Source organism: Pleurodeles waltl, chromosome 7 (assembly GCF_031143425.1).
Source record: "Pleurodeles waltl isolate 20211129_DDA chromosome 7, aPleWal1.hap1.20221129, whole genome shotgun sequence".
Classification (NCBI taxonomy): domain Eukaryota; kingdom Metazoa; phylum Chordata; class Amphibia; order Caudata; family Salamandridae; genus Pleurodeles; species Pleurodeles waltl.
In genome coordinates, this window is record NC_090446.1 from 1,033,239,173 (window position 1) to 1,033,311,261 (window position 72,089).

Sequence of the window (72,089 nt, forward strand, 5' to 3'; positions counted from 1 at the left end):
ACCGTGGTTGAAAGACCGCCACGTGGATTCGTGGGTCGTGAAACTGTGGGCATTTTCCTGTTGGCGTGGCGGTGTCAAATTTGTTAGCGCCAGTTTATCACTGACCTTTGGTGTGGCAGACTTGTGTGGGTGTCTGGATTTTGGTGGATTCCGAGCTGTGGGTCGTGATAGCTGTAGCGGAATTCCGCCGCCGCAGCGGTGTGTTGGGGGTCTTCTGTACGGCGGTAAGCGGGATTTACTGTGTAATGTTGTAATGAGGGCCACAATCTTCAAAAATCGCTAACGAATTCCCTCCAGATTGAAGGCATCACTCTACAACATCAAGAAACCAAAGCACGTCGGACAACCAGAAGGACAGTCTAGTCTGGACTGAAAAAGGACCAGGAGAATGCCCCGTTTGAGGGACTTCAGGAACCACCTGTACCTCCCACCAGAGTTCCCCTGCTGACCTGCAAGCAACCCTCAAAGAGACCTACCTCGTGCTTCCAGAGGCACCTTTGCCCACTGCTCCTGGCTCACTGATTCGCTCTACACCCGACCGCCATGTGCCCTGCACCGAAGATCCAGCTATGTCCCAATGGTCTTTCATCCCTTCCAACCTCGACAATCCAGGGGGACACTCCGGACTTACATTTAAGTCCACCTGTGCAGCAGTTTTCTAAGTGGTCCCCCTCAGTGGCCTGGCACCAGCTCCAGTGACTTTCTGCATCTGCTCTCGCCAAAACCAGGAGCCACTCAAACTTCTCCAGCTCGTCCATAGTGCCCACCGACAACCTCAACATACCTGCAAAAGGAGATACTGCTAAACGCACTGCCTGATTTTATTAGCTTTTTCAAAGTATTTTCTTCATTGATTCCTATGGTGCATAATTACCCTGAAAAAGACTATTTTTATTTAACCCCTTCACTGCCGGGCCTTTTCCCCATCCTGTGCCGAGCCTTTTTTTGGCTATTTGGGGCAGTTCGCACTTAGACCCTCATAACTTTTTGTTCACATAAGCTACCCACGCCAAATTTGCGTCCTTTTTTTCCAACATCCTAGGGATTCTAGAGGTACCCAGACTTTGTGGGTTCCCGAGAAGGAGGCCAGGAAATTAGCCAAAATACAGTGAACATTTCGTTTTTTTCAAACAAATTGGAAAAAGGGGCTGCAGAAGAAGGCTTATGGTTTTTTCCCTGAAAATGGCATCAACAAAGGGTTTGGGGTGCTAAAATCACCAGCTTCCCAACTTTCAGGAACAGGCAGACTTGAATCAGAAAACCCAATTTTTCAACCCAATTTTGGCATTTTACTGCGACATACCCCATTTTTACGTTTTTTTGTGCTTTCAGCCTCCTTCCAGTCAGTGACAGAAATGGGCATGAAACCAATGCTGGATCCCAGAAACTGGAACATTTCTGGAACGTAGACAAAATTCTGAATTCAGCAAGGGGTAATTTGTGTAGATCCTACAAGGGTTTCTTACAGAAAATAACAACTGAAAAAAAAATAATTTGAAATTGAGGTGAAAAAAACTGCAATTTTCCTCTACGTTTTACTCTGTAACTTTTTCCTGCAATGTCAGAATTTTGAAAGCAATATACTGTTACGTCTGCTGGACTCTTCTGTTTGCGGGGATATATAGAACTTGTGGGTCCATCAAGAACTCTAGGTACCCAGAGCCAATAAATGAGCTGCACCATGCAGTGGGTTTTCATTCTATACCGGGTATACAGCAATTCATTTGCTGAAACATAAAGAGTAAAAAATAGCTATCAAGAAAACCTTTGTATTTCCAAAATGGGCACAATATTAGGTGTTGAGGAGCAGTGGTTATTTGCACATCTCTGAATTCCGGGGTGTCCATACGAGCATGTGAATTACAGGGCATTTCTCAAATAGACGTCTTTTTTACAGATTCTCTTATATTTGGAGGGACAAAATGTAGAGAAAGACAAGGGTCAATAACACTTGTTTTGCTATTCTATGTTCCCCCCAGTCTCCCGATACAAATGGTACCTCACTTGTGTGGGTAGGCCTAGCGCCCGCGACAGGAAATGCCCCAAAACAAAGCGTGGACACATCCCATTTTTTCACTGAAAACAGAGGTGTTTTTTGCAAAGTGCCTACCTGTAGATTTTGGTCTTTAGCTCAGCCGGCACCTAGGGAAACCTACCAAACCTGTGCATTTTTGAAAACTAGAGACATAGGGGAATCCAAGATGGGGTGACTTGCGGGGCTCTGACCAGGTTCTGTTACCCAGACTCCTTAGCAAACCTCAAAATTTGGCTAAAAAAACACATTTTCCTCACATTTCGGTGACAGAAAGTTCTGGAATGTGAGAGGAGCCACAAATTTCCTTCCACCCAGCGTTCCCCCAAGTCTCACGATAGAAATGACACCTCACTTGTGTGGGTAGGCCTAGCACCCGCGACAGGAAATGCCCCAAAGCACAACGAGGACACATCCCATTTTTTGACAGAAAACAGAGGTGTTTTTTGCAACGTGCCTACCTGTAGATTTTAGCCTCTAGCTCAGCCGACACCTAGGGAAACCTACCAAACCTATGCATTTTTGAAAACTAGAGAACTAGGGGAATCCAAGATGGGGTGACTTGTGGGGCTCTGACCAGGTTCTGTTACCCAGATACCTTAGCAAACCTCAAAATTTGGCTAAAAAAACACATTTTTCTCATATTTCGGTGACAGAAAGTTCTGGAATCTGAGAGGAGCCACAAATTTCCTTCTACCCAGCGTTCCCCCAAGTCTCCCGATAAAAGTGATACCTCACTTGTGTGGGTAGGCCTAGCGCCCGCGACAGGAAATGCCCCAAAACACAACGTGGACACATCCCATTTTTTCACAGAAAACAGAGGTGTATTTTGCAAAGTGCCTATCTGTAGATTTAGGCCTCTAGCTCAGCCAGCACCTAGGGAAACCTACCAAACCTGTGCATTTTTAAAAACTAGAGACCTAGGGGAATCCAAGATGGGGTGACCTGTGGGGCTCTGACCAGGTTCTGTTACCCAGAATCCTTTGCAAACCTCTCAATTTGGCTAAAAAAACTACTTTTCCTCACATTTCGGTTGCAGAAAGTTCTGGAATCTGAGAGGAGCCACAAATTTCCTTCCACCCAGAGTTCCCCCAAGTCTCCCGATAAAATTGATATCTCACTTGTGTGGGTAGGCCTAGCGCCCTCAACAGGAAGTGCCCCAATACACAACGTGGACACATCCCATTTTTTCACAGAAAACAGAGGTGTTTTTGCAAAGTGCCTACCTGTAGATTTTGGCCTCTAGCTCAGCCGGCACCTAGGGAAACCTACCAATCCTGTGCATTTTTTTAAACTAGAGACCTAGGGGAATTCAAGATGGGGTGACTTGTGGGGCTCTGACCAGGTTCTGTTACCCAGAATCCTTTGCAAACCTCAAAATTTGGCTAAATAAACACATTTTCCTCAAATTTTGGTGACAGAATGTTATGGAATCTGAGAGGAGCCACAAATTTCCTTCCACCCAGCGTTCCCCCAAGTCTCCCGATAAAAAATTATACCTCACTTGTGTGGGTAGGCCTAGCACCTGCGACAGGAAATACCCAAAACACAACATGGACACATCCAATTTTTTCACAGAAAACCGAGGTGTTTTTTGCAAAGTGCCTACCTGTAGATTTTGGCCTCTAGCCCAGCCGGAACCTAGGGAAACCTACCAAACCTGTGCATTTGTGAAAACTAGAGACATAGGGGAATCCAAGATGGGGTTGACTTGTGGGGCTCCAACCAGGTTCTGTTACCCAGAATCCTTTGCAATCCTCAAAATTTGGCAAAAAAAAACCATTTTCCTCACATTTCGTTGACAGAAAGTTATGGAATCTGAGAGGAGCCACAAATTTACTTCCACCCAGCGTTCCCCCAAGTCTCCCGATAAAAAATGATACCTCACTTGTGTGGTGGGTAGGCCTAGTGCCCGCGACAGGAAGTGCCCCAAAGCACAACGTGGACATATCCCATTTTTTGACAGAAAACAGAGGTGTTTTTTGCAAAGTGCCTACCTGTAGATTTTGGCCTCTAGCTCAGCCGGCACCTACGGAAACCTACCACACCTCTGCATTTTTGAAAACTAGGAACCTAGGGGAATCCAAGATGGGGTGACTTGTGGGGCTCTGACCACGTTCTGTTACCCAGAATACTTTGCAAACCTCAAAATTTGGCTAAGAAAACTTATTTTCCTCACATTTCGGTGACAGAAAGTTATGGAATCTTAGAGGAGCCACAAATTTCCTTCCACCCAGTGTTCCCCCAAGTCTCCCGAAAAAAATGATAATTCACTTGTGTGGGTAGGCCTAGCGCCCGCGACAGGGAATGCCCCAAAGCACAACGTGGACACAACCCATTTTTTTTTACACAAAACAGGTGTTTTTTGCAAAGTGCCTACCTGTAGATTTTGGCCTTTAGCTCAGCCGGCACCTAGGGAAACCTACCACACCTGTGCATTTTTGAAAACTAGAGACCTAGGGGAATCCAAGATGATGTGACTTGTGGGGCTCTGACTAGGTTCTGTTACCCAGACTCCTTAGCAAACCTCAAAATTTGGCTAAAAAAACACATTTTCCTCACATTTCTGTGACAAAAAGTTCTAGAATCTGAGAGCAGCCACAAATTTCCTTCCACCCAGCGTTCCCCCAAGTCTCCCGATAAAAGCGATACCTCACTTGTGTGGGTAGGCCTAGTGCCCGCGACAGGAAATACCCCAAAACACAACGTGGACACATCCCATTTTTTCAAAGAAAACAGAGGTGTTTTTTGCAAAGTGCCTACCTGTAGATTTTGGCCTCTAGCTCAGCCGGCACCTAGGGAAACCTACCGAACCTGTGCATTTTTGAAAACTAGAGACCTAGGGGAATCCAAGATGGGGTGACTTGTGGGGCTCTGACCAGGTTCTGTTACCCAGAATCCTTTGCAAACCTCAAAAGTTGCCTAAAAAAAACACATTTTCCTCACGTCGGTGACAGAAAGTTATGGAATCTGAGAGGAGCCACAAATTTCCTTCCACCCAGCATTCCCCCAAGTCTCCCGATAAAAAATGATACCTCACTTGTGTGGGTAGGCCTAGCACCTGCGACGGGAAATACCCCAAAACACAACATGGACACATCCCATTTTTTCACAGAAACAGAGGTGTTTTTTGCAAAGTGCCTACCTGTAGATTTTGGCCTCTAGCTCAGCCGGAACCTAGGGAAACCTACCAAACCTGTGCATTTTTTAAAACTAGAGACCTAGGGGAATCCAAGATGGGGTGACCTGTAGGGCTCTGACCAGGTTCTGTGACCCATAATCCTTTGCAAACCTCTCAATTTGGCTAAAAAAACTCATTTTCCTCACATTTCAGTGACAGAAAGTTCTGGAATCTGAGAGGAGCCACAAATTTCCTTCCACCCAGCGTTCCCCCAAGTCTCCCGATAAAAATGATACCTCACTTGTGTGGGTAGGCCTAGTGCCTGCGACAGGAAATGCCCCAAAGCACAACGTGGACACATCCCATTTTTTCACAGAAAACAGGTGTTTTTTGCAAAGTGCCTACCTGTAGATTTTGGCCTCTAGCTCAGCCGGCACCTAGGGAAACCTACCAAACCTGTGCATTTTTGAAAACTAGAGAACTAGGGGAATCCAAGATGGGGTGACTTGCGGGGCTCTGACCAGGTTCTGTTACCCAGACTTCTTAGCAAACCTCACAATTTGGCTAAAAAAAAACAAATTTTCCTCACATTTCGGAGACAGAAAGTTCTGGAATCTGAGAGGAGCCACAAATTTCCTTCCACCCAGCGTTCCCCCAAGTCTCCCGATAAAAGTGATACCTCACTTGTGTGGGTAGGCCTAGCGCCCACGACAGGAAATGCCCCAAAACACAACGTGGGCACATTCCATTTTTTCACAGAAAACAGAGGTGTATTTTGCGAAGTGCCTATCTGTAGATTTTGGCCTCTAGCTCAGCCGGCACCCAGGGAAACCTAACAAACCTGTGCATTTTTAAAAACTAGAGACCTAGGGGAATCCAAGATGGGGTGATTTGCGGGCCTCTGATCAGGTTCTGTTACCCAGAATCCTTTGCAAACCTCAAAATTTGGCTAAAAAAACACATTTTACTCACATTTCGGTGACACAAAGTTCTGGAATCTGAGAGGAGCCACAAATTTCCTTCCACCCAGCGTTCCCCCAAGTCTCCCGATAAAAATGATACCTCACTTGTGTGGGTAGGCCTAGTGCCTGCGACAGGAAATGCCCCAAAGCACAACGTGGACACATCCCATTTTTTCACAGAAAACAGGTGTTTTTTGCAAAGTGCCTACCTGTAGATTTTGGCCTCTAGCTCAGCCGGCACCTAGGGAAACCTACCAAACCTGTGCATTTTTGAAAACTAGAGAACTAGGGGAATCCAAGATGGGGTGACTTGCGGGGCTCTGACCAGGTTTTGTTACCCAGACTCCTTAGCAAACCTCACAATTTGGCTAAAAAAAAACAAATTTTCCTCACATTTCGGAGACAGAAAGTTCTGGAATCTGAGAGGAGCCACAAATTTCCTTCCACCCAGCGTTCCCCCAAGTCTCCCGATAAAAGCGATACCTCACTTGTGTGGGTAGGCCTAGTGCCCGCGACAGGAAATACCCCAAAACACAACGTGGACACATCCCATTTTTTCAAAGAAAACAGAGGTGTTTTTTGCAAAGTGCCTACCTGTAGATTTTGGCCTCTAGCTCAGCCGGCACCTAGGGAAACCTACCGAACCTGTGCATTTTTGAAAACTAGAGACCTAGGGGAATCCAAGATGGGGTGACTTGTGGGGCTCTGACCAGGTTCTGTTACCCAGAATCCTTTGCAAACCTCAAAAGTTGCCTAAAAAAAACACATTTTCCTCACGTCGGTGACAGAAAGTTATGGAATCTGAGAGGAGCCACAAATTTCCTTCCACCCAGCATTCCCCCAAGTCTCCCGATAAAAAATGATACCTCACTTGTGTGGGTAGGCCTAGCACCTGCGACGGGAAATACCCCAAAACACAACATGGACACATCCCATTTTTTCACAGAAACAGAGGTGTTTTTTGCAAAGTGCCTACCTGTAGATTTTGGCCTCTAGCTCAGCCGGAACCTAGGGAAACCTACCAAACCTGTGCATTTTTTAAAACTAGAGACCTAGGGGAATCCAAGATGGGGTGACCTGTGGGGCTCTGACCAGGTTCTGTGACCCATAATCCTTTGCAAACCTCTCAATTTGGCTAAAAAAACTCATTTTCCTCACATTTCAGTGACAGAAAGTTCTGGAATCTGAGAGGAGCCACAAATTTCCTTCCACCCAGCGTTCCCCCAAGTCTCCCGATAAAAATGATACCTCACTTGTGTGGGTAGGCCTAGTGCCTGCGACAGGAAATGCCCCAAAGCACAACGTGGACACATCCCATTTTTTCACAGAAAACAGGTGTTTTTTGCAAAGTGCCTACCTGTAGATTTTGGCCTCTAGCTCAGCCGGCACCTAGGGAAACCTACCAAACCTGTGCATTTTTGAAAACTAGAGAACTAGGGGAATCCAAGATGGGGTGACTTGCGGGGCTCTGACCAGGTTCTGTTACCCAGACTTCTTAGCAAACCTCACAATTTGGCTAAAAAAAAACAAATTTTCCTCACATTTCGGAGACAGAAAGTTCTGGAATCTGAGAGGAGCCACAAATTTCCTTCCACCCAGCGTTCCCCCAAGTCTCCCGATAAAAGTGATACCTCACTTGTGTGGGTAGGCCTAGCGCCCACGACAGGAAATGCCCCAAAACACAACGTGGGCACATTCCATTTTTTCACAGAAAACAGAGGTGTATTTTGCGAAGTGCCTATCTGTAGATTTTGGCCTCTAGCTCAGCCGGCACCCAGGGAAACCTAACAAACCTGTGCATTTTTAAAAACTAGAGACCTAGGGGAATCCAAGATGGGGTGATTTGCGGGGCTCTGATCAGGTTCTGTTACCCAGAATCCTTTGCAAACCTCAAAATTTGGCTAAAAAAACACATTTTACTCACATTTCGGTGACACAAAGTTCTGGAATCTGAGAGGAGCCACAAATTTCCTTCCACCCAGCGTTCCCCCAAGTCTCCCGATAAAAATGATACCTCACTTGTGTGGGTAGGCCTAGTGCCTGCGACAGGAAATGCCCCAAAGCACAACGTGGACACATCCCATTTTTTCACAGAAAACAGGTGTTTTTTGCAAAGTGCCTACCTGTAGATTTTGGCCTCTAGCTCAGCCGGCACCTAGGGAAACCTACCAAACCTGTGCATTTTTGAAAACTAGAGAACTAGGGGAATCCAAGATGGGGTGACTTGCGGGGCTCTGACCAGGTTTTGTTACCCAGACTCCTTAGCAAACCTCACAATTTGGCTAAAAAAAAACAAATTTTCCTCACATTTCGGAGACAGAAAGTTCTGGAATCTGAGAGGAGCCACAAATTTCCTTCCACCCAGCGTTCCCCCAAGTCTCCCGATAAAAGTGATACCTCACTTGTGTGGGTAGGCCTAGCGCCCGCGACAGGAAATGCCCCAAAACACAACGTGGCCACATTCCATTTTTTCACAGAAAACAGAGGTGTATTTTGCGAAGTGCCTATCTGTAGATTTTGGCCTCTAGCTCAGCCGGCACCCAGGGAAACCTAACAAACCTGTGCATTTTTAAAAACTAGAGACCTAGGGGAATCCAAGATGGGGTGATTTGCGGGGCTCTGATCAGGTTCTGTTACCCAGAATCCTTTGCAAACCTCAAAATTTGGCTAAAAAAACACATTTTACTCACATTTCGGTGACACAAAGTTCTGGAATCTGAGAGGAGCCACAAATTTCCTTCCACCCAGTGTTCCCCCAAGTCTCCCGATAAAAATGATACCTCACTTGTGTGGGTAGGCCTAGCACCCGCGACAGGAAATGCCCCAAAGCACAACGAGGACACATCCCATTTTTTGACAAAAAACAGAGGTGTTTTTTGCAAAGTGCCTACCTGTAGATTTTGGCCTCTAGCTCAGCCGGCACCTAGGGAAACCTACCAAACCTATGAATTTTTGAAAACTAGAGAACTAGGGGAATCCAAGATGGGGTGACTTGTGGGGCTCTGACCAAGTTCTGTTACCCAGATACCTTAGCAAACCTCAAAATTTGGCTAAAAAAAACACATTTTTCTCATATTTCGGTGACAGAAAGTTCTGGAATCTGAGAGGAGCCACAAATTTCCTTCCACCCAGCGTTCCCCCAAGTCTCCCGATAAAAAATGATACCTCACTTGTGTGGGTAGGCCTAGCACCTGCGACGGAAAATACCCCAAAACACAACATGGACACATCCCATTTTTTCACAGAAACAGAGGTGTTTTTAGCAAAGTGCCTACCTGTAGATTTTGGCCTCTAGCTCAGCCGGAACCTAGGGAAACCTACCAAACCTGTGCATTTTTTAAAACTAGAGACCTAGGGGAATCCAAGATGGGGTGACCTGTGGGGCTCTGACCAGGTTCTATTGCCCAGAATCCTTTGCAAATCTCTCAATTTGGCTAAAAAAACTCATTTTCCTCACATTTCAGTGACAGAAAGTTCTGGAATCTGAGAGGAGCCACAAATTTCCTTCCACCCAGCGTTCCCCCAAGTCTCCCGATAAAATTGATACCTCACTTGTGTGGGTAGGCCTAGCGCCCGCGTCCGGAAATACCCCAAAACACAATGTGGACACATCCCATTTTTTCACAGAAAACAGAGGTGTTTTTTGCAAAGTGCCTACCTGTAGATTTTGGCCTCTAGCTCAGCCGGCTCCTAGGGAAACCTACCAAACCTGTGAAGTTTTGAAAACTAGAGACCTAGGGGAATCCAAGATGCGGTGACTTGTGGGGCTCTGACCAGGTTCTGTTACCCAGAATCCTTTGCAAACCTCAAAATGTGGCTAAAAAAACACATTTTCCTCACATTTCGGTGACAGAAAGTTCAGGAATCTGAGAGGAGCCACAAATTTCCTTCCACCCAGCATTCCCCCAAGTCTCCCGATAAAAATGATACCTCACTTGTGTGGGTAGGCCTAGTGCCTGCGACAGGAAATGCCCCAAAGCACAACGTGGACACATCCCATTTTTTCACAGAAAACAGAGGTGTTTTTTGCAAAGTGCCTACCTGTAGATTTTGGCCTCTAGCTCAGCCGGCTCCTAGGGAAACCTACCAAACCTGTGAAGTTTTGAAAACTAGAGAACTAGGGGAATCCAAGATGGGGTGACTTGTGGGGCTCTGACCAGGTTCTGTTACCCAGAATCCTTTGCAAACCTCAAAATGTGGCTAAAAAAACACATTTTCCTCACATTTCGCTGACAGAAAGTTCAGGAATCTGAGAGGAGCCACAAATTTCCTTCCACCCAGCGTTCCCCCAAGTCTCCCGATAAAAGTGATTCCTCATTTGTGTGGGTAGGCCTAGCGCCCGCGACAGGAAATGCCCCAAAACACAACGTGGGCACATCCCATTTTTTCACAGAAAACAGAGGTGTATTTTGCAAAGTTCCTATCTGTAGATTTTGGCCTCTAGCTCAGCCGGCACCCAGGGAAACCTAACAAACCTGTGCATTTTTAAAAACTAGAGACCTAGGGGAATCCAAGATGGGGTGATTTGCGGGGCTCTGATCAGGTTCTGTTACCCAGAATCCTTTGCAAACCTCAAAATTTGGCTAAAAAAACACATTTTACTCACATTTCGGTGACACAAAGTTCTGGAATCTGAGAGGAGCCACAAATTTCCTTCCACCCAGTGTTCCCCCAAGTCTCCCGATAAAAATGATACCTCACTTGTGTGGGTAGGCCTAGCACCCGCGACAGGAAATGCCCCAAAGCACAACGAGGACACATCCCATTTTTTGACAGAAAACAGAGGTGTTTTTTGCAAAGTGCCTACCTGTAGATTTTGGCCTCTAGCTCAGCCGGCACCTAGGGAAACCTACCAAACCTATGCATTTTTGAAAACTAGAGAACTAGGGGAATCCAAGATGGGGTGACTTGTGGGGCTCTGACCAGGTTCTGTTTCCCAGATACCTTAGCAAACCTCAAAATTTGGCTAAAAAAAACAAATTTTTCTCATATTTCGGTGACAGAAAGTTCTGGAATCTGAGAGGAGCCACAAATTTCCTTCCACCCAGCGTTCCCCCAAGTCTCCCGATAAAAGTGATACCTCACTTGTGTGGGTAGGCCTAGTGCCCGCGACAGGAAATGCCCCAAAACACAACGTGGACACATCCCATTTTTTCACAGAAAACAGAGGTGTATTTTGCAAAGTGCCTATCTGTAGATTTAGGCCTCTAGCTCAGCCAGCACCTAGGGAAACCTACCAAACCTGTGCATTTTTGAAAACTAGACACCTAGGGGAATCCAAGATGGGGTGACCTGTGGGGCTCTGACCAGGTTCCATTACCCAGAATCCTTTGCAAACCTCTCAATTTGGCAAAAAAAACTAAGTTTCCTCACATTTCGGTGACAGAACGTTCTGGAATCTGAGAGGAGCCACAAATTTCCTTCCACCCAGCGTTCCCCCAAGTCTCCCGATAAAATTGATACCTCACTTGTGTGGGTAGGCCTAGCGCCCGCAACAAGAAATGCCCCAAAACACAACGTGGACACATCCCATTTTTTCACAGAAAACAGAGGTGTTTTTGCAAAGTGCCTACCTGTAAATTTTGACCTCTAGCTCAGCCGGCACCTAGGGAAACCTACCAAACCTGTGCATTTTTTAAAACTAGAGACCTAGGGGAATTCAAGATGGGGTGACTTGTGGGGCTCTGACCAGGTTCTGTTACCCAGAATCCTTTGCAAACCTCAAAATTTGGCTAATTAAACACATTTTCCTCAAATTTCGGTGACAGAAAGTTATGGAATCTGAGAGGAGCCACAAATTTCCTTCCACCCAGCGTTCCCCCAAGTCTCCCGATAAAAAATGATACCTCACTTGTGTGGGTAGGCCTAGCACCTGCGACGGGAAATACCCCAAAACACAACATGGACACATCCCATTTTTTCACAGAAACAGAGGTGTTTTTTGCAAAGTTCCTACCTGTAGATTTTGGCCTCTAGCTCAGCCGAAACCTAGGGAAACCTACCAAACCTGTGCATTTTTTAAAACTATAGACCTAGGGGAATCCAAGATGGGGTGACCTGTGGGGCTCTGACCAGGTTCTGTTACCCAGAATCCTTTGCAAATCTCTCAATTTGGCTAACAAAAATTCATTTTCCTCACATTTCAGTGACAGAAAGTTCTGGAATCTGAGAGGAGCCACAAATTTCATTCCACCCAGCGTTCCCCCAAATCTCCCGATAAAATTGATACCTCACTTGTGTGGGTAGGCCTAGCGCCCGCTTCTGGAAATGCCCCAAAACACAATGTGGACACATCCCATTTTTTCACAGAAAACAGAGGTGTTTTTTGCAAAGTGCCTACCTGTAGATTTTGGCCACTAGCTCAGCCGGCAACTAGAGAAACCTACCAAACCTGTGCATTTTTGAAAACTAGAGACCTAGGGGAATCCAAGATGGGGTGACTTGTGGGGCTCTGACCAGGTTCTGTTACCCAGAATCCTTTGCAAACCTCAAAATGTGGCTAAAAAAACACATTCTCCTCACATTTCGGTGACAGAAAGTTCTGGAATCTGAGAAGAGCCACAAATGTCCTTACACTCAGCGTTCCCCCAAGTCTCCCGATAAAAATGATACCTCACTTGTGTGGGTAGGCCTAGCGCCCGCGACAGGAAATGCCCCAAAGCACAACGTGGACACATCCCATTTTTTGACAGAAAACAGAGGTGTTTTTTTCAAAGTGCCTACCTGTAGAGTTTGGCCTCTAGCTCAGCCGGCACCTAGGGAAACCTACCAAACCTGTGAATTTTTGAAAACTAGAGAACTAGGGGAATCCAAGATGTGGTGACTTGCGGGGCTCTGACCAGGTTCTGTTACCCAGACTCCTTAGCAAACCTCAAAATTTGGCTAAAAAAACAAATTTTCCTCACATTTCGGTGACAGAAAGTTCTGGAATCTGAGAGGAGCCACAAATTTCCTTCCACCCAGCGTCCCCCCAAGTCTCCCGATATAAGTGATACCTCATTTGTGTGGGTAGGCCTAGCGCCCGCGACAGGAAATGCCCCAAAACACAACGTGGGCACATCCCATTTTTTCACAGAAAACAGAGGTGTATTTTGCAAAGTGCCTATCTGTAGATTTTGGCCTCTACCTCAGCCGGCACCCAGGGAAACCTACCAAACCTATGCATTTTTGAAAACTACAGAACTAGGGGAATCCAAGATGGGGTGATTTGTGGGGCTCTGACCAGGTTCTGTTATCCAGAATCCTTTGCAAACCTCACAATTTGGCTAAATAAACACATTTTCCTCAAATTTCGGTGACAGAAAGTTATGGAATCTGAGAGGAGCCACAAATTTCCTTCCACCCAGTGTTCCCCCAAGTCTCCCGATAAAAATGATACCTCACTTGTGTGGGTAGGCCTAGCACCCGCGACAGGAAATGCCCCAAAGCACAACGAGGACACATCCCATTTTTTGACAGAAAACAGAGGTGTTTTTTGCAAAGTGCCTACCTGTAGATTTTGGCCTCTAGCTCAGCCGACACCTAGGGAAACCTACCAAACCTATGCATTTTTGAAAACTAGAGAACTAGGGGAATCCAAGATGGGGTGACTTGTGGGGCTCTGGCCAGGTTCTGTTACCCAGATACCTTAGCAAACCTCAAAATTTGGCTAAAAAAAACTCATTTTTCTCATATTTCGGTGACAGAAAGTTCTGGAATCTGAGAGGAGCCACAAATTTCCTTCCACCCAGCCTTCCCCCAAGTCTCCCGATAAAAGTGATACCTCACTTGTGTGGGTAGGCCTAGCGCCCGTGACAGGAAATGCCCCAAAACACAACGTGGACACATCCCATTTTTTCACAGAAAACAGAGGTGTATTTTGCAAAGTGCCTATCTGTAGTTTAGGCCTCTAGCTCAGCCAGCACCTAGGGAAACCTACCAAACCTGTGCATTTTTGAAAACTAGACACCTAGGGGAATCCGAGATGGGGTGACCTGTGGGGCTCTGACCAGGTTCTGTTACCCAGAATCCTTTGCAAACCTCTCAATTTGGCTAAAAAAACAAATTTTCCTCACATTTCGGTGACAGAAAGTTCTGGAATCTGAGAGGAGCCAAAAATTTCCTTCCAACCAGCGTTCCCCCAAGTCTCCCGAGAAAATTGATACCTCACTTGTGTGGGTAGGCCTAGCGCCCGCAACAAGAAATGCCCCAAAACACAACGTGGACACATCCCATTTTTTCACAGAAAACAGACGTGTTTTTGCAAAGTGCCTACCTGTAGATTTTGGCCTCTAGCTCAGCCGGAACCTAGGGAAACCCACCAAACCTGGGCATTTTTTTAAACTAGAGACCTAGGGGAATCCAAGATGGGATGACCTGTGGGGCTCTGACCAGTTCTGTTACCCAGAATCCTTTGCAAACCTCTCAATTTGGCTAAATAAACTCATTTTCCTCACATTTCGGTGACATAAAGTTCTGGAATCTGAGAGGAGCCACATATTTCCTTCCACCCAGCGTTCTCCCAAGTCTCCCGATAAAAATTATACTTCACTTGTGTGGGTAGGCCTAGCGCCCGCTACAGGAAATGCCCCAAAGCACAACTTGGACATATCCCATTTTTTGACCAAAAACAGAGGTGTTTTTTGCAAAGTGTCAACCTGTAGATTTTGGCCTCTAGCTCAGCCGGCAGCTAGGGAAACCTACCAAACCTGTGCATTTGTGAAAACTAGAGACATAGGGGAATCCAAGATGGGGTGAGTTGTGGGGCTCCGACCAGGTTCTGTTACCCAGAATCCTTTGCAAACCTCAAAATTTGGCAAAAAAAACACATTTTCCTCACATTTCGGTGACAGAATGTTATGGAATCTGAGAGAAGCCACAAATTTCCTTCCACCCAGCGTTCCCCCAAGTCTCCCGATAAAAAATGATACCTCACTTGTGTTGGAAGGCCTAGTGCCCGCGACAGGAAGTGCCCCAAAGCACAACGTGGACATATCCCATTTTTTGACAGAAAACAGAGGTGTTTTTTGCAAAGTGCCTACCTGTAGATTTTGGCCTCTAGCTCAGCCGGCACCTACGGAAACCTACCACACCTCTGCATTTTTGAAAACTAGGGACCTAGGGGAATCCAAGATGGGGTGACTTGTGGGGCTCTGACCACGTTCTGTTACCCAGACTCCTTAGCAAACCTCATAATTTGGCTAAAAAAAAAAAACGTTTTCCTCACATTTCGGTGACAAAAAGTTCTGGAATCTGAGAAGAGCCACAAATTTCCTTCCACCCAGCGTTCCCCCAAGTCTCTTGATAAAAGTGATACCTCACTTGTGTGGGTAGGCCTAGCGCCCGCGACAGGAAAAGCCCCAAAACACAACGTGGACACATCCCATTTTTTCACAGATAACAGAGGTGTTTTTAGCAAAGTGCCTACCTGAAGATTTTGGCCTCTAGCTCAGCCGGCAACTAGGGAAACCTACCAAACCTGTGTATTTTTGAAAACTAGAGACATAGGGGAATCCAAGATGGGGTGACTTGTGTGGCTCTGACCAGGTTCTGTTACCCAGAATCCTTTGCAAACCTCAAAATTTGGCTAAAAAAACACATTTTCCTCACATTTCGGTGACATAAAGTTATGGAATCTGAGAGGAGCCACAAATTTCCTTCCAACCAGCGTTCCCCCAAGTCTCCATATAAAAAATTATACCTCACTTGTGTGGGTAGGCCTAGTGCCCGCGACAAGAAATGCCCCAAAGCACAACGTGGACACATCCCATTTTTTCACAAAAAACAGAGGTGTTTTTTGCAATGTGCCTACCTGTAGATTTTGGCCTCTAGCTCAGCCAGCACCTAGGGAAACCTACCAAACCTGTGCATTTTTTTAAAACTAGAGACCTAGGGGACTCCAAGATGGGGTGACTTGTGGTACTCTGACCAGGTTCTGTTACCAAGAATACTTTGCAAACCTCAAAATTTGACTAAGAAAACTTATTTTCCTCACATTTCGGTGACAGAAAGTTATGGAATCTTAGAGGAGCCACAAATTTCCTTCCACCCAGTGTTCCCCCAAGTCTCCCGATAAAAATGATAATTCACTTGTGTGGGTAGGCCTAGCGCCCGCAACAGGGAATGCCCCAAAGCACAACGTGGACACAACCCATATTTTTTTACACAAAACAGGTGTTTTTTGCAAAGTGCCTACCTGTAGATTTTGGCCTTTAGCTCTGCCGGCACCTAGGGAAACCTACCACACCTGTGCATTTTTGAAAACTAGAGACCTAGGGGAATCCAAGATGGGGTGACTTGTGGGGCTCTGACCAGGTTCTGTTACCCAGACTCCTTAGCAAACCTCAAAATATGGCTAAAAAAACACATTTTCCTCACATTTCTGTGACAAAAAGTTCTGGAATCTGAGAGCAGCCACAAATTTCCTTCCACCCAGCGTTCCCCCAAGTCTCCCAATAAAAGCGATACCTCACTTGTGTGGGTAGGCCTAGCGCCCGCAACAGGAAATACCACAAAACACAACGTGGACACATCCCATTTTTTCAAAGAAAACAGAGGTGTTTTTTGCAAAGTGCCTACCTGTAGATTTTGGCCTCTAGCTCAGCCGGCACCTAGGGAAACCTACCAAACCTGTGCATTTTTGAAAACTAGAGACCTAGGGGAATCCAAGATGGGGTGACTTGTGTGGCTCTGACCAGGTTCTGTTACCCAGAATCCTTTGCAAACCTCAAAATTTGCATAAAAAAACACATTTTCCTCACATTTCGGTGACAGAATGTTCTGGAATCTGAGATGAGCCACACATTTCCTTCCACCCAGCGTTCCCCCAAGTCTCCTGATTAAAAATGATACCTCACTTGTGTGGGTAGGCCTAGCACCTGCGACGGGAAATACCGCAAAACACAACATGGACACATCCCATTTTTTCACAGAAACAGAGGTGTTTTTTGCAAAGTGCCTACCTGTAGATTTTGGCCTCTAGCTCAGCCAGCACCTAGGGAAACCTACCAAACCTGTGCATTTTTGAAAACTAGAGACCTAGGGGACTCCAAGATGGGGTGACTTGTGGTACTCTGACCAGGTTCTGTTACCCAGAATACTTTGCAAACCTCAAAATTTGTCTAAGAAAACTTATTTTCCTCACATTTCGGTGACAGAAAGTTATGGAATCTTAGAGGAGCCACAAATTTCCTTCCACCCAGTGTTCCCCCAAGTCTCCCGATAAAAATAATAATTCACTTGTGTGGGTAGGCCTAGCGCCCGCGACAGGGAATGCCCCAAAGCACAACGTGGACACAACCCATATTTTTTTACACAAAACAGGTGTTTTTTGCAAAGTGCCTACCTGTAGATTTTGGCCTTTAGCTCAGCCGGCACCTAGGGAAACCTACCACACCTGAGCATTTTTGAAAACTAGAGACCTAGGGGAATCCAAGATGGGGTGACTTGTGGGGCTCTGACCAGGTTCTGTTACCCAGACTCCTTAGCAAACCTCAAAATTTGGCTAAAAAAACACATTTTCCTCACATTTCTGTGACAAAAAGTTCTGGAATCTGAGAGCAGCCACAAATTTCCTTCCACCCAGCGTTCCCCCAAGTCTCCCGATAAAAGCGATACCTCACTTGTGTGGGTAGGCCTAGCGCCCGCAACAGGAAATGCCCCAAAACACAACGTGGACACATCCCATTTTTTCAAAGAAAACAGAGGTGTTTTTTGCAAAGTGCCTACCTGTAGATTTTGGCCTCTAGCTCAGCCGGCACCTACGGAAACCTACCACACCTCTGCATTTTTGAAAACTAGGGACCTAGGGGAATCCAAGATGGGGTGACTTGTGGGGCTCTGACCACGTTCTGTTACCCAGACTCCTTAGCAAACCTCATAATTTGGCTAAAAAAAAAAAACGTTTTCCTCACATTTCGGTGACAAAAAGTTCTGGAATCTGAGAAGAGCCACAAATTTCCTTCCACCCAGCGTTCCCCCAAGTCTCTTGATGAAAGTGATACCTCACTTGTGTGGGTAGGCCTAGCGCCCGCGACAGGAAAAGCCCCAAAACACAACGTGGACACATCCCATTTTTTCACAGATAACAGAGGTGTTTTTAGCAAAGTGCCTACCTGTAGATTTTGGCCTCTAGCTCAGCCGGCAACTAGGGAAACCTACCAAACCTGTGTATTTTTGAAAACTAGAGACATAGGGGAATCCAAGATGGGGTGACTTGTGTGGCTCTGACCAGGTTCTGTTACCCAGAATCCTTTGCAAACCTCAAAATTTGGCTAAAAAAACACATTTTCCTCACATTTCGGTGACATAAAGTTATGGAATCTGAGAGGAGCCACAAATTTCCTTCCAACCAGCGTTCCCCCAAGTCTCCATATAAAAAATTATACCTCACTTGTGTGGGTAGGCCTAGTGCCCGCGACAAGAAATGCCCCAAAGCACAACGTGGACACATCCCATTTTTTCACAAAAAACAGAGGTGTTTTTTGCAAAGTGCCTACCTGTAGATTTTGGCCTCTAGCTCAGCCAGCACCTAGGGAAACCTACCAAACCTGTGCATTTTTTTAAAACTAGAGACCTAGGGGACTCCAAGATGGGGTGACTTGTGGTACTCTGACCAGGTTCTGTTACCAAGAATACTTTGCAAACCTCAAAATTTGACTAAGAAAACTTATTTTCCTCACATTTCGGTGACAGAAAGTTATGGAATCTTAGAGGAGCCACAAATTTCCTTCCACCCAGTGTTCCCCCAAGTCTCCCGATAAAAATGATAATTCACTTGTGTGGGTAGGCCTAGCGCCCGCAACAGGGAATGCCCCAAAGCACAACGTGGACACAACCCATATTTTTTTACACAAAACAGGTGTTTTTTGCAAAGTGCCTACCTGTAGATTTTGGCCTTTAGCTCTGCCGGCACCTAGGGAAACCTACCACACCTGTGCATTTTTGAAAACTAGAGACCTAGGGGAATCCAAGATGGGGTGACTTGTGGGGCTCTGACCAGGTTCTGTTACCCAGACTCCTTAGCAAACCTCAAAATATGGCTAAAAAAACACATTTTCCTCACATTTCTGTGACAAAAAGTTCTGGAATCTGAGAGCAGCCACAAATTTCCTTCCACCCAGCGTTCCCCCAAGTCTCCCAATAAAAGCGATACCTCACTTGTGTGGGTAGGCCTAGCGCCCGCAACAGGAAATGCCACAAAACACAACGTGGACACATCCCATTTTTTCAAAGAAAACAGAGGTGGTTTTTGCAAAGTGCCTACCTGTAGATTTTGGCCTCTAGCTCAGCCGGCACCTAGGGAAACCTACCAAACCTGTGCATTTTTGGAAACTAGAGACCTAGGGGAATCCAAGATGGGGTGACTTGTGTGGCTCTGACCAGGTTCTGTTACCCAGAATCCTTTGCAAACCTCAAAATTTGCATAAAAAAACACATTTTCCTCACATTTCGGTGACAGAATGTTCTGGAATCTGAGATGAGCCACACATTTCCTTCCACCCAGCGTTCCCCCAAGTCTCCTGATTAAAAATGATACCTCACTTGTGTGGGTAGGCCTAGCACCTGCGACGGGAAATACCGCAAAACACAACATGGACACATCCCATTTTTTCACAGAAACAGAGGTGTTTTTTGCAAAGTGCCTACCTGTAGATTTTGGCCTCTAGCTCAGCCAGCACCTAGGGAAACCTACCAAACCTGTGCATTTTTGAAAACTAGAGACCTAGGGGACTCCAAGATGGGGTGACTTGTGGTACTCTGACCAGGTTCTGTTACCCAGAATACTTTGCAAACCTCAAAATTTGTCTAAGAAAACTTATTTTCCTCACATTTCGGTGACAGAAAGTTATGGAATCTTAGAGGAGCCACAAATTTCCTTCCACCCAGTGTTCCCCCAAGTCTCCCGATAAAAATAATAATTCACTTGTGTGGGTAGGCCTAGCGCCCGCGACAGGGAATGCCCCAAAGCACAACGTGGACACAACCCATATTTTTTTACACAAAACAGGTGTTTTTTGCAAAGTGCCTACCTGTAGATTTTGGCCTTTAGCTCAGCCGGCACCTAGGGAAACCTACCACACCTGTGCATTTTTGAAAACTAGAGACCTAGGGGAATCCAAGATGGGGTGACTTGTGGGGCTCTGACCAGGTTCTGTTACCCAGACTCCTTAGCAAACCTCAAAATTTGGCTAAAAAAACACATTTTCCTCACATTTCTGTGACAAAAAGTTCTGGAATCTGAGAGCAGCCACAAATTTCCTTCCACCCAGCGTTCCCCCAAGTCTCCCGATAAAAGCGATACCTCACTTGTGTGGGTAGGCCTAGCGCCCGCAACAGGAAATGCCCCAAAACACAACGTGGACACATCCCATTTTTTCAAAGAAAACAGAGGTGTTTTTTGCAAAGTGCCTACCTGTAGATTTTGGCCTCTAGCTCAGCCGGCACCTAGGGAAACCTACCAAACCTGTGCATTTTTGAAAACTAGAGACCTAGGGGAATCCAAGATGGGGTGACTTGTGTGGCTCTGACCAGGTTCTGTTACCCAGAATCCTTTGCAAACCTCAAAATTTGCATAAAAAAAACACATTTTCCTCACATTTCGGTGACAGAAAGTTCTGGAATCTGAGAGGAGCCACAAATTTCCTTCCACCCAGCGGTCCCCCAAGTCTCCTGATAAAATTTTTTACCTCACTTGTGTGGGTAGGCCTAGCACCTGCGACGGGAAATACCGCAAAACACAACATGGACACATCCCATTTTTTCACAGAAACAGAGGTGTTTTTTGCAAAGTGCCTACCTGTAGATTTTGGCCTCTAGCTCAGCCGGAACCTAGGGAAACCTACCAAACCTGTGCATTTTTGAAAACTAGAGACCTAGGGGAATCCATGATGGGGTGACTTGCGGGGCTCTGACCAGGTTCTGTTACCCAGACTCCTTAGCAAACCTCAAAATTTGGCTAAAAAAAACAAATTTTCCTCACATTTCGGTGACAGAAAGTTCTGGAATCTGAGAGGAGCCACAAATTTCCTTCCACCCAGCGTTCCCCCAAGTCTCCCGATAAAAGTGATACCTCACTTGTGTGGGTAGGCCTAGCGCCCGTGACAGGAAATGCCCCAAAGCACAACGTGGGCACATCCCATTTTTTCACAGAAAACAGAGGTGTATTTTGCAAAGTGCCTATCTGTAGATTTTGGCCTCTAGCTCACCCGGCACCCAGGGAAACCTAACAAACCTGTGCATTTTTAAAAACTAGAGACCTAGGGTAATCCAAGATGGGGTGACTTGCGGGGCTCTGATCAGGTTCGGTTACCCAGAATCCTTTGCAAACCTCAACATTTGGCTAAAAAAACACATTTTACTCACATTTCGGTGACACAAAGTTCTGGAATCCGAGAGGAGCCACAAATTTCCTTCCACCCAGTGTTCCCCCAAGTCTCCCGATAAAAATGATACCTCACTTGTGTGGGTAGGCCTAGCACCCGCGACAGGAAATGCCACAAAGCACAACGAGGACACATCCCATTTTTTGACAGAAAACAGATGTGTTTTTTGCAAAGTGCCTACCTGTAGATTTTGGCCTCTAGCTCAGCCGGCACCTAGGGAAACCTACCAAACCTATGCATTTTTTAAAACTAGAGAACTAGGGGAATCCAAGATGGGGTGACTTGTGGGGCTCTAACCAGGTTCTGTTACCCAGATACCTTAGCAAACCTCAAAATTTGGCTAAAAAAAACACATTTTCCTCATATTTCGGTGACAGAAAGTTCTGGAATCTGAGAGGAGCCACAAATTTCCTTCCACCCAGCGTTCCCCCAAGTCTCCCGATAAAAGTGATACCTCACTTGTGTGGGTAGGCCTAGCGCCCGCGACAGGAAATGACCCAAAACACAACGTGGACACATCCCATTTTTTCACAGAAAACAGAGGTGTATTTTGCAAAGTGCCTATCTGTAGAGTTAGGCCTCTAGCTCAGCCAGCACCTAGGGGCACCTACCAAACCTGTGCATTTTTGAAAACTAGAGACCTAGGGGAATCCAAGATGGGGTGACCTGTGGGGCTCTGACCAGGTTCTGTTACCCAGAATCCTTTGCAAACCTCTCAATTTGGCTAAAAAAACTAATTTTCCTCACATTTCGGTGACAGAAAGTTCTGGAATCTGAGAGGAGCCACAAATTTCCTTCCACCCAGCGTTCCCCCAAGTCTCCTGATAAAAAATGATACCTCACTTGTATGGGTAGGCCTAGCACCTGCGACGGGAAATACCACAAAACACAACATGGACACATCCCATTTTTTCACAGAAACAGAGGTGTTTTTTGCAAAGTGCCTACCTGTAGATTTTGCCCTCTAGCTCAGCCGGAACCTAGGGAAACCTACCAAACCTGTGCATTTTTTAAAACTAGAGACCTAGGGGAATCCAAGATGGGGTGATCTGTGGGGCTCTGACCAGGTTCTGTTACCCAGAATTCTTTGCAAACCTCTCAATTTGGCTAAAAAAACGAATTTTCCTCACATTTCAGTGACAGAAAGTTCTGGAATCTGAGAGGAGCCACAAATTTCCTTCCACCCAGCGTTCCCCCAAGTCTCCCGATAAAATTGATACCTCACTTGTGTGGGTAGCCTAGCGCCCGCGACAGGAAATGCCCCAAAACACATCGTGGACACATCCCATTTTTTCACAGAAAACAGAGGTGTTTTTGCAAAGTGCCTACCTGTAGATTTTGGCCCTTTAGCTCAGCCGGCACCTAGGGAAACCTACCAAACCTGTGCATTTTTTAAAACTAGAGACCTAGGGGAATCCATGATGGGGTGACTTTTGGGGCTCTGACCAGGTTACGTTACCCAGAATCCTTTGCAAACCTCAAAATGTGGCTAAAAAAACACATTCTCCTCATATTTCGGTGACAGAAAGTTCTGGAATCTGAGAGGAGCCACAAATGTCCTTACACCCAGCGTTCCCCCAAGTCTCCCGATAAAAATGATACCTCACTTGTGTGGGTAGGCCTAGCGCCCGCGACAAGAAATGCCCCAAAGCACAACGTGGACACATCCCATTTTTTGACAGAAAACAGAGGTGTTTTTTGCAAAGTGCCTACCTGTGGATTTTGGCCTCTAGCTCAGCCAGCACCTAGGGAAACCTACCAAACCTGTGCATTTTTGAAAACTAGAGACCTAGGGGAATCCAAGATGGGGTTACTTGCGGGCTCTGACCAGGTTCCGTTACCCAGACTCCTTAGCAAACCTCAAAATTTGGCTAAAAAAAATGAATTTTCCTCACATTTCGGTGACAGAAAGTTCTGGAATCTGAGAGGAGCCACAAATTTCCTTCCACCCAGCGTTCCCCCAAGTCTCCCGATAAAAGTGATACCTCACTTGTGTGGGTAGGCCTAGCGCCCGCAACAGAAAATGCCCCAAAACACAACGTGGGCACATCCCATTTTTTCACAGAAAACAGAGGTGTATTTTGCAAAGTGCCTATCTGTAGATTTTGGCCTCTAGCTCACCCGGCACCCAGGGAAACCTAACAAACCTGTGCATTTTTAAAAACTAGAGACCTAGGGTAATCCAAGATGGGGTGACTTGCGGGGCTCTGATCAGGTTCTGTTACTCAGAATCCTTTGCAAACATCAAAATTTGGCTAAAAAAACACATTTTCCTCACATTTCGGTGACAGAAAGTTCTGGAATCTGAGGGGAGCCACAAATGTCCTTCCACCCAGCGTTCCCCCAAGTCTCCCGATAAAATTGATACCTCACTTGTGTGGGAAGGCCTAGCGCCCGCGACAGGAAATGCCACAAAACACAACGTGGACACATCCCATTTTTTCACAGAAAACAGAGGTGTTTTTGCAAAGTGCCTACCTGTAGATTTTGGCCTCTAGCTCAGCCGGCACCTAGGGAAACCTACCAAACCTGTGCATTTGTGAAAACTAGAGACCTAGGGGAATCCAAGATGGGGTGACTTGTGGGGCTCTGACCAGGTTCTGTTTCCCAGAATCCTTTGCAAAACTCAAAATTTGGCTAAATAAACACATTTTCCTCACATTTCGGTGACAGAAAGTTATGGAATCTGAGAGGAGCCACAAATTTCCTTCCACCCATCGTTCCCCCAAGTCTCCCGATAAAAAATGATACCTCACTTGTGTGGGTAGGCCTAGCACCTGCGACAGGAAATACCCCAAAACACAACATGGACACATCCCATTTTTTCACAGAAAACAGAGGTGTTTTTTGCAAAGTGCCTACCTGTAGATTTGGGCCCTTTAGCTCAGCCGGCACCTAGGGAAACCTACCAAACCTGTGCATTTTTTAAAACTAGAGACCTAGGGGAATCCAAGATGGGGTGACTTGTGGAGCTCTGACCAGGTTACGTTACCCAGAATCCTTTGCAAACCTCAAAATGTGGCTAAAAAAACACATTCTCCTCACATTTCGGTGACAGAAAGTTCTGGAATCTGAGAGGAGCCACAAATGTCCTTACACCCAGCGTTCCCCCAAGTCTCCCGATAAAAATGATACCTCACTTGTGTGGGTAGGCCTAGCGCCCGCGACAGGAAATGCCCCAAAGCACAACGTGGACACATCCCATTTTTTGACAGAAAACAGAGGTGTTTTTTGCAAAGTGCCTACCTGTAGATTTTGGCCTCTAGCTCAGCCGGCACCTAGGGAAACCTACCAAACCTGTGCATTTTTTAAAACTAGAGAACTAGGGGAATCCAAGATGGGGTGACTTGCGGAGCTCTGACCAGGTTCTGTTACCCAGACTCCTTAGCAAACCTCAAAATTTGGCTTAAAAAAACTAATTTTCCTCACATTTCGGTGACAGAAAGTTCTGGAATCTGAGAGGAGCCACAAATTTCCTTCCACCCAGCGTTCCCCCAAGTCTCCTGATAAAAAATGATACCTCACTTGTGTGGGTAGGCCTAGCACCTGTGACGGGAAATACCACAAAACACAACATGGACACATCCCATTTTTTCACAGAAACAGAGGTGTTTTTTGTAAAGTGCCTATCTGTAGATTTTGGCCTCTAGCTCAGCCGGCACCCAGGGAAACCTAACAAACCTGTGCATTTTTAAAAACTAGAGACATAGGGGAATCCAAGATGGGGTGACTTGCGGGGCTCTGATCAGGTTCTCTTACCCAGAATCCTTTGCAAACCTCAAAATTTGGCTAAACAAATACATTTTACTCACATTTCAGTGACACAAAGTTCTGGAATCTGAGAGGAGCCACAAATTTCCTTCCACCCAGTGTTCCCCCAAGTCTCCCGATAAAAATGATACCTCACTTGTGTGGGTAGGCCTAGCACCCGCGACAGGAAATGCCACAAAGCACAACAAGGACACATCCCATTTTTTGACAGAAAACAGAGGTGTTTTTTGCAAAGTGCCTACCTGTAGATTTTGGCCTCTAGCTCAGCCGCACCTAGAGAAACCTACCAAACCTATACATTTCTGAAAACTAGAGAACTAGGGGAATCCAGGATGGGGTGACTTGTGGGGCTCTGACCAGGTGCTGTTACCCAGATACCTTAGCAAACCTCAAAATTTGGCTAAAAAAAACACATTTTCCTCATATTTCGGTGACAGAAAGTTCTGGAATCTGAGAGGAGCCACAAATTTCCTTCCACACAGCGTTCCCCCAAGTCTCCCGATAAAAGTGATACCTCACTTGTTTGGGTAGGCCTAGCGCCCGCGACAGGAAATGACCCAAAACACAACGTGGACACATCCCATTTTTTCACAGAAAACAGAGGTGTATTTTGTAAAGTGCCTATCTGTAGATTTAGGCCTGTAGCTCAGCCTAGGGAAACCTACCAAACCTGTGCATTTTTTAAAACTAGAGACCTAGGGGAATCCAAGATGGGGTGACCTGTGGGGCTCTGACCAGGTTCTGTTACCCAGAATCCTTTGCAAACCTCTCAATTTGGCTAAAAAAAACTCATTTTCCTCACATTTCGGTGACAGAAAGTTCTGGAATCTGAGAGGAGCCACAAATTTCCTTCCACCCAGCGTTCCCCCAAGTCTCCCGATAAAATTGATACCTCACTTGTGTGGGTAGGCCTAGCGCCCGCGACAGGAAATGCCCCAAAGCACAACGTGGACACATCCCATTTTTTGACAGAAAACAGAGGTTTTTTTTGCAAAGTGCCTACCTGTAGATTTTGGCCTCTAGCTCAGCCGGCACCTAGGGAAACCTACCAAACCTGTGCATTTTTTAAATCTAGAGAACTAGGGGAATCCAAGATGGGGTGACTTGCGGGGCTCTGACCAGGTTCTGTTAGCCAGACTCCTTAGCAAACCTCAAAATTTGGCTTAAAAAAACTAATTTTCCTCACCTTTCGGTGACAGAAAGTTCTGGAATCTGAGAGGAGCCACAAATTTCCTTCCACCCAGCGTTCCCCCAAGTCTCCCGATAAAAGTGATACCTCACTTGTGTGGGTAGGCCTAGCGGCCGCGACAGAAGATGCCCCAGAACACAACGTGGGCACATCCCATTTTTTCACAGAAAACAGAGGTGTATTTTGCAAAGTGCCTATCTGTAGATTTTGGCCTCTAGCTCACCCGGCACCCAGGGAAACCTAACAAACCTGTGCATTTTTAAAAACTAGAGACCTAGGGGAATCCAAGATAGGGTGACTTACGGGGCTCTGATCAGGTTCTGTTACCCAGAATCCTTTGCAAACATCAAAATTTGGCTAAAAAAACACATTTTCCTCAAATTTCGGTGACAGAAAGTTCTGGAATCTGAGAGGAGCCACAAATTTCCTTCCACCCAGCGTTCCCCCAAGTCTCCTGATAAAAAATGATACCTCACTTGTGTGGGTAGGCCTAGCGGCCGCGACAGAAAATGCCCCAGAACACAACGTGGGCACATCCCATTTTTTCACAGAAAACAGAGGTGTATTTTGCAAAGTGCCTATCTGTAGATTTTGGCCTCTAGCTCACCCGGCACCCAGGGAAACCTAACAAACCTGTGCATTTTTAAAAACTAGAGACCTAGGGGAATCCAAGATAGGGTGACTTACGGGGCTCTGATCAGGTTCTGTTACCCAGAATCCTTTGCAAACCTCAAAATTTGGCTAAAAAAATACATTTTACTCACATTTCAGTGACAAAAAGTTCTGGAATCTGAGAAGAGCCACAAATTTCCTTCCACCCAGCGTTCCCCCAAGTCTCTTGATAAAAGTATTACCTCACTTGTGTGGGTAGGCCTAGCGCCCACGACAGGAAATGCACCAAACCACAACGTGGACACATCCCATTTTTTCACAGAAAACAGAGGTGTTTTTAGCAAAGTGCCTACCTGTAGATTTAGGCCTCTAGCTCAGCCGGCACCTAGGGAAACCTACCAAACCTGTGCATTTGTGAAAACTAGAGACATAGGGGAATCCAAGATGGGGTGACTTGTGGGGCTCCGACCAGGTTCTGTTACCCAGAATTCTTTGCAAACCTCAAAATTTGGCTAAAAAAAACACATTTTCCTCACATTTCGGTGACAGAAAGTTATAGAATCTGAGAGGAGCCACAAATTTCCTTCCACTCAGTGTTGCCCCAAGTCTCCCGATAAAAAATGATACCTCGCTTGTGTGGGTAGGCCTAGTGCCCGCGACAGGAAGTGCCCCAAAGCACAACGTGGACATATCCCATTTTTTGACAGAAAACAGAGGTGTTTTTTGCAAAGTGCCTACCTGTAGATTTTGGCCTCTACCTCAGCCGGCACCTACGGAAATCTACCACACCTCTGCATTTTTGAAAACTAGGGACCTAAGGGAATCCAAGATGGGGTGACTTGTGGGGCTCTGACCACGTTCTGTTACCCAGACTCCTTAGCAAACCTCAAAATTTGGCTAAAAAAAAAAACATTTTCCCCACATTTCGGTGACAAAAAGTTCTGGAATCTGAGAAGAGCCACAAATTTCCTTCCACCCAGCGTTCCCCCAAGTCTCCCGATAAAAAATGATACCTCACTTGTGTGGGTAGGCCTAGTGCCCGCGACAGGAAATGCCCCAAAGCACAACGTGGACACATCCCATTTTTTCACAGAAAACAGAGGTGTTTTTTGCAAAGTGCCTACCTGTAGATTTTGGCCTCTAGCTCAGCCAGCACCTATGGAAACCTACCAAACCTGTGCATTTTTGAAAACTAGAGACCTAGGGGACTCCAAGATGGGGTGACTTGTGGGACTCTGACCAGGTTCTGTTACCCAGAATACTTTGCAAACCTCAAAATTTGGCTAAGAAAACTTATTTTCCTCACATTTCGGTGACAGAAAGCTATGGAATCTTAGAGGAGCCACAAATTGCCTTCCACCCAGTGTTCCCCCAAGTCTCCCGATAAAAATGATAATTCACTTGTGTGGGTAGGCCTAGCGCCCGCGACAGGGAATGCCCCAAAGCACAACGTGGACACAACCCATATTTTTTTACACAAAACAGGTGTTTTTTGCAAAGTGCCTACCTGTAGATTTTGGCCTTTAGCTCAGCCGGCACCTAGGGAAACCTACCAAACCTGTGCATTTTTTAAAACTAGAGACCTAGGGGAATCCAAGATGGGGTGACTTGTGGGGCTCTGACCAGGTTCTGTTACCTAGACTCCTTAGCAAACCTCAAAATTTGGCTAAAAAAAACACATTTTCCTCACATTTCTGTGACAAAAAGTTCTGGAATCTGAGAGCAGCCACAAATTTCCTTCCACCCAGCGTTCCCCCAAGTCTCCCGATAAAAGCGATACCTCACTTGTGTGGGTAGGCCTAGCGCCCGCAACAGGAAATGCCCCAAAACACAACGTGGACACATCCCATTTTTTCAAAGAAAACAGAGGTGTTTTTTGCAAAGTGCCTACCTGTAGATTTTGGCCTCTAGCTCAGCCGGCACCTAGGGAAACCTACCAAACCTGTGCATTTTTTAAAACTAGAGACCTAGGGGAATCCAAGATGGGGTGACTTGTGGGGCTCTGACCAGGTTCTGTTACCCAGAATCCTTTGCAAACCTCAAAATTTGGCTAAAAAAACACATTTTCCTCACATTTCGGTGACAGAAAGTTCTGTAATCTGAGAGGAGCCACAAATTTCCTTCTACCCAGCGTTCCCCCAAGTCTCCCGATAAAATTGATACCTCACTTGTGTGGGTAGGCCTAGCACCCGCGACAGGAAATGCCCCAAAACACAACGTGGACACATCCCATTTTTTCACAGAAAACAGAGGTGTTTTTGCAAAGTGCCTACCTGTAGATTTTGGCCTCTAGCTCAGCCGGCACCTAGGGAAACCTACTAAACCTGTGCATTTGTGAAAACTAGAAACCTAGGGGAATCCAAGATGGGGTGACTTGTGGGGCTCTGATCAGGTTCTGTTACCCAGAATCCTTTGCAAACCTCTAAATTTGGCTAAATAAACACATTTTCCTCACATTTCGGTGACAGAAAGTTATGGAATCTGAGAGGAGCCACAAATTTCCTTCCACCCATCGTTCCCCCAAGTCTCCCGATAAAAAATGATACCTCACTTGTGTGGGTAGGCCTAGCACCTGCGGCAGGAAATACCCTAAAACACAACATGGACACATCCCATTTTTTCACAGAAAACAGAGGTGTTTTTTGCAAAGTGCCTACCTGTAGATTTTGGCCTCTAGCTCAGCCGGCACCTAGGGAAACCTACCAAACCTATGCATTTTTGAAAACTAGAGAACTAGGGGAATCCAAGATGGGGTGACTTGTGGGGCTCTGACCAGGTTCTGTTACCCAGATACCTTAGCAAACCTCAAAATTTGGCTAAAAAAAACACATTTTCCTCATATTTCGGTGACAGAAAGTTCTGGAATCTGAGAGGAGCCACAAATTTCCTTCCACCCAGCGTTCCCCCAAGTCTCCCGATAAAAGTGATACCTCACTTGTGTGGGTAGACCTAGCGCCCGCGACAGGAAATGACCCAAAACACAATGTGGACACATCCCATTTTTTCACAGAAAACAGAGGTGTATTTAGCAAAGTGCCTATCTGTAGATTTAGGCCTCTAGCTCAGCCAGCACCTAGGGAAACCTACCAAACATGTGCATTTTTGAAAACTAGAGACCTAGGGGAATCCAAGATGGGGTGACCTGTGGGGCTCTGACCAGGTTCTGTTACCCAGAATCCTTTGCAAACCTCTCAATTTGGCTAAAAAAACTCATTTTCCTCACATTTCGGTGACAGAAAGTTCTGGAATCTGAGAGGAGCCACAAATTTCCTTCCACCCAGCGTTCCCCCAAGTCTCCTGATAAAAAATGATACCTCACTTGTGTGGGTAGGCCTAGCACCTGCGACGGGAAATACCCCAAAACACAACATGGACACATCCCATTTTTTCACAGAAACAGAGGTGTTTTTTGCAAAGTGCCTACCTGTAGATTTTGGCCTCTAGCTCAGCTGGAACCTAGGGAACCCTACCAAACCTGTGCATTTTTAAAAACTAGAGACCTAGGGGAATCCAAGATGGGGTGACCTGTGGGGCTCTGACCAGGTTCTGTTACCCAGAATCCTTTGCAAACCTCTCAATTTGGCTAAAAAAACTCATTTTCCTCACATTTCAGTGACAGAAAGTTCTGGAATCTGAGAGGAGCCACAAATTTCCTTCCACCCAGCGTTCCCCCAAGTCTCCCGATAAAAGTGATACCTCACTTGTGTGGGTAGGCCTAGCGCCCGCAACAGGAAATGACCCAAAACACAACATGGACACATCCCATTTTTTCACAGAAACAGAGGTGTTTTTTGCAAAGTGCCTACCTGTAGATTTTGGCCTCTAGCTCAGCTGGAACCTAGGGAACCCTACCAAACCTGTGCATTTTTAAAAACTAGAGACCTAGGGGAATCCAAGATGGGGTGACCTGTGGGGCTCTGACCAGGTTCTGTTACCCAGAATCCTTTGCAAACCTCAAAATTTGGCTAAAAAAACACATTTTCCTCACATTTCGGTGACAGAGAGTTCTGGAATCTGAGAGGAGCCACAAATTTCCTTCTACCCAGCGTTCCCCCAAGTCTCCCGATAAAATTGATACCTCACTTGTGTGGGTAGGCCTAGCACCCGCGACAGGTAATGCCCCAAAACACAACGTGGACACATCCCATTTTTTCACAGAAAACAGAGGTGTTTTTGCAAAGTGCCTACCTGTAGATTTTGGCCTCTAGCTCAGCCGGCACCTAGGGAAACCTACTAAACCTGTGCATTTGTGAAAACTAGAAACCTAGGGGAATCCAAGATGGGGTGACTTGTGGGGCTCTGATCAGGTTCTGTTACCCAGAATCCTTTGCAAACCTCTAAATTTGGCTAAATAAACACATTTTCCTCACATTTCGGTGACAGAAAGTTATGGAATCTGAGAGGAGCCACAAATTTCCTTCCACCCATCGTTCCCCCAAGTCTCCCGATAAAAAATGATACCTCACTTGTGTGGGTAGGCCTAGCACCTGCGGCAGGAAATACCCTAAAACACAACATGGACACATCCCATTTTTTCACAGAAAACAGAGGTGTTTTTTGCAAAGTGCCTACCTGTAGATTTTGGCCTCTAGCTCAGCCGGCACCTAGGGAAACCTACCAAACCTATGCATTTTTGAAAACTAGAGAACTAGGGGAATCCAAGATGGGGTGACTTGTGGGGCTCTGACCAGGTTCTGTTACCCAGATACCTTAGCAAACCTCAAAATTTGGCTAAAAAAAACACATTTTCCTCATATTTCGGTGACAGAAAGTTCTGGAATCTGAGAGGAGCCACAAATTTCCTTCCACCCAGCGTTCCCCCAAGTCTCCCGATAAAAGTGATACCTCACTTGTGTGGGTAGACCTAGCGCCCGCGACAGGAAATGACCCAAAACACAATGTGGACACATCCCATTTTTTCACAGAAAACAGAGGTGTATTTTGCAAAGTGCCTATCTGTAGATTTAGGCCTCTAGCTCAGCCAGCACCTAGGGAAACCTACCAAACCTGTGCATTTTTTAAATCTAGAGACCTAGTGGAATCCAAGATGGGGTGACCTGTGGGGCTCTGACCAGGTTCTGTTACCCAGAATCCTTTGCAAACCTCTCAATTTGGCTAAAAAAACTCATTTTCCTCACATTTCGGTGACAGAAAGTTCTGGAATCTGAGAGGAGCCACAAATTTCCTTCCACCCAGCGTTCCCCCAAGTCTCCTGATAAAAAATGATACCTCACTTGTGTGGGTAGGCCTAGCACCTGCGACGGGAAATACCCCAAAACACAACATGGACACATCCCATTTTTTCACAGAAACAGAGGTGTTTTTTGCAAAGTGCCTACCTGTAGATTTTGGCCTCTAGCTCAGCTGGAACCTAGGGAACCCTACCAAACCTGTGCATTTTTAAAAACTAGAGACCTAGGGGAATCCAAGATGGGGTGACCTGTGGGGCTCTGACCAGGTTCTGTTACCCAGAATCCTTTGCAAACCTCTCAATTTGGCTAAAAAAACTCATTTTCCTCACATTTCAGTGACAGAAAGTTCTGGAATCTGAGAGGAGCCACAAATTTCCTTCCACCCAGCGTTCCCCCAAGTCTCCCGATAAAAGTGATACCTCACTTGTGTGGGTAGGCCTAGCGCCCGCGACAGGAAATGACCCAAAACACAACATGGACACATCCCATTTTTTCACAGAAAACAAAGGTGTATTTTTCAAAGTGCCTATCTGTAGATTTAGGCCTCTAGCTCAGCCAGCACCTAGGGAAACCTACCAAACCTGTGCATTTTTGAAAACTAGAGACCTAGGGGAATCCAAGATGGGGTGACCTGTGGGGCTCTGACCAGGTTCTGTTACCCAGAATCCTTTGCAAACCTCTCAATTTGGCTAAAAAAACTCATTTTCCACACATTTCAGTGACAGAAAGTTCTGGAATCTGAGAGGAGCCACAAATTTCCTTCCACCCAGCGTTCCCCCAAGTCTCCCGATAAAATTGATACCTCACTTGTGTGGGAAGGCCTAGCGCCCGCGACAGGAAATGCCCCAAAACACAACGTGGACTCATCCCATTTTTTCACAGAAAACAGAGGTGTTTTTGCAAAGTGCCTACCTGTAGATTTTGGCCTCTAGCTCAGCCGGCACCTAGGGAAACCTACCAAACCTGTGCATTTGTGAAAACTAGAGACCTAGGGGAATCCAAGATGGGGTGACTTGTGGGGCTCTGACCAGGTTCTGTTACCCAGAATCCTTTGCAAACCTCAAAATTTGGCTAAATAAACACATTTTCCTCACATTTCGGTGACAGAAAGTTATGGAATCTGAGAGGAGCCACAAATTTCCTTCCACCCATCGTTTCCCCAAGTCTCCCGATAAAAAATGATACCTCACTTGTGTGGGTAGGCCTAGCACCTGCGACAGGAAATACCCCAAAACACAACATGGACACATCCCATTTTTTCACAAAAAACCGAGGTGTTTTTTGCAAAGTGCCTACCTGTAGATTTTGGCCCTTTAGCTCAGCCGGCACCTAGGGAAACCTACCAAACCTGTGCATTTTTGAAAACTAGAGACCTAGGGGAATCCAAGATGGGGTGACTTGTGGAGCTCTGACCAGGTTACGTTACCCAGAATCCTTTGCAAACCTCAAAATGTGGCTAAAAAAACACATTCTCCTCACATTTCGGTGACAGAAAGTTCTGGAATCTGAGAGGAGACACAAATGTCCTTACACCCAGCGTTCCCCCAAGTCTCCCGATAAAAATGATACCTCACTTGTGTGGGTAGGCCTAGCGCCCGCGACAGGAAAGGCCCCAAAGCACAACGTGGACACATCCGATTTTTTGACAGAAAACAGAGGTGTTTTTTGCAAAGTGCCTTCCTGTAGATTTTGGCCTCTAGCTCAGCCGGCACCTAGGGAAACCTACCAAACCTGTGCATTTTTTAAAACTAGAGAACTAGGGGAATCCAAGATGTGGTGACTTGCGGGGCTCTGACCAGGTTCTGTTATCCAGACTCCTTAGCAAACCTCAAAATTTGGCTTAAAAAAACTAATTTTCCTCACATTTCGGTGACAGAAAGTTCTGGAATCTGAGAGGAGCCACAAATTTCCTTCCACCCAGCGTTCCCCCAAGCCTCCCGATAAAAGTGATACCTCACTTGTGTGGGTAGGCCTAGCGCCCGCGACAGAAAATACCCCAAAACACAACGTGGGCACATCCCATTTTTTCACAGAAAACAGAGGTGTATTTTGCAAAGTGCCTATCTGTTGATTTTGGCCTCTAGCTCACCCGGCACCCAGGGAAACCTAACAAACCTGTGCATTTTTAAAAACTAGAGACCTAGGGGAATCCAAGATAGGGTGACTTGCGGGGCTCTGATCAGGTTCTGTTACCCAGAATCCTTTGCAAACATCAAAATTTGGCTAAAAAAACACATTTTCCTCACATTTCGGTGACAGAAAGTTCTGGAATCTGAGAGGAGCCACAAATTTCCTTCCACCCAGCGTTCCCCCAAGTCTCCTGATAAAAAATGATACCTCACTTGTGTGGGTAGGCCTAGCACCTGTGATGGAAAATACCGCAAAACACAACATGGACACATCCCATTTTTTCACAGAAACAGAGGTGTTTTTTGCAAAGTGCCTACCTGTAGATTTTGGCCTCTAGCTCAGCCGGCACCTATAGAAACCTACCAAACCTGTGCATTTCTGAAAACTAGAGAACTAGGGGAATCCAAGATGGGGTGACTTGCGGGGCTCTGACCACGTTCTGTTACCCAGACTCCTTAGCAAACCTCAAAATTTCGCTAGAAAAAACTAATTTTCCTCACATTTCGGTGACAGAAAGTTCTGGAATCTGAGAGGAGCCACAAATTTCCTTCCACCCAGCGTTCCCCCAAGTCTCCCGATAAAAGTGATACCTCACTTGTGTGGGTAGGCCTAGCGCCGCGACAGGAAGTGCCCCAAAACACAACGTGGGCACATCCCATTTTTTCATAGAAAACAGAGGTGTATTTTGCAAAGTGCCTATCTGTAGATTTTGGCCTCTAGCTCAGCCGGCACCCAGGGAAACCTAACAAACCTGTGCATTTTTAAAAACTAGAGACATAGGGGAATCCAAGATGGGGTGACTTGCGGGGCTCTGATCAGGTTCTCTTACCCAGAATCCTTTGCAAACCTCAAAATTTGGCTAAAAAAATACATTTTACTCACATTTCAGTGACACAAAGTTCTGGAATCTGAGAGGAGCCACAAATTTCCTTCCACCCAGTGTTCCCCCAAGTCTCCCGATAAAAATGATACCTCACTTGTGTGGGTAGGCCTAGCACCCGCGACAGGAAATGCCACAAAGCACAACGAGGACACATCCCATTTTTTGACAGAAAACAGAGGTGTTTTTTGCAAAGTGCCTACCTGTAGATTTTGGCCTCTAGCTCAGCCGGCACCTAGAGAAACCTACCAAACCTATACATTTTTGAAAACTAGAGAACTAGGGGAATCCAAGATGGGGTGACTTGTGGGGCTCTTAGCAGGTGCTGTAACCCAGAATCCTTTGCAAACCTCTAAATTTGGCTAAATAAACAGATTTTCCTCATATTTCGGTGACAGAAAGTTCTGGAATCTGAGAGGAGCCACAAATTTCCTTCCACAGAGCGTTCCCCCAAGTCTCCCGATAAAAGTGATACCTCACTTTGTTTGGGTAGGCCTAGCACCCGCGACAGGAAATGACCCAAAACATAACGTGGACACATCCCATTTTTTCACAGAAAACAGAGGTGTATTTTGCAAAGTGCCTATCTGTAGATTTAGGCCTCTAGCTCAGCCAGCACCTAGGGAAACGTACCAAACCTGTGCATTTTTGAAAACTAGAGACCTAGGGGAATCCAAGATGAGGTGACCTGTGGGGCTCTGACCAGGTTCTGTTACCCAGAATCCTTTGCAAACCTCTCAATTTGGCTAAAAAAACTCATTTTCCTCACATTTCGGTGACAGAAAGTTCTGGAATCTGAGAGGAGCCACAAATTTCCTTCCACCCAGCGTTCACCCAAGTCTCCCGATAAAATTGATACCTCACTTGTGTGGGTAGGCCTAGCACCTGCGACAGGAAATACCCCAAAACACAACATGGACACATCCCATTTTTTCACAGAAAACCGAGGTGTTTTTTGCAAAGTGCCTGCCTGTAGATTTTGGCCTCCAGCTCAGCCGGAACCTAGGGAAACCCACCAAACCTGGGCATTTTTTTAAACTAGAGACCTGGGGGAATCCAAGATGGGGTGACCTGTGGGGCTCTGACCAGGTTCTGTTACCCAGAATCCTTTGCGAAAATCTCAATTTGGCTAAAAAAACTCAATTTTCCTCACATTTCGGTGACAGAAAGTTCTGGAATCTGAGAGGAGCCACAAATTTCCTTCCACCCAGCGTTCCCCCAAGTCTCCCGATAAAAATTATACTTCACTTGTGTGGGTAGGCCTACCGCCCGCGATAGGAAATGCCCCAAAGCACAACTTGGACATATCCCATTTTTTGACAGAAAACAGAGGTGTTTTTTGCAAAGTGTCTACCTGTAGATTTTGGCCTCTAGCTCAGCCGCCACCTACGGAAACCTACCACACCTCTGTATTTTTTAAAACTAGGGACCTAGGGGAATCCAAGATGGGGTGACTTGTGGGGCTCTGACCACGTTCTGTTACCCAGACTCCTTAGCAAACCTCAAAATTTGGCTAAAAAAAAAAACATTTTCCTCACATTTCGGTGACAAAAAGTTCTGGAATCTGAGAAGAGCCACAAATTTCCTTCCACCCAGCGTTCCCCCAAGTCTCTTGATAAAAGTATTACCTCACTTGTGTGGGTAGGCCGAGCGCCCACGACAGGAAATGCACCAAACCACAACGTGGACACATCCCATTTTTTCACAGAAAACAGAGGTGTTTTTAGCAAAGTGCCTACCTGTAGATTTAGGCCTCTAGCTCAGCCGGCACCTAGGGAAACCTACCAAACCTGTGCATTTTTTAAAACTAGAGACCTAGGGGAATCCAAGATGGGGTGACTTGTGGGGCTCTGACCACGTTCTGTTACCCAGACTCCTTAGCAAACCTCAAAATTTGGCTAAAAAAAAAAACATTTTCCTCACATTTCGGTGACAAAAAGTTCTGGAATCTGAGAAGAGCCACAAATTTCCTTCCACCCAGCGTTCCCCCAAGTCTCCCGATAAAAAATGATACCTCACTTGTGTGGGTAGGCCTAGTGCCCGCGACAGGAAATGCCCCAAAGCACAACGTGGACACATCCCATTTTTTCACAGAAAACAGAGGTGTTTTTTGCAAAGTGCCTACCTGTAGATTTTGGCCTCCAGCTCAGCCAGCACCTAGGGAAACCTACCAAACCTGTGCATTTTTGAAAACTAGAGACCTAGGGGACTCCAAGATGGGGTGACTTGTGGGACTCTGACCAGGTTCTGTTACCCAGAATACTTTGCAAACCTCAAAATTTGGCTAAGAAAACTTATTTTCCTCACATTTCGGTGACAGAAAGCTATGGAATCTTAGAGGAGCCACAAATTTCCTTCCACCCAGTGTTCCCCCAAGATTCCCGATAAAAATGATAATTCACTTGTGTGGGTAGGCCTAGCGCCCGCGACAGGGAATGCCCCAAAGCACAACGTGGACACAACCCATATTTTTTTACACAAAACAGGTGTTTTTTGCAAAGTGCCTACCTGTAGATTTTGGCCTTTAGCTCAGCCGGCACCTAGGGAAACCTACCAAACCTGTGCATTTTTTAAAACTAGAGACCTAGGGGAATCCAAGATGGGGTGACTTGTGGGGCTCTGACCAGGTTCTGTTACCTAGACTCCTTAGCAAACCTCAAAATTTGGCTAAAAAAAACACATTTTCCTCACATTTCTGTGACAAAAAGTTCTGGAATCTGAGAGCAGCCACAAATTTCCTTCCACCCAGCGTTCCCCCAAGTTTCCCGATAAAAGCGATACCTCACTTGTGTGGGTAGGCCTAGCGCCCGCAACAGGAAATGCCCCAAAACACAACGTGGACACATCCCATTTTTTCAAAGAAAACAGAGGTGTTTTTTTCAAAGTGCCTACCTGTAGATTTTGGCCTCTAGCTCAGCCGGCACATAGGGAAACCTACGAAATCTGTGCATTTTTGAAAACTAGAGACCTAGGGGAATCCAGGATGGGGTGACTTGTGGGGCTCTGACCAGGTTCTGTTACCCAGAATCATTTGCAAACCTCAAAATTTGGCTAAAAAAACACATTTTCCTCACATTTCGGTGACAGAAAGTTCTGGAATCTGAGAGGAGCCACAAATTTCCTTCCACCCAGCGTTCCCCCAAGTCTCCCGATAAAATTGATACCTCACTTGTGTGGGTAGGCCTAGCACCCGCGACAGGAAATGCCCCAAAACACAACGTGGACACATCCCATTTTTTCACAGAAAACAGAGGTGTTTTTGCAAAGTGCCTACCTGTAGATTTTGGCCTCTAGCTCAGCCGGCACCTAGGGAAACCTACTAAACCTGTGCATTTGTGAAAACTAGAAACCTAGGGGAATCCAAGATGGGGTGACTTGTGGGGCTCTGATCAGGTTCTGTTACACAGAATCCTTTGCAAACCTCTAAATTTGGCTAAATAAACACATTTTCCTCACATTTCGGTGACAGAAAGTTATGGAATCTGAGAGGAGCCACAAATTTCCTTCCACCCATTGTTCCCCCAAGTCTCCCGATAAAAAATGATACCTCACTTGTGTGGGTAGGCCTAGCACCTGCGGGAGGAAATACCCCAAAACACAACATGGACACATCCCATTTTTTCACAGAAAACAGAGGTGTTTTTTGCAAAGTGCCTACCTGTAGATTTTGGCCTCTAGCTCAGCCGGCACCTAGGGAAACCTACCAAACCTATGCATTTTTGAAAACAAGAGAACTAGGGGAATCCAAGATGGGGTGACTTGTGGGGCTCTGACCAGGTTCTGTTACCCAGATACTTTAGCAAACCTCAAAATTTGGCTAAAAAAAACACATTTTCCTCATATTTCGGTGACAGAAAGGTCTGGAATCTGAGAGGAGCCACAAATTTCCTTCCACCCAGCGTTCCCCCAAGTCTCCCGATAAAAGTGATACCTCACTTGTGTGGGTAGGCCTAGCGCACGCGACAGGAAATGACCCAAAACACAACGTGGACACATCCCATTTTTTCACAGAAAACAGAGGTGTATTTTGCAAAGTGCCTATCTGTAGATTTAGGCCTCTAGCTCAGCCAGCACCTATGGAAACCTACCAAACCTGTGCATTTTTGAAAACTAGAGACCTAGGGGAATCCAAGATGGGGTGACTTGTGGGGCTCTGACCACGTTCCGTTACCCAGACTCCTTAGCAAACCTCAAAATTTCGCTAAAAAAAACTCATTTTCCTCACATTTCGGTGACAGAAAGTTCTGGAATCTGAGAGGAGCCACAAATTTCCTTCCACCCAGCGTTCCCCCAAGTCTCCCGATAAAAGTGATACCTCACTTGTGTGGGTAGGACTAGCGCAGCGACAGGAAATGCCCCAAAACACAACGTGGGCACTTCCCATTTTTTCATAGAAAACAGAGGTGTATTTTGCAAAGTGCCTATCTGTAGATTTTGGCCTTTAGCTCAGCCGGCACCCAGGGAAACCTAACAAACCTGTGCATTTTTAAAAACTAGAGACATAGGGGAATCCAAGATGGGGTGACTTGCGGGGCTCTGATCAGGTTCTCTTACCCAGAATCCTTTGCAAACCTCAACATTTGGCTAAAAAAATACATTTTACTCACATTTCAGTGACACAAAGTTCTGGAATCTGAGAGGAGCCACAAATTTCCTTCCACCCAGTGTTTCCCCAAGTCTCCCGATAAAAATGATACCTCACTTGTGTGGGTAGGCCTAGCACCCGCGACAGGAAATGCCACAAAGCACAACGAGGACACATCCCATTTTTTGACAGAAAACAGAGGTGTTTTTTGCAAAGTGCCTACCTGTAGATTTTGGCCTCTAGCTCAGCCGGCACCTAGAGAAACCTACCAAACCTATACATTTTTTAAAACTAGAGAACTAGGGGAATCCAAGATGGGGTGACTTGTGGGGCTCTGACCAGGTGCTGTTACCCAGATACCTTAGCAAACCTCAAAATTTGGCTAAAAAAAACACATTTTCCTCATATTTCGGTGACAGAAAGTTCTGGAATCTGAGAGGAGCCACAAATTTCCTTCCACACAGCGTTCCCCCAAGTCTCCCGATAAAAGTGATACCTCACTTGTTTGGGTAGGCCTAGCGCCCGCGACAGGAAATGACCCAAAACACAACATGGACACATCCCATTTTTTCACAGAAAACAGAGGTGTTTTTGCAAAGTGCCTACCTGTAGATTTTGGCCTCTAGCTCAGCCGGCACCTAGGGAAACCTACCAAACCTGTGCATTTGTGAAAACTAGAGACCTAGGGGAATCCAAGATGGGGTGACTTGTGGGGCTCTGACCAGGTTCTGTTACCCAGAATCCTTTGCAAACCTCAAAATGTGGCTTAATAAACACATTTTCCTCACATTTCGGTGACAGAAAGTTATGGAATCTGAGAGGAGCCACAAATTTCCTTCCACCCATCGTTCCCCCAAGTCTCCCGATAAAAAATGATACCTCACTTGTGTGGGTAGGCCTAGCACCTGCGACAGGAAATACCCCAAAACACAACATGGACACATCCCATTTTTTCTCAGAAAACCGAGGTGTTTTTTGCAAAGTGCCTACCTGTAGATTTTGGCCTCCAGCTCAGCCGGAACCTAGGGAAACCCACCAAACCTGGGCATTTTTTTAAACTAGAGACCTAGGGGAATCCAAGAAGGGGTGACCTGTGGGGCTCTGACCAGGTTCTGTTACCCAGAATCCTTTGCGAAAATCTCAATTTGGCTAAAAAAACTCAATTTTCCTCACATTTCGGTGACAGAAAGTTCTGGAATCTGAGAGGAGCCACAAATTTCCTTCCACCCAGCGTTCCCCCAAGTCTCCCGATAAAAATTATACTTCACTTGTGTGGGTAGGCCTACCGCCTGCGACAGGAAATGCCCCAAAGCACAACTTGGACATATCCCATTTTTTGACAGAAAACAGAGGTGTTTTTTGCAAAGTGTCTACCTGTAGATTTTGGCCTCTAGCTCAGCCGCCACCTACGGAAACCTACCACACCTCTGTATTTTTTAAAACTAGGGACCTAGGGGAATCCAAGATGGGGTGACTTGTGGGGCTCTGACCACGTTCTGTTACCCAGACTCCTTAGCAAACCTCAAAATTTGGCTAAAAAAAAAAAACATTTTCCTCACATTTCAGTGACAAAAAGTTCTGGAATCTGAGAAGAGCCACAAATTTCCTTCCACCCAGCGTTCCCCCAAGTCTCTTGATAAAAGTATTACCTCACTTGTGTGGGTAGGCCTAGCGCCCACGACAGGAAATGCACCAAACCACAACGTGGACACATCCCATTTTTTCACAGAAAACAGAGGTGTTTTTAGCAAAGTGCCTACCTGTAGATTTAGGCCTCTAGCTCAGCCGGCACCTAGGGAAACCTACCAAACCTGTGCATTTGTGAAAACTAGAGACATAGGGGAATCCAAGATGGGGTGACTTGTGGGGCTCCGACCAGGTTCTGTTACCCAGAATCCTTTGCAAACCTCAAAATTTGGCTAAAAAAACACATTTTCCTCACATTTCGGTGACAGAAAGTTATGGAATCTGAGAGGAGCCAAAAATTTCCTTCCACTCAGCGTTCCCCCAAGTCTCCCGATAAAAAATGATACCTCACTTGTGTGGGTAGGCCTAGTGCCCGCGACAGGAAGTGCCCCAAAGCACAACGTGGACATATCCCATTTTTTGACAGAAAACAGAGGTGTTTTTTGCATAGTGCCTACCTGTAGATTTTGGCCTCTACCTCAGCCGGCACCTACGGAAATCTACCATACCTCTGCATTTTTGAAGACTAGAGACATAGGGGAATCCAAGATGGGGTGACTTGCGGGGCTCTGATCAGGTTCTCTTACCCAGAATCCTTTGCAAACCTCAAAATTTGGCTAAAAAATACATTTTACTCACATTTCAGTGACACAAAGTTCTGGAATCTGAGAGGAGCCACAAATTTCCTTCCACCCAGTGTTCCCCCAAGTCTCCCGATAAAAATGATACCTCACTTGTGTGGGTAGGCCTAGCACCCGCGACAGGAAATGCCACAAAGCACAACGAGGACACATCCCATTTTTTGACAGAAAACAGAGGTGTTTTTTGCAAAGTGCCTACCTGTAGATTTTGGCCTCTAGCTCAGCCGGCACCTAGAGAAACCTACCAAACCTATACATTTTTGAAAACTAGAGAACTAGGGGAATCCAAGATGGGGTGACTTGTGGGGCTCTTAGCAGGTGCTGTTACCCAGAATCCTTTGCAAACCTCTAAATGTGGCTAAATAAACACATTTTCCTCATATTTCGGTGACAGAAAGTTCTGGAATCTGAGAGGAGCCACAAATTTCCTTCCACAGAGCGTTCCCCCAAGTCTCCCGATAAAAGTGATACCTCACTTTGTTTGGGTAGGCCTAGCACCCGCGACAGGAAATGACCCAAAACATAACGTGGACACATCCCATTTTTTCACAGAAAACAGAGGTGTATTTTGCAAAGTGCCTATCTGTAGATTTAGGCCTCTAGCTCAGCCAGCACCTAGGGAAACGTACCAAACCTGTGCATTTTTGAAAACTAGAGACCTAGGGGAATCCAAGATGAGGTGACCTGTGGGGCTCTGACCAGGTTCTGTTACCCAGAATCCTTTGCAAACCTCTCAACTTGGCTAAAAAAACTCATTTTCCTCACATTTCGGTGACAGAAAGTTCTGGAATCTGAGAGGAGCCACAAATTTCCTTCCACCCAGCGTTCCCCCAAGTCTCCCGATAAAATTGATACCTCACTTGTGTGGGTAGGCCTAGCACCTGCGACAGGAAATACCCCAAAACACAACATGGACACATCCCATTTTTTCACAGAAAACCGAGGTGTTTTTTGCAAAGTGCCTACCTGTAGATTTTGGCCTCCAGCTCAGCCGGAACCTAGGGAAACCCACCAAACCTGGGCATTTTTTTAAACTAGAGACCTGGGGGAATCCAAGATGGGGTGACCTGTGGGGCTCTGACCAGGTTCTGTTACCCAGAATCCTTTGCGAAAATCTCAATTTGGCTAAAAAAACTCAATTTTCCTCACATTTCGGTGACAGAAAGTTCTGGAATCTGAGAGGAGCCACAAATTTCCTTCCACCCAGCGTTCCCCCAAGTCTCCCGATAAAAATTATACTTCACTTGTGTGGGTAGGCCTACCGCCCGCGATAGGAAATGCCCCAAAGCACAACTTGGACATATCCCATTTTTTGACAGAAAACAGAGGTGTTTTTTGCAAAGTGTCTACCTGTAGATTTTGGCCTCTAGCTCAGCCGCCACCTACGGAAACCTACCACACCTCTGTATTTTTTAAAACTAGGGACCTAGGGGAATCCAAGATGGGGTGACTTGTGGGGCTCTGACCACGTTCTGTTACCCAGACTCCTTAGCAAACCTCAAAATTTGGCTAAAAAAAAAAACATTTTCCTCACATTTCGGTGACAAAAAGTTCTGGAATCTGAGAAGAGCCACAAATTTCCTTCCACCCAGCGTTCCCCCAAGTCTCTTGATAAAAGTATTACCTCACTTGTGTGGGTAGGCCGAGCGCCCACGACAGGAAATGCACCAAACCACAACGTGGACACATCCCATTTTTTCACAGAAAACAGAGGTGTTTTTAGCAAAGTGCCTACCTGTAGATTTAGGCCTCTAGCTCAGCCGGCACCTAGGGAAACCTACCAAACCTGTGCATTTTTTAAAACTAGAGACCTAGGGGAATCCAAGATGGGGTGACTTGTGGGGCTCTGACCACGTTCTGTTACCCAGACTCCTTAGCAAACCTCAAAATTTGGCTAAAAAAAAAACATTTTCCTCACATTTCGGTGACAAAAAGTTCTGGAATCTGAGAAGAGCCACAAATTTCCTTCCACCCAGCGTTCCCCCAAGTCTCCCGATAAAAAATGATACCTCACTTGTGTGGGTAGGCCTAGTGCCCGCGACAGGAAATGCCCCAAAGCACAACGTGGACACATCCCATTTTTTCACAGAAAACAGAGGTGTTTTTTGCAAAGTGCCTACCTGTAGATTTTGGCCTCAAGCTCAGCCAGCACCTAGGGAAACCTACCAAACCTGTGCATTTTTGAAAACTAGAGACCTAGGGGACTCCAAGATGGGGTGACTTGTGGGACTCTGACCAGGTTCTGTTACCCAGAATACTTTGCAAACCTCACAATTTGGCTAAGAAAACTTATTTTCCTCACATTTCGGTGACAGAAAGCTATGGAATCTTAGAGGAGCCACAAATTTCCTTCCACCCAGTGTTCCCCCAAGATTCCCGATAAAAATGATAATTCACTTGTGTGGGTAGGCCTAGCGCCCGCGACAGGGAATGCCCCAAAGCACAACGTGGACACAACCCATATTTTTTTACACAAAACAGGTGTTTTTTGCAAAGTGCCTACCTGTAGATTTTGGCCTTTAGCTCAGCCGGCACCTAGGGAAACCTACCAAACCTGTGCATTTTTTAAAACTAGAGACCTAGGGGAATCCAAGATGGGGTGACTTGTGGGGCTCTGACCAGGTTCTGTTACCTAGACTCCTTAGCAAACCTCAAAATTTGGCTAAAAAAAACACATTTTCCTCACATTTCTGTGACAAAAAGTTCTGGAATCTGAGAGCAGCCACAAATTTCCTTCCACCCAGCGTTCCCCCAAGTTTCCCGATAAAAGCGATACCTCACTTGTGTGGGTAGGCCTAGCGCCCGCAACAGGAAGTGCCCCAAAACACAACGTGGACACATCCCATTTTTTCAAAGAAAACAGAGGTGTTTTTTTCAAAGTGCCTACCTGTAGATTTTGGCCTCTAGCTCAGCCGGCACATAGGGAAACCTACGAAATCTGTGCAATTTTGAAAACTAGAGACCTAGGGGAATCCAGGATGGGGTGACTTGTGGGGCTCTGACCAGGTTCTGTTACCCAGAATCCTTTGCAAACCTCAAAATTTGGCTAAAAAAACACATTTTCCTCACATTTCGGTGACAGAAAGTTCTGGAATCTGAGAGGAGCCACAAATTTCCTTCCACCCAGCGTTCCCCCAAGTCTCCCGATAAAATTGATACCTCACTTGTGTGGGTAGGCCTAGCACCCGCGACAGGAAATGCCCCAAAACACAACGTGGACACATCCCATTTTTTCACAGAAAACAGAGGTGTTTTTGCAAAGTGCCTACCTGTAGATTTTGGCCTCTAGCTCAGCCGGCACCTAGGGAAACCTACTAAACCTGTGCATTTGTGAAAACTAGAAACCTAGGGGAATCCAAGATGGGGTGACTTGTGGGGCTCTGATCAGGTTCTGTTACACAGAATCCTTTGCAAACCTCTAAATTTGGCTAAATAAACACATTTTCCTCACATTTCGGTGACAGAAAGTTATGGAATCTGAGAGGAGCCACAAATTTCCTTCCACCCATCGTTCCCCCAAGTCTCCCGATAAAAAATGATACCTCACTTGTGTGGGTAGGCCTAGCACCTGCGGGAGGAAATACCCCAAAACACAACATGGACACATCCCATTTTTTCACAGAAAACAGAGGTGTTTTTTGCAAAGTGCCTACCTGTAGATTTTGGCCTCTAGCTCAGCCGGCACCTAGGGAAACCAACCAAACCTATGCATTTTTGAAAACTAGACAACTAGGGGAATCCAAGATGGGGTGACTTGTGGGGCTCTGACCAGGTTCTGTTACCCAGATACCTTAGCAAACCTCAAAATTTGGCTAAAAAAAACACATTTTCCTCATATTTCGGTGACAGAAAGGTCTGGAATCTGAGAGGAGCCACAAATTTCCTTCCACCCATCGTTCCCCCAAGTCTCCCGATAAAAAATGATACCTCACTTGTGTGGGTAGGCCTAGCACCTGCAGGAGGAAATACCCCAAAACACAACATGGACACATTCCATTTTTTCACAGAAAACAGAGGTGTTTTTTGCAAAGTGCCTACCTGTAGATTTTGGCCTCTAGCTCAGCCGGCACCTAGGGAAACCTACCAAATCTATGCATTTTTGAAAACTAGAGACCTAGGGGAATCCAGGATGGGGTGACTTGTGGGGCTCTGACCAGGTTCTGTTACCCAGAATCCTTTGCAAACCTCAAAATTTGGCTAAAAAAACTCATTTTCCTCACATTTCGGTGACAGAAAGTTCTGGAATCTGAGAGGAGCCACAAATTTCCTTCCACCCAGCGTTCCCCCAAGTCTCCCGATAAAATTGATACCTCACTTGTGTGGGTAGGCCTAGCACCCGCGACAGGAAATGCCCCAAAACACAAAGTGGACACATCCCATTTTTTCACAGAAAACAGAGGTGTTTTTGCAAAGTGCCTACCTGTAGATTTTGGCCTCTAGCTCAGCCGGCACCTAGGGAAACCTACTAAACCTGTGCATTTGTGAAAACTAGAAACCTAGGGGAATCCAAGATGGGGTGACTTGTGGGGCTCTGATCAGGTTCTGTTACACAGAATCCTTTGCAAACCTCTAAATTTGGCTAAATAAACACATTTTCCTCACATTTCGGTGACAGAAAGTTATAGAATCTGAGAGGAGCCACAAATTTCCTTCCACCCATCGTTCCCCCAAGTCTCCCGATAAAAAATGATACCTCACTTGTGTGGGTAGGCCTAGCACCTGCGGGAGGAAATACCCCAAAACACAACATGGACACATCCCATTTTTTCACAGAAAACAGAGGTGTTTTTTGCAAAGTGCCTACCTGTAGATTTTGGCCTCTAGCTCAGCCGGCACCTAGGGAAACCTACCAAACCTATGCATTTTTGAAAACTAGAGAACTAGGGGAATCCAAGATGGGGTGACTTGTGGGGCTCTGACCAGGTTCTGTTACCCAGATACCTTAGCAAACCTCAAAATTTGGCTAAAAAAAACACATTTTCCTCATATTTCGGTGACAGAAAGGTCTGGAATCTGAGAGGAGCCACAAATTTCCTTCCACCCAGCGTTCCCCCAAGTCTCCCGATAAAAGTGATACCTCACTTGTGTGGGTAGGCCTAGTGCCCGCGACAGGAAATGACCCAAAACACAACGTGGACACATCCCATTTTTTCACAGAAAACAGAGGTGTATTTTGCAAAGTGCCTATCTGTAGATTTAGGCCTCTAGCTCAGCCAGCACCTATGGAAACCTACCAAACCTGTGCATTTTTGAAAACTAGAGACCTAGGGGAATCCAAGATGGGGTGACTTGTGGGGCTCTGACCACGTTCTGTTACCCAGACTCCTTAGCAAACCTCAAAATTTCGCTAAAAAAAATTAATTTGCCTCACATTTCGGTGACAGAAAGTTCTGGAATCTGAGAGGAGCCACAAATTTCCTTCCACCCAGCGTTCCCCCAAGTCTCCCGATAAAAGTGATACCTCACTTGTGTGGGTAGGCCTAGCGCAGCGACAGGAAATGCCCCAAAACACAACGTGGGCACTTCCCATTTTTTCATAGAAAACAGAGGTGTATTTTGCAAAGTGCCTATCTGTAGATTTTGGCCTTTAGCTCAGCCGGCACCCAGGGAAACCTAACAAACCTGTGCATTTTTAAAAACTAGAGACATAGGGGAATCCAAGATGGGGTGACTTGCGGGGCTCTGATCAGGTTCTCTTACCCAGAATCCTTTGCAAACCTCAACATTTGGCTAAAAAAATACATTTTACTCACATTTCAGTGACACAAAGTTCTGGAATCTGAGAGGAGCCACAAATTTCCTTCCACCCAGTGTTCCCCCAAAGTCTCCCGATAAAAATGATACCTCACTTGTGTGGGTAGGCCTAGCACCCGCGACAGGAAATGCCACAAAGCACAACGAGGACACATCCCATTTTTTGACAGAAAACAGAGGTGTTTTTTGCAAAGTGCCTACCTGTAGATTTTGGCCTCTAGCTCAGCCGGCACCTAGAGAAACCTACCAAACCTATACATTTTTTAAAACTAGAGAACTAGGGGAATCCAAGATGGGGTGACTTGTGGGGCTCTGACCAGGTGCTGTTACCCAGATACCTTAGCAAACCTCAAAATTTGGCTAAAAAAAACACATTTTCCTCATATTTCGGTGACAGAAAGTTCTGGAATCTGAGAGGAGCCACAAATTTCCTTCCACACAGCGTTCCCCCAAGTCTCCCGATAAAAGTGATACCTCACTTGTTTGGGTAGGCCTAGCGCCCGCGACAGGAAATGACCCAAAACACAACGTGGACACATCCCATTTTTTCACAGAAAACAGAGGTGTTTTTGCAAAGTGCCTACCTGTAGATTTTGGCCTCTAGCTCAGCCGGCACCTAGGGAAACCTACCAAACCTGTGCATTTGTGAAAACTAGAGACCTAGGGGAATCCAAGATGGGGTGACTTGTGGGGCTCTGACCAGGTTCTGTTACCCAGAATCCTTTGCAAACCTCAAAATTTGGCTAAATAAACACATTTTCCTCACATTTCGGTGACAGAAAGTTCTGGAATCTGAGAGGAGCCACAAATTTCCTTCCACCCAGCGTTCCCCCAAGTCTCCCGATAAAATTGATACCTCACTTGTGTGGGTAGGCCTAGCACCTGCGACAGGAAATACCCCAAAACACAACATGGGCACATCCCATTTTTTCACAGAAAACCGAGGTGTTTTTTGCAAAGTGCCTACCTGTAGATTTTGGCCTCCAGCTCAGCCGGAACCTAGGGAAACCCACCAAACCTGGGCATTTTTTTAAACTAGAGACCTAGGGGAATCCAAGAAGGGGTGACCTGTGGGGCTCTGACCAGGTTCTGTTACCCAGAATCCTTTGCGAAAATCTCAATTTGGCTAAAAAAACTCAATTTTCCTCACATTTCGGTGACAGAAAGTTCTGGAATCTGAGAGGAGCCACAAATTTCCTTCCACCCAGCGTTCCCCCAAGTCTCCCGATAAAAATTATACTTCACTTGTGTGGGTAGGCCTACCGCCCGCGACAGGAAATGCCCCAAAGCACAACTTGGACATATCCCATTTTTTGACAGAAAACAGAGGTGTTTTTTGCAAAGTGTCTACCTGTAGATTTTGGCCTCTAGCTCAGCCGCCACCTACGGAAACCTACCACACCTCTGTATTTTTGAAAACTAGGGACCTAGGGGAATCCAAGATGGGGTGACTTGTGGGGCTCTGACCACGTTCTGTTACCCAGACTCCTTAGCAAACCTCAAAATTTGGCTAAAAAAAAAAACATTTTCCTCTCATTTCAGTGACAAAAAGTTCTGGAATCTGAGAAGAGCCACAAATTTCCTTCCACCCAGCGTTCCCCCAAGTCTCTTGATAAAAGTATTACCTCACTTGTGTGGGTAGGCCTAGCGCCCACGACAGGAAATGCACCAAACCACAACGTGGACACATCCCATTTTTTCACAGAAAACAGAGGTGTTTTTAGCAAAGTGCCTACCTGTAGATTTAGGCCTCTAGCTCAGCCGGCACCTAGGGAAACCTACCAAACCTGTGCATTTGTGAAAACTAGAGACATAGGGGAATCCAAGATGGGGTGACTTGTGGGGCTCCGACCAGGTTCTGTTACCCAGAATCCTTTGCAAACCTCAAAATTTGGCTAAAAAAACACATTTTCCTCACATTTCGGTGACAGAAAGTTATGGAATCTGAGAGGAGCCAAAAATTTCCTTCCACTCAGCGTTCCCCCAAGTCTCCCGATAAAAAATGATACCTCATTTGTGTGGGTAGGCCTAGTGCCCGCGACAGGAAGTGCCCCAAAGCACAACGTGGACATATCCCATTTTTTGACAGAAAACAGAGGTGTTTTTTGCATAGTGCCTACCTGTAGATTTTGGCCTCTACCTCAGCCGGCACCTACGGAAATCTACCATACCTCTGCATTTTTGAAGACTAGGGACCTAGGGGAATCCAAGATGGGGTGACTTGTGGGGCTCTGACCACGTTCTGTTACCCAGACTCCTTAGCAAACCTCAAAATTTGGCTAAAAAAAAAAACATTTTCCTCACATTTCGGTGACAAAAAGTTCTGGAATCTGAGAAGACCCACAAATTTCCTTCCACCCAGCGTTCCCCCAAGTCTCCCGATAAAAAATGATACCTCACTTGTGTGGGTAGGCCTAGTGCCCGCGACAGGAAATGCCCCAAAGCACAACGTGGACACATCCCATTTTTTCACAGAAAACAGAGGTGTTTTTTGCAAAGTGCCTACCTGTAGATTTTGGCCTCTAGCTCAGCCGGCACATAGGGAAACCTACCAAATCTATGCATTTTTGAAAACTAGAGACCTAGGGGAATCCAAGATGGGGTGACTTGTGGGGCTCTGACCAGGTTCTGTTACCCAGAATCCTTTGCAAACCTCAAAATTTGGCTAAAAAAACACATTTTCCTCACATTTCGGTGACAGAAAGTTCTGGAATCTGAGAGGAGCCACAAATTTCCTTCCACCCAGCGTTCCCCCAAGTCTCCCGATAAAATTGATACCTCACTTGTGTGGGTAGGCCTAGCACCCGCGACAGGAAATGCCCCAAAACACAACGTGGACACATCCCATTTTTTCACAGAAAACAGAGGTGTTTTTGCAAAGTGCCTACCTGTAGATTTTGGCCTCTAGCTCAGCCGGCAACTAGGGAAACCTACTAAACCTGTGCATTTGTGAAAACTAGAAACCTAGGGGAATCCAAGATGGGGTGACTTGTGGGGCTCTGATCAGGTTCTGTTACCCAGAATCCTTTGCAAACCTCTAAATTTGGCTAAATAAACACATTTTCCTCACATTTCGGTGACAGAAAGTTATGGAATCTGAGAGGAGCCACAAATTTCCTTCCACCCATCGTTCCCCCAAGTCTCACGATAAAAAATGATACCTCACTTGTGTGGGTAGGCCTAGCACCCGCGACAGGAAATGCCCCAAAACACAACGTGGACACATCCCATTTTTTCACAGAAAACAGAGGTGTTTTTTGCAAAGTGCCTACCTGTAGATTTTGGCCTCTAGCTCAGACGGCACCTAGAGAAACCTACCAAACCTATACATTTTAGAAAACTAGAGAACTAGGGGAATCCAAGATGGGGTGACTTGTGGGGCTCTGACCAGGTGCTGTTACCCAGATACCTTAGCAAACCTCAAAATTTGGCTAAAAAAACACATTTTCCTCATATTTCGGTGACAGAAAGTTCTGGAATCTGAGAGGAGCCACAAATTTCCTTCCACACAGCGTTCCCCCAAGTCTCCCGATAAAAGTGATACCTCACTTGTTTGGGTAGGCCTATCGCCCGCGACAGGAGATGACCCAAAACACAACGTGGACACATCCCATTTTTTCACAGAAAAGAGAGGTGTTTTTGCAAAGTGCCTACCTGTAGATTTTGGCATCTAGCTCAGCCGGCACCTAGGGAAACCTACCAAACCTGTGCATTTGTGAAAACTAGAGACCTAGGGGAATCCAAGATGGGGTGACTTGTGGGGCTCTGACCAGGTTCTGTTACCCAGAATCCTTTGCAAACCTCAAAATTTGGCTAAATAAACACATTTTCCTCACATTTCGGTGACAGAAAGTTATGGAATCTGAGAGGAGCCACAAATTTCCTTCCACCCATCGTTCCCCCAAGTCTCCCGATAAAAAATGATACCTCACTTGTGTGGGTAGGCCTGGCACCTGCGACAGGAAATACCCCAAAACACAACATGGACACATCCCACTTTTTCACAGAAAACCGAGGTGTTTTTTGCAAAGTGCCTACCTGTAGATTTTGGCCTCCAGCTCAGCCGGAACCTAGGGAAACCCACCAAACCTGGGCATTTTTTTAAACTAGAGACCTAGGGGAATCCAAGAAGGGGTGACCTGTGGGGCTCTGACCAGGTTCTGTTACCCAGAATCCTTTGCGAAAATCTCAATTTGGCTAAAAAAACTCAATTTTCCTCACATTTCGGTGACAGAAAGTTCTGGAATCTGAGAGGAGCCACAAATTTCCTTCCACCCAGCGTTCCCCCAAGTCTCCCGATAAAAATTATACTTCACTTGTGTGGGTAGGCCTACCGCCCGCGAAAGGAAATGCCCCAAAGCACAACTTGGACATATCCCATTTTTTGACAGAAAACAGAGGTGTTTTTTGCAAAGTGTCTACCTGTAGATTTTGGCCTCTAGCTCAGCCGCCACCTACGGAAACCTACCACACCTCTGTATTTTTTAAAACTAGGGACCTAGGGGAATCCAAGATGGGGCGCTTGTGGGGCTCTGACCACGTTCTGTTACCCAGAATCCTTTGCAAACCTCAAAATTTGGCTAAAAAAACACATTTTCCTCACATTTCGGTGACAGAAAGTTCTGGAATCTGAGAGGAGCCACAAATTTCCTTCCACCCAGCGTTCCCCCAAGTCTCCCGATAAAAATTATACTTCACTTGTGTGGGTAGGCCTAGTGCCCGCGACAGGAAATGCCCCAAAGCACAACGTGGACACATCCCATTTTTTCACAGAAAACAGAGGTGTTTTTTGCAAAGTGCCTACCTGTAGATTTTGGCCTCTAGCTCAGCCGGCAACTAGGGAAACCTACTAAACCTGTGCATTTGTGAAAACTAGAAACCTAGGGGAATCCAAGATGGGGTGACTTGTGGGGCTCTGATCAGGTTCTGTTACCCAGAATCCTTTGCAAACCTCTAAATTTGGCTAAATAAACACATTTTCCTCACATTTCGGTGACAGAAAGTTATGGAATCTGAGAGGAGCCACAAATTTCCTTCCACCCATCGTTCCCCCAAGTCTCACGATAAAAAATGATACCTCACTTGTGTGGGTAGGCCTAGCACCCGCGACAGGAAATGCCCCAAAACACAACGTGGACACATCCCATTTTTTCACAGAAAACAGAGGTGTTTTTTGCAAAGTGCCTACCTGTAGATTTTGGCCTCTAGCTCAGACGGCACCTAGAGAAACCTACCAAACCTATACATTTTAGAAAACTAGAGAACTAGGGGAATCCAAGATGGGGTGACTTGTGGGGCTCTGACCAGGTGCTGTTACCCAGATACCTTAGCAAACCTCAAAATTTGGCTAAAAAAACACATTTTCCTCATATTTCGGTGACAGAAAGTTCTGGAATCTGAGAGGAGCCACAAATTTCCTTCCACACAGCGTTCCCCCAAGTCTCCCGATAAAAGTGATACCTCACTTGTTTGGGTAGGCCTAGCGCCCGCGACAGGAGATGACCCAAAACACAACGTGGACACATCCCATTTTTTCACAGAAAACAGAGGTGTTTTTGCAAAGTGCCTACCTGTAGATTTTGGCATCTAGCTCAGCCGGCACCTAGGGAAACCTACCAAACCTGTGCATTTGTGAAAACTAGAGACCTAGGGGAATCCAAGATGGGGTGACTTGTGGGGCTCTGACCAGGTTCTGTTACCCAGAATCCTTTGCAAACCTCAAAATTTGGCTAAATAAACACATTTTCCTCACATTTCGGTGACAGAAAGTTATGGAATCTGAGAGGAGCCACAAATTTCCTTCCACCCATCGTTCCCCCAAGTCTCCCGATAAAAAATGATACCTCACTTGTGTGGGTAGGCCTGGCACCTGCGACAGGAAATACCCCAAAACACAACATGGACACATCCCACTTTTTCACAGAAAACCGAGGTGTTTTTTGCAAAGTGCCTACCTGTAGATTTTGGCCTCCAGCTCAGCCGGAACCTAGGGAAACCCACCAAACCTGGGCATTTTTTTAAACTAGAGACCTAGGGGAATCCAAGAAGGGGTGACCTGTGGGGCTCTGACCAGGTTCTGTTACCCAGAATCCTTTGCGAAAATCTCAATTTGGCTAAAAAAACTCAATTTTCCTCACATTTCGGTGACAGAAAGTTCTGGAATCTGAGAGGAGCCACAAATTTCCTTCCACCCAGCGTTCCCCCAAGTCTCCCGATAAAAATTATACTTCACTTGTGTGGGTAGGCCTACCGCCCGCGAAAGGAAATGCCCCAAAGCACAACTTGGACATATCCCATTTTTTGACAGAAAACAGAGGTGTTTTTTGCAAAGTGTCTACCTGTAGATTTTGGCCTCTAGCTCAGCCGCCACCTACGGAAACCTACCACACCTCTGTATTTTTTAAAACTAGGGACCTAGGGGAATCCAAGATGGGGTGACTTGTGGGGCTCTGACCACGTTCTGTTACCCAGAATCCTTTGCAAACCTCAAAATTTGGCTAAAAAAACACATTTTCCTCACATTTCGGTGACAGAAAGTTCTGGAATCTGAGAGGAGCCACAAATTTCCTTCCACCCAGCGTTCCCCCAAGTCTCCCGATAAAAATTATACTTCACTTGTGTGGGTAGGCCTAGTGCCCGCGACAGGAAATGCCCCAAAGCACAACGTGGACACATCCCATTTTTTCACAGAAAACAGAGGTGTTTTTTGCAAAGTGCCTACCTGTAGATTTTGGCCTCTAGCTCAGCCGGCACATAGGGAAACCTACCAAATCTATGCATTTTTGAAAACTAGAGACCTAGGGGAATCCAAGATGGGGTGACTTGTGGGGCTCCGACCAGGTTCTGTTACCCAGAATCCTTTGCAAACCTCAAAATTTGGCTAAAAAAACACATTTTCCTCACATTTCGGTGACAGAAAGTTCTGGAATCTGAGAGGAGCCACAAATTTCCTTCCACCCAGCGTTCCCCCAAGTCTCCCGATAAAATTGATACCTCACTTGTGTGGGTAGGCCTAGCACCCGCGACAGGAAATGCCCCAAAACACAACGTGGACACATCCCATTTTTTCACAGAAAACAGAGGTGTTTTTGCAAAGTGCCTACCTGTAGATTTTGGCCTCTAGCTCAGCCGGCAACTAGGGAAACCAACTAAACCTGTGCATTTGTGAAAACTAGAAACCTAGGGGAATCCAAGATGGGGTGACTTGTGGGGCTCTGATCAGGTTCTGTTACCCAGAATCCTTTGCAAACCTCTAAATTTGGCTAAATAAACACATTTTCCTCACATTTTGGTGACAGAAAGTTATGGAATCTGAGAGGAGCCACAAATTTCCTTCCACCCATCGTTCCCCCAAGTCTCCCGATAAAAAATGATACCTCACTTGTGTGGGTAGGCCTAGCACCCGCGACAGGAAATGCCCCAAAACACAACGTGGACACATCCCATTTTTTCACAGAAAACAGAGGTGTTTTTGCAAAGTGCCTACCTGTAGATTTTGGCATCTAGCTCAGCCGGCACCTAGGGAAACCTACCAAACCTGTGCATTTGTGAAAACTAGAGACCTAGGGGAATCCAAGATGGGGTGACTTGTGGGGCTCTGACCAGGTTCTGTTACCCAGAATCCTTTGCAAACCTCAAAATTTGGCTAAATAAACACATTTTCCTCACATTTCGGTGACAGAAAGTTATGGAATCTGAGAGGAGCCACAAATTTCCTTCCACCCATCGTTCCCCCAAGTCTCCCGATAAAAAATGATACCTCACTTGTGTGGGTAGGCCTAGCACCTGCGACAGGAAATACCCCAAAACACAACATGGACACATCCCACTTTTTCACAGAAAACCGAGGTGTTTTTTGCAAAGTGCCTACCTGTAGATTTTGGCCTCCAGCTCAGCCGGAACCTAGGGAAACCCACCAAACCTGGGCATTTTTTTAAACTAGAGACCTAGGGGAATCCAAGAAGGGGTGACCTGTGGGGCTCTGACCAGGTTCTGTTACCCAGAATCCTTTGCGAAAATCTCAATTTGGCTAAAAAAACTCAATTTTCCTCACATTTCGGTGACAGAAAGTTCTGGAATCTGAGAGGAGCCACAAATTTCCTTCCACCCAGCGTTCCCCCAAGTCTCCCGATAAAAATTATACTTCACTTGTGTGGGTAGGCCTACCGCCCGCGAAAGGAAATGCCCCAAAGCACAACTTGGACATATCCCATTTTTTGACAGAAAACAGAGGTGTTTTTTGCAAAGTGTCTACCTGTAGATTTTGGCCTCTAGCTCAGCCGCCACCTACGGAAACCTACCACACCTCTGTATTTTTTAAAACTAGGGACCTAGGGGAATCCAAGATGGGGTGACTTGTGGGGCTCTGACCACGTTCTGTTACCCAGACTCCTTAGCAAACCTCAAAATTTGGCTAAAAAAAAAAACATTTTCCTCACATTTCAGTGACACAAAGTTCTGGAATCTGAGAAGAGCCACAAATTTCCTTCCACCCAGCGTTCCCCCAAGTCTCCCGATAAAAATGATACCTCACTTGTGTGGGTAGGCCTAGCGCCCGTGAAAGGAAATGCCCCAAAGCACAACGTGGACACATCCCATTTTTTGACAGAAAACAGAGGTGTTTTTTGCAAAGTGCCTACCTGTAGATTTTGGCCTCTAGCTCAGCCGGCACCTAGGGAAACCTACCAAACCTCTGCATTTTTTAAAACTAGGGACCTAGGGGAATCCAAGATGGGGTGACTTGTGGGGCTCTGACCACGTTCTGTTACCCAGACTCCTTAGCAAACCTCAAAATTTGGCTAAAAAAACAAACATTTTCCTCACATTTCGGTGACAAAAAGTTCTGGAATCTGAGAAGAGCCACAAATTTCCTTCCACCCAGCGTTCCCCCAAGTCTCCCGATAAAAAATGATACCTCACTTGTGTGGGTAGGCCTAGTGCCCGCGACAGGAAATGCCCCAAAGCACAACATGGACACATCCCATTTTTTCACAGAAAACAGAGGTGTTTTTTGCAAAGTGCCTACCTGTAGATTTTGGCCTCTAGCTCAGCCGGCACATAGGGAAACCTACCAAATCTATGCATTTTTGAAAACTAGAGACCTAGGGGAATTCAAGATGGGATGACTTGTGGGGCTCTGACCAGGTTCTGTTACCCAGAATCCTTTGCAAACCTCAAAATTTGGCTAAAAAAACACATTTTCCTCACATTTCGGTGACAGAAAGTTCTGGAATCTGAGAGGAGCCACAAATTTCCTTCCACCCAGCGTTCCCCCAAGTCTCCCGATAAAATTGATACCTCACTTGTGTGGGTAGGCCTAGCACCCGCGACAGGAAATGCCCCAAAACACAACGTGGACACATCCCATTTTTTCACAGAAAACAGAGGTGTTTTTGCAAAGTGCCTACCTGTAGATTTTGGCCTCTAGCTCAGCCGGCACCTAGGGAAACCTACTAAACCTGTGCATTTGTGAAAACTAGAAACCTAGGGGAATCCAAGATGGGGTGACTTGTGGGGCTCTGATCAGGTTCTGTTACCCAGAATCCTTTGCAAACCTCTAAATTTGGCTAAATAAACACATTTTCCTCACATTTCGGTGACAGAAAGTTATGGAATCTGAGAGGAGCCACAAATTTCCTTCCACCCATCGTTCCCCCAAGTCTCCCGATAAAAAATGATACCTCACTTGTGTGGGTAGGCCTAGCACCTGCGGCAGGAAATACCCCAAAACACAACATGGACACATCCCATTTTTTCACAGAAAACAGAGGTGTTTTTTGCAAAGTGCCTAACTGTAGATTTTGGCCTCTAGCTCAGCCGGAACCTAGGAAAACCTACCAAACCTGTACATTTTTTTAAACTAGAGACCTAGGGGAATCCAAGATGGGGTGACCTGTGGGGCTCTGTCCAGGTTTTGTTACCCAGAATCCTTTGCAAACCTGTCAATTTGGCTAAAAAAACTCATTTTACTCACATTTCAGTGACAGAAAGTTCTGGAATCTGAGAGGAGCCACAAATTTCCTTCCACCCAGCGTTCCCCCAAGTCTCCCGATAAAATTGATACCTCACTTGTGTGGGTAGGCCTAGCACCCGCGACAGGAAATGCCCCAAAACACAACGTGGACACATCCCATTTTTTCACAGAAAACAGAGGTGTTTTTGCAAAGTGCCTACCTGTAGATTTTGGCCTCTATCTCAGCCGGCACCTAGGGAAACCTACTAAACCTGTGCATTTGTGAAAACTAGAAACCTATGGGAATCCAGGATGGGGTGACTTGTGGGGCTCCGATCAGGTTCTGTTACCCAGAATCCTTTGCAAACCTCTAAATTTGGCTAAATAAACACATTTTCCTCACATTTCGGTGACAGAAAGTTATGGAATCTGAGAGGAGCCACAAATTTCCTTCCACCCATCGTTCCCCCAAGTCTCCCGATAAAAAATGATACCTCACTTGTGTGGGTAGGCCTAGCACCTGCGGCAGGAAATACCCCAAAACACAACATGGACACATCCCATTTTTTCACAGAAAACAGAGGTGTTTTTTGCAAAGTGCCTACCTGTAGATTTTGGCCTCTAGCTCAGCCGGAACCTAGGGAAACCTACCAAACCTGTGCATTTTTTTAAACTAGAGACCTAGGGGAATCCAAGATGGGGTGACCTGTGGGGCTCTGTCCAGGTTCTGTTACCCAGAATCCTTTGCAAACCTGTCAATTTGGCTAAAAAAACTCATTTTACTCACATTTCAGTGACAGAAAGTTCTGGAATCTGAGAGGAGCCACAAATTTCCTTCCACCCAGCGTTCCCCCAAGTCTCCCGATAAAATTGATACCTCACTTGTGTGGGTAGGCCTAGCGCCCGCGTCAGGAAATGCCCCAAAACACAACGTGGACACATCCCATTTTTTCACAGAAAACAGAGGTGTTTTTGCAAAATGCCTACCTGTAGATTTTGGCCTCTAGCTCAGCCGGCACCTAGGGAAACCTACCAAACCTCTGCATTTGTGAAAACTAGAGACCTAGGGGAATCCAAGATGGGGTGACTTGTGGGGCTCTGACCAGGTTCTGTTACCCAGAATCCTTTGCAAACCTCAAAATTTGGCTAAATAAACACATTTTCCTCACATTTCGGTGACAGAAAGTTCTGGAATCTGAGAGGAGCCACAAATTTCCTTCCACCCAGCGTTCCCCCAAGTCTCTTGATAAAAGTATTACCTCACTTGTGTGGGTAGGCCTAGCGCCCATGACAGGAAATGCCCTAAAGCACAACGTGAACATATCCAATTTTTTAACAGAAAACAGAGGTGTTTTTTGCAAAGTGCCTACCTGTAGATTTTGGCCTCTAGCTCAGCCGGCACCTAGGGAAACCTACCACACCTGTGCATTTTTGAAAACTACGGACCTAGGGGAATCCAAGATGGGGTGACTTGTGGGGCTCTGACCACGTTCTGTTACCCAGACTCCTTAGCAAACTTCAAAATTTGGCTAAAAAACCTCATTTTCCTCACATTTCGGTGACAGAAAGTTCTGGAATCTGGGAGGAGCCACAAATTTCCTTCCACCCAGCGTTCCCCCAAGTCTCCCGATAAAAATGATACCTCACTTGTGTGGGTAGGCCTAGCGCTCGCGACAGGAAATGCCCCAAAACACAACGTGGACACATCCCATTTTTTCACACAAAACAGAGGTGTTTTTAGCAATGTGCCTACCTGTAGATTTTGGCCTCTAGCTCAGCCAGCACCTAGGGAAACCTACCAAACCTGTGCATTTTTTAAAACTAGAGACATAGGGGAATCCAAGATGGGGTGACTTGTGTGGCTCTGACCAGGTTCTGTTACCCAGAGTCCTTTGCAAACCTCAAAATTTGGCTAAAAAAACACATTTTCCTCACATTTCGGTGACAGAAAGTTATGGCATCTGAGAGGAGCCAAAAATTTCCTTCCACCCAGCGTTCCCCCAAGTCTCCCGATAAAAAATGATACGTCACTTTTGTGGGTAGGCCTAGTGCCCGCGACAGGAAATGCCCCAAAGCACAACGTGGACACATCCCATTTTTTCACAGAAAACAGAGGTGTTTTTTGCAAAGTGCCTACCTGTAGATTTTGGCCTCTAGCTCAGCCAGCACCTAGGGAAACCTACCAAACCTGGGCATTTTTTAAACTAGAGACCTAGGGGACTCCAAGATGGGGTGACTTGTGGGACTCTGACCAGGTTCTGTTACCCAGAATCCTTAGCAAACCTCAAAATTTGGCTAAAAAAACACATTTTCCTCACATTTCGGTGACAGAAAGTTATGGAATCTGAGAGGAGCCACAAATTTCCTTCCACCCAGCGTTCCCCCAAGTCTCCCGATAAAAAATGATACCTCACTTGTGTGGGTAGGCCTAGTGCCCGCGACAGGAAATGCCCCAAAGCACAACGTGGACACATCCCATTTTTTCACAGAAAACAGAGGTGTTTTTTGCAAAGTGCCTACCTGTAGATTTTGGCCTCTAGCTCAGCCAGCACCTACGGAAACCTACTAAACCTGTGCATTTTTGAAAACTAGAGACCTAGGGGACTCCAAGATGGGGTGACTTGTGGGACTCTGACCAGGTTCTGTTACCCAGAATACTTTGCAAACCTCAAAATTTGGCTAAGAAAACTTATTTTCCTCACATTTCGGTGACAGAAAGCTATGGAATCTTAGAGGAGCCACAAATTTCCTTCCACCCAGTGTTCCCCCAAGTCTCCCGATAAAAATGATAATTCACTTGTGTGGGTAGGCCTAGCGCCCGTGACAGGGAATGCCCCAAAGCACAACGTGGACACAACCCATTTTTTTTTACACAAAACAGGTGTTTTTTGCAAAGTGCCTACCTGTAGATTTTGGCCTTTAGCTCAGTCGGCACCTAGGGAAACCTACCAAACCTGTGCATTTTTGAAAACTAGAGACCTAGGGGAATCCAAGATGGGGTGACTTGTGGTGCTCTGACCAGGTTCTGTTACCTAGACTCCTTAGCAAACCTCAAAATTTGGCTAAAAAAAACACATTTTCCTCACATTTCTGTGACAAAAAGTTCGGGAATCTGAGAGCAGCCACAAATTTACTTCCACCCAGCGTTCCCCCAAGTCTCCCGATAAAAGCGATACCTCACTTGTGTGGGTAGGCCTAGCGCCCGCAACAGGAAATGCCCCAAAACACAACGTGGACACATCCCATTTTTTCAAAGAAAACAGAGGTGTTTTTTGCAAAGTGCCTACCTGTAGATTTTGGCCTCTAGCTCAGCCGGCACCTAGGGAAACCTACCAAACCTGTGCATTTTTGAAAACTAGAGACCTAGGGGAATCCAAGATGGGGTGACTTGTGGGGCTCTGACCAGGTTCTGTTACCCAGAATCCTTTGCAAACCTCAAAATTTGGCTAAAGAAAACACATTTTCCTCAAATTTCGGTGACAGAAAGTTATGGAATCTGAGAGGAGCCACAAATTTCCTTCCACCCAACGTTCCACCAAGTCTCCCGATAAAAAATGATACCTCACTTGTGTGGGTAGGCCTAGCACCTGCGACGGGAAATACCCCAAAACACAACATGGACACATCCCAGTTTTTTCACAGAAACAGAGGTGTTTTTTGCAAAGTGCCTACCTGTAGATTTTGGCCTCTAGCTCAGCCGGAACCTAGGGAAACCTACCAAACCTGTGCATTTTTTAAAACTAGAGACATAGGGGAATCCAAGATGGGGTGACTTGTGTGGCTCTGACCAGGTTCCGTTACCCAGAATCCTTTGCAAACCTCAAAATTTGGCTAAAAAAACACATTTTCCTCACATTTCGGTGACAGAAAGTTATGGAATCTGAGAGGAGCCACAAATTTCCTTCCACCCAGCGTTCCCCCAAGTCTCCCGATAAAAAATGATACGTCACTTGTGTGGGTAGGCCTAGTGCCCGCGACAGGAAATGCCCCAAAGCACAACGTGGACACATTCCATTTTTTCACAGAAAACAGAGGTGTTTTTTGCAAAGTGCCTACCTGTAGATTTTGGCCTCTAGCTCAGCCAGCACCTAGGGAAACCTACCACACCTGTGCATTTTTTAAAACTAGAGACCTAGGGGACTCCAAGATGAGGTGACTTGTGGGACTCTGACCAGGTTCTGTTACCCAGAATCCTTTGCAAACCTCAAAATTTGGCTAAAAAAACACATTTTCCTCACATTTCGGTGACAGAAAGTTATGGAATCTGAGAGGAGCCACAAATTTCCTTCCACCCAGCGTTCCCCCAAGTCTCCCGATAAAAAATGATACCTCACTTGTGTGGGTAGGCCTAATGCCCGCGACAGGAAATGCCCCAAAGCACAACGTGGACACATCCCATTTTTTACAGAAAACAGAGGTGTTTTTTGCAAAGTGCCTACCTGTAGATTTTGGCCTCTAGCTCAGCCGGAACCTAGGGAAACCTACCAAACCTGTGCATTTTTGAAAACTAGAGACCTAGGGGACTCCAAGATGGGGTGACTTGTGGGACTCTGACCAGGTTCTGTTACTCAGAATACTTTGCAAACCTCAAAATTTGGCTAAGAAAACTTATTTTCCTCACATTTCGGTGACAGAAAGCTATGGAATCTTAGAGGAGCCACAAATTTCCTTCCACCCAGTGTTCCCCCAAGTCTCCCGATAAAAATGATAATTCACTTGTGTGGGTAGGCCTAGCGCCCGCGACAGGGAATGCCCCAAAGCACAACGTGGACACAACCCATTTTTTTTTACACAAAACAGGTGTTTTTTGCAAAGTGCCTACCTGTAGATTTTGGCCTTTAGCTCAGCCGGCACCCAGGGAAACATACCAAACCTTTGCATTTTTGAAAACTAGAGACCTAGGGGAATCCAAGATGGGGTGACTTGTGGGGCTCTGACCAGGTTCTGTTACCCAGAATCCTTTGCAAACCTCAAAATTTGGCTAAAAAAACACATTTTCCTCACATTTCGGTGACAGAAAGTTCTGGAATCTGAGAGGAGCCACAAATTTCCTTCCACCCAGCGTTCCCCCAAGTCTCCCGATAAAATTGATACCTCACTTGTGTGGGTAGGCCTAGCACCCGCGACAGGAAATGCCCCAAAACACAACGTGGACACATCCCATTTTTTCACAGAAAACAGAGGTGTTTTTGCAAAGTGCCTACCTGTAGATTTTGGCCTCTAGCTCAGCCGGCACCTAGGGAAACCTACTAAACCTGTGCATTTGTGAAAACTAGAAACCTAGGGGAATCCAAGATGGGGTGACTTGTGGGGCTCTGATCAGGTTCTGTTACCCAGAATCCTTTGCAAACCTCTAAATTTGGCTAAATAAACACATTTTCCTCACATTTCGGTGACAGAAAGTTATGGAATCTGAGAGGAGCCACAAATTTCCTTCCACCCATCGTTCCCCCAAGTCTCCCGATAAAAAATGATACCTCACTTGTGTGGGTAGGCCTAGCACCTGCGGCAGGAAATACCCCAAAACACAACATGGACACATCCCATTTTTTCACAGAAAACAGAGGTGTTTTTTGCAAAGTGCCTAACTGTAGATTTTGGCCTCTAGCTCAGCCGGAACCTAGGAAAACCTACCAAACCTGTACATTTTTTTAAACTAGAGACCTAGGGGAATCCAAGATGGGGTGACCTGTGGGGCTCTGTCCAGGTTCTGTTACCCAGAATCCTTTGCAAACCTGTCAATTTGGCTAAAAAAACTCATTTTACTCACATTTCAGTGACAGAAAGTTCTGGAATCTGAGAGGAGCAACAAATTTCCTTCCACCCAGCGTTCCCCCAAGTCTCCCGATAAAATTGATACCTCACTTGTGTGGGTAGGCCTAGCACCCGCGACAGGAAATGCCCCAAAACACAACGTGGACACATCCCATTTTTTCACAGAAAACAGAGGTGTTTTTGCAAAGTGCCTACCTGTAGATTTTGGCCTCTAGCTCAGCCGGCACCTAGGGAAACCTACTAAACCTGTGCATTTGTGAAAACTAGAAACCTAGGGGAATCCAGGATGGGGTGACTTGTGGGGCTCCGATCAGGTTCTGTTACCCAGAATCCTTTGCAAACCTCTAAATTTGGCTAAATAAACACATTTTCCTCACATTTTGGTGACAGAAAGTTATGGAATCTGAGAGGAGCCACAAATTTCCTTCCACCCATCGTTCCCCCAAGTCTCCCGATAAAAAATGATACCTCACTTGTGTGGGTAGGCCTAGCACCTGCGGCAGGAAATACCCCAAAACACAACATGGACACATCCCATTTTTTCACAGAAAACAGAGGTGTTTTTTGCAAAGTGCCTACCTGTAGATTTTGGCCTCTAGCTCAGCCGGAACCTAGGGAAACCTACCAAACCTGTGCATTTTTTTAAACTAGAGACCTAGGGGAATCAAAGATGGGGTGACCTGTGGGGCTCTGTCCAGGTTCTGTTACCCAGAATCCTTTGCAAACCTGTCAATTTGGCTAAAAAAACTCATTTTACTCACATTTCAGTGACAGAAAGTTCTGGAATCTGAGAGGAGCCACAAATTTCCTTCCACCCAGCGTTCCCCCAAGTCTCCCGATAAAATTGATACCTCACTTGTGTGGGTAGGCCTAGCGCCCGCGTCAGGAAATGCCCCAAAACACAACGTGGACACATCCCATTTTTTCACAGAAAACAGAGGTGTTTTTGCAAAATGCCTACCTGTAGATTTTGGCCTCTAGCTCAGCCGGCACCTAGGGAAACCTACCAAACCTCTGCATTTGTGAAAACTAGAGACCTAGGGGAATCCAAGATGGGGTGACTTGTGGGGCTCTGACCAGGTTCTGTTACCCAGAATCCTTTGCAAACCTCAAAATTTGGCTAAATAAACACATTTTCCTCACATTTCGGTGACAGAAAGTTATGGAATCTGAGAGGAGCCACAAATTTCCTTCCAACCATCGTTCCCCCAAGGCTCCCGATAAAAAATGATACCTCACTTGTGTGGGTAGGCCTAGCACCTGCGATAGGAAATACCCCAAAACACAACATGAACACATCCCATTTTTTCACAGAAAACAGAGGTGTTTTTTGCAAAGTGCCCCCCTGTAGATTTTGGCCTCTAGCTCAGCCGGAACCTAGGGAAACCTACCAAACCTGTGCATTTTTTTAAACTAGAGACCTAGGGGAATCAAAGATGGGGTGACCTGTGGGGCTCTGTCCAGGTTCTGTTACCCAGAATCCTTTGCAAACCTCTCAATTTGGCTAAACAAACTCATTTTCCTCACATTTCGGTGACAGAAAGTTCTGGAATCTGAGAGGAGCCACAAATTTCCTTCCACCCAGCGTTCCCCCAAGTCTCTTGATAAAAGTATTACCTCACTTGTGTGGGTAGGCCTAGCGCCCATGACAGGAAATGCCCTAAAGCACAACGTGAACATATCCAATTTTTTAACAGAAAACAGAGGTGTTTTTTGCAAAGTGCCTACCTGTAGATTTTGGCCTCTAGCTCAGCCGGCACCTAGGGAAACCTACCACACCTGTGCATTTTTGAAAACTACGGACCTAGGGGAATCCAAGATGGGGTGACTTGTGGGGCTCTGACCACGTTCTGTTACCCAGACTCCTTAGCAAACTTCAAAATTTGGCTAAAAAACCTCATTTTCCTCACATTTCGGTGACAGAAAGTTCTGGAATCTGGGAGGAGCCACAAATTTCCTTCCACCCAGCGTTCCCCCAAGTCTCCCGATAAAAATGATACCTCACTTGTGTGGGTAGGCCTAGCGCTCGCGACAGGAAATGCCCCAAAACACAACGTGGACACATCCCATTTTTTCACACAAAACAGAGGTGTTTTTAGCAATGTGCCTACCTGTAGATTTTGGCCTCTAGCTCAGCCAGCACCTAGGGAAACCTACCAAACCTGTGCATTTTTTAAAACTAGAGACATAGGGGAATCCAAGATGGGGTGACTTGTGTGGCTCTGACCAGGTTCTGTTACCCAGAGTCCTTTGCAAACCTCAAAATTTGGCTAAAAAAACACATTTTCCTCACATTTCGGTGACAGAAAGTTATGGCATCTGAGAGGAGCCAAAAATTTCCTTCCACCCAGCGTTCCCCCAAGTCTCCCGATAAAAAATGATACGTCACTTTTGTGGGTAGGCCTAGTGCCCGCGACAGGAAATGCCCCAAAGCACAACGTGGACACATCCCATTTTTTCACAGAAAACAGAGGTGTTTTTTGCAAAGTGCCTACCTGTAGATTTTGGCCTCTAGCTCAGCCAGCACCTAGGGAAACCTACCAAACCTGGGCATTTTTTAAACTAGAGACCTAGGGGACTCCAAGATGGGGTGACTTGTGGGACTCTGACCAGGTTCTGTTACCCAGAATCCTTAGCAAACCTCAAAATTTGGCTAAAAAAACACATTTTCCTCACATTTCGGTGACAGAAAGTTATGGAATCTGAGAGGAGCCACAAATTTCCTTCCACCCAGCGTTCCCCCAAGTCTCCCGATAAAAAATGATACCTCACTTGTGTGGGTAGGCCTAGTGCCCGCGACAGGAAATGCCCCAAAGCACAACGTGGACACATCCCATTTTTTCACAGAAAACAGAGGTGTTTTTTGCAAAGTGCCTACCTGTAGATTTTGGCCTCTAGCTCAGCCAGCACCTACGGAAACCTACTAAACCTGTGCATTTTTGAAAACTAGAGACCTAGGGGACTCCAAGATGGGGTGACTTGTGGGACTCTGACCAGGTTCTGTTACCCAGAATACTTTGCAAACCTCAAAATTTGGCTAAGAAAACTTATTTTCCTCACATTTCGGTGACAGAAAGCTATGGAATCTTAGAGGAGCCACAAATTTCCTTCCACCCAGTGTTCCCTCAAGTCTCCCGATAAAAATGATAATTCACTTGTGTGGGTAGGCCTAGCGCCCGTGACAGGGAATGCCCCAAAGCACAACGTGGACACAACCCATTTTTTTTTACACAAAACAGGTGTTTTTTGCAAAGTGCCTACCTGTAGATTTTGGCCTTTAGCTCAGTCGGCACCTAGGGAAACCTACCAAACCTGTGCATTTTTGAAAACTAGAGACCTAGGGGAATCCAAGATGGGGTGACTTGTGGTGCTCTGACCAGGTTCTGTTACCTAGACTCCTTAGCAAACCTCAAAATTTGGCTAAAAAAAACACATTTTCCTCACATTTCTGTGACAAAAAGTTCGGGAATCTGAGAGCAGCCACAAATTTACTTCCACCCAGCGTTCCCCCAAGTCTCCCGATAAAAGCGATACCTCACTTGTGTGGGTAGGCCTAGCGCCCGCAACAGGAAATGCCCCAAAACACAACGTGGACACATCCCATTTTTTCAAAGAAAACAGAGGTGTTTTTTGCAAAGTGCCTACCTGTAGATTTTGGCCTCTAGCTCAGCCGGCACCTAGGGAAACCTACCAAACCTGTGCATTTTTGAAAACTAGAGACCTAGGGGAATCCAAGATGGGGTGACTTGTGGGGCTCTGACCAGGTTCTGTTACCCAGAATCCTTTGCAAACCTCAAAATTTGGCTAAAGAAAACACATTTTCCTCAAATTTCGGTGACAGAAAGTTATGGAATCTGAGAGGAGCCACAAATTTCCTTCCACCCAACGTTCCACCAAGTCTCCCGATAAAAAATGATACCTCACTTGTGTGGGTAGGCCTAGCACCTGCGACGGGAAATACCCCAAAACACAACATGGACACATCCCAGTTTTTTCACAGAAACAGAGGTGTTTTTTGCAAAGTGCCTACCTGTAGATTTTGGCCTCTAGCTCAGCCGGAACCTAGGGAAACCTACCAAACCTGTGCATTTTTTAAAACTAGAGACATAGGGGAATCCAAGATGGGGTGACTTGTGTGGCTCTGACCAGGTTCCGTTACCCAGAATCCTTTGCAAACCTCAAAATTTGGCTAAAAAAACACATTTTCCTCACATTTCGGTGACAGAAAGTTATGGAATCTGAGAGGAGCCACAAATTTCCTTCCACCCAGCGTTCCCCCAAGTCTCCCGATAAAAAATGATACGTCACTTGTGTGGGTAGGCCTAGTGCCCGCGACAGGAAATGCCCCAAAGCACAACGTGGACACATTCCATTTTTTCACAGAAAACAGAGGTGTTTTTTGCAAAGTGCCTACCTGTAGATTTTGGCCTCTAGCTCAGCCAGCACCTAGGGAAACCTACCACACCTGTGCATTTTTTAAAACTAGAGACCTAGGGGACTCCAAGATGAGGTGACTTGTGGGACTCTGACCAGGTTCTGTTACCCAGAATCCTTTGCAAACCTCAAAATTTGGCTAAAAAAACACATTTTCCTCACATTTCGGTGACAGAAAGTTATGGAATCTGAGAGGAGCCACAAATTTCCTTCCACCCAGCGTTCCCCCAAGTCTCCCGATAAAAAATGATACCTCACTTGTGTGGGTAGGCCTAATGCCCGCGACAGGAAATGCCCCAAAGCACAACGTGGACACATCCCATTTTTTACAGAAAACAGAGGTGTTTTTTGCAAAGTGCCTACCTGTAGATTTTGGCCTCTAGCTCAGCCGGAACCTAGGGAAACCTACCAAACCTGTGCATTTTTGAAAACTAGAGACCTAGGGGACTCCAAGATGGGGTGACTTGTGGGACTCTGACCAGGTTCTGTTACTCAGAATACTTTGCAAACCTCAAAATTTGGCTAAGAAAACTTATTTTCCTCACATTTCGGTGACAGAAAGCTATGGAATCTTAGAGGAGCCACAAATTTCCTTCCACCCAGTGTTCCCCCAAGTCTCCCGATAAAAATGATAATTCACTTGTGTGGGTAGGCCTAGCGCCCGCGACAGGGAATGCCCCAAAGCACAACGTGGACACAACCCATTTTTTTTTACACAAAACAGGTGTTTTTTGCAAAGTGCCTACCTGTAGATTTTGGCCTTTAGCTCAGCCGGCACCCAGGGAAACATACCAAACCTTTGCATTTTTGAAAACTAGAGACCTAGGGGAATCCAAGATGGGGTGACTTGTGGGGCTCTGACCAGGTTCTGTTACCTAGACTCCTTAGCAAACCTCAAAATTTGGCTAAAAAAAAACAAATTTTCCTCACATTTCTGTGACAAAAAGTTCTGGAATCTGAGAGCAGCCACAAATTTCCTTCCACCCAGCGTTCCCCCAAGTCTCCCGATAAAAGCGATACCTCACTTGTGTGGGTAGGCCTAGCACCTGCGACGGGAAATACCCCAAAACACAACATGGACACATCCCATTTTTTCACAGAAACAGAGGTGTTTTTTGCAAAGTGCCTACCTGTAGATTTTGGCCTCTAGCTCAGCCGGACCCTAGGGAAACCTACCAAACCTGTGCATTTTTTTAAACTAGAGACCTAGGGTAATCCAAGATGGGGTGACCTGTGGGGCTCTGACCAGGTTCTGTTACCCAGAATCCTTTGCAAACCTCTCAATTTGGCTAAAAAAACTCATTTTCCTCACATTTCAGTGACAGAAAGTTCTAGAATCTGAGAGGAGCCACAAATTTCCTTCCACCCAGCGTTCCCCCAAGTCTCCCGATAAAATTGATACCTCACTTGTGTGGGTAGGCCTAGCACCTGCGACAGGAAATGCCCCAAAACACAACGTGGACACATCCCATTTTTTCACAGAAAACAGAGGTGTTTTTGCAAAGTGCCTACCTGTAGATTTTCGCCTCTAGCTCAGCAGGCACCTAGGGAAACCTACCAAACCTGTGCATTTGTGAAAACTAGAAACCTAGGGGAATCCAAGATGGGGTGACTTGTGGGGCTCTGACCAGGTTCTGTTACCCAGAATCCTTTGCAAACCTCAAAATTTGGCTAAATAAACACATTTTCCTCACATTTCGGTGACAGAAAATTATGGAATCTGAGAGGAGCCACAAATTTCCTTCCACCCATCGTTCCCCCAAGTCTCCCGATAAAAAATGATACCTCACTTGTGTGGGTAGGCCTAGCACCTGCGACAGGAAATACCCCAAAACTCAACATGGAACATCCCATTTTTTCACAGAAAACAGAGGTGTTTTTTGCAAAGTGCCTACCTGTAGATTTTGGCCTCTAGCTCAGCCAGAACCTAGGGAAACCTACCAAACCTGTGCATTTTTTTAAACTAGAGACCTAGGGGAATCCAAGATGGGGTGACCTGTGGGGCTCTGTCCAGGTTCTGTTACCCAGAATCCTTTGCAAACCTCTCAATTTGGCTAAAAAAACTCATTTTACTCACATTTCAGTGACAGAAAGTTCTGGAATCTGAGAGGAGCCACAAATTTCCTTCCACCCAGCGTTCCCCCAAGTCTCCCGATAAAATTGATACCTCACTTGTGTGGGTAGGCCTAGCGCCCGCGACAGGAAATGCCCCAAAACACAACGTGGACACATCCCATTTTTTCACAGAAAACAGAGGTGTTTTTGCAAAGTGCCTACCTGTAGATTTTGGCCTCTAGCTCAGCCGGCACCTCGGGAAACCTACCAAACCTGTGCATTTGTGAAAATTAGAGACCTAGGGGAATCCAAGATGGGGTGACTTGTGGGGCTCTGACCAGGTTCTGTTACCCAGAATCCTTTGCAAACCTCTCAATTTGACTAAAAAAACTAATTTTCCTCACATTTCAGTGACAGAAAGTTCTGGAGTCTGAGAGGAGCCACAAATTTCCTTCCACCCAGCGTTCCCCCAAGTCTCCCGATAAAATTGATACCTCACTTGTGTGGGTAGGCCTAGCACCTGCGACAGGAAATACCCCAAAACACAACATGGACACATCCCATTTTTTCACCGAAAACAGAGATGTTTTTTGCAAAGTGCCTACCTGTAGATTTTGGCGTCTAGCTCAGCCGAAACCTAGGGAAACCTACCAAACCTGTGCATTTTTTTAACCTAGAGACCTAGAGGAATCCAAGATGGGATGACCTGTGGGGCTCTGTCCAGGTTCTGTTACCCAGAATCCTTTGCAAACCTCTCAATTTGGCTAAAAAAACTCATTTTCCTCACATTTCGGTGACAGAAAGTTCTGGAATCTGAGAGGAGCCACAAATTTCCTTCCACCCAGCGTTCCCCCAAGTCTCCCAATAAAAATTATACTTCACTTGTGTTGGTAGGCCTAGCGCCCGCGACAGGAAATGCCCCAAAGCACAACGTGAACATATCCCATTTTTTGAAAGAAAACAGAGGTGTTTTTTGCAAAGTACCTACCTGTAGATTTTGGCCTCTAGCTCAGCCGGCACCTAGAGAAACCTACCACACCTGTGCATTTTTGAAAACTAGGGACCTAGGGGAATCCAAGATGGGGTGACTTGTGGGGCTCTGACCACGTTCTGTTACCCAGACTCCTTAGCAAACCTCAAAATTTGGCTAAAAAAACTCATTTTCCTCACATTTCGGTGACAGAAAGTTCTGGAATCTTGGAGGAGCCACAAATTTCCTTCCACCCAGCGTTCCCCCAAGTCTCCCGATAAAATTGATACCTCACTTGTGTGGGTAGGCCTAGCGCCCGCGACAGGAAATGCCCCAAAACACAACGTGGACACATCCCATTTTTTCACAGAAAAGAGAGGTGTTTTTGCAAAGTGCCTACCTGTAGATTTTGGCCTCTAGCTCAGCCGGCACCTAGGGAAACCTACCAAACCTGTGCATTTGTGAAAACTAGAGACCTAGGGGAATCCAAGATGGGGTGACTTGTGGGGCTCTGACCAGGTTCTGTTACCCAGAATCCTTTGCAAACCTCAAAATTTGGCTAAATAAACACATTTTCCTCACATTTCGGTGACAGAAAGTTATGGAATCTGAGAGGAGCCACAAATTTCCTTCCACACATCGTTCCCCCAAGTCTCCCGATAAAAAATGATACCTCACTTGTGTGGGTAGGCCTAGCACCTGCGACAGGAAATACCCCAAAACACAACATGGACACATCCCATTTTTTCACAGAAAACAGAGGTGTTTTTTGCAAAGTGCCTACCTGTAGATTTTGGCCTCTAGCTCAGCCGGCACCTAGGGAACCCTACCACACCTGTGCATTTTTTTAAACTAGAGACCTAGGGGACTCCAAGATGGGGTGACTTGTGGGACTCTGACCACGTTCTGTTACCCAGACTCCTTGGCAAACCTCAAAATTTGGCTAAAAAAACTCATTTTCCTCACATTTCGGTGACAGAAAGTTT